This window comes from Mobula birostris, chromosome 2, assembly GCF_030028105.1.
Source record: "Mobula birostris isolate sMobBir1 chromosome 2, sMobBir1.hap1, whole genome shotgun sequence".
In the NCBI taxonomy this organism is placed as follows: domain Eukaryota; kingdom Metazoa; phylum Chordata; class Chondrichthyes; order Myliobatiformes; family Myliobatidae; genus Mobula; species Mobula birostris.
Genome location: NC_092371.1, coordinates 42,587,539 through 42,659,627, shown reverse-complemented (window position 1 = coordinate 42,659,627; position 72,089 = coordinate 42,587,539). Strand labels below are relative to the sequence as shown.

General features: G+C 41.1%; 2 long non-coding RNA genes across 2 annotated transcripts; one reads left to right on the top strand and one right to left on the bottom strand.

The window, feature by feature from the left end:
* The first annotated feature begins 1,643 nt into the window (after positions 1–1,643).
* On the top strand, positions 1,644–4,181 carry LOC140186149 (uncharacterized). The gene is made up of 4 exons (XR_011882794.1): positions 1,644–1,697; positions 2,362–2,508; positions 3,862–4,007; positions 4,106–4,181. It is a non-coding gene; the product is annotated as an uncharacterized lncRNA (long non-coding RNA).
* Positions 4,182–44,657: 40,476 nt separating this feature from the next.
* LOC140186145 (uncharacterized) lies at positions 44,658–61,658 on the bottom strand. The gene is made up of 2 exons (XR_011882793.1): positions 61,558–61,658; positions 44,658–44,853 (listed from the first exon to the last, which is right to left on the bottom strand). It is a non-coding gene; the product is annotated as an uncharacterized lncRNA (long non-coding RNA).
* Positions 61,659–72,089: the final 10,431 nt, after the last annotated feature.

The following is a 72,089-nucleotide window of genomic DNA, read 5'->3' as shown; positions in this document are numbered from 1 at the left end:
GTGGAGAAGATTCTTAGGGATAGGATATACGAGGGTTTGAAAACCCGTGGCCTAATCAGGGAGAGCCAGCACAGTTTTTTGCATGGCACGTCATGCCTTACCAACTTGATTAAGTTTTTTGCCAAGGTGACGTAAGAGATTGTTGAGAGTAGGGCAATGCATGTTGTCTGCATGGATTTTAGGAAGGTGTTTGACAAGATCCCTAATGGGAGGCTAATCCAAAAGATTAAGATGAATGGGCGTCCCCGATAAATTGACTGGATGAATTGTTTGGATTCAGAACTGGCCTGTGCAAAGAAGACCGAGGGTAGTGGTTGAAGGGACTTATTTGAGCTGGAGGTGTGTAAATAGTGGTGTTCTGCAGGGATCTATGCTGGAATCTCTGCTGTTTTTGATGCATATAAATGACATGGATGAAAATGTAGTTGGACTGGTCAGTAAGTTTATGATGATACCAAGATTTGTGGAGTTGTGGATAGTGTAGAGACTGGCAAACAATACAGCGTGAATAGATCAGTTGCAGATATCGACAGAGAAGTGGCAGATGGAGTTTAACCCAGATAAATGTGAGGTGTTGCACCTCAGTAGGGCAAATGTAAGGAGATATTTTACTGTTAAGGGCAAATCCTTAACAGCATTGCCGAGCAGACAGTTCTTGGGATCCAAGTTCATAGCTCCTTGGAAGTGGCTACACAGGTCAGTAGGGTGGTTAAGAAGGGTTATGGAATGCTTGCTTTATTAGTTGAGGCATTGAGTTCTAAAGTCAAGGGGTTATGTTGCAAGTTTATAAAACTTTGGTTAGGCCACATCCGAAGTATTACATACAGTTCTGGTCGCCCCACTATAGGAAAGGTTCTGAGGCTTTCAACAGAGTGCAGAAGAGGTTTACCAGGATGCTGCCTGGTTTAGAGGGCATGTGCTATCATGAGAGGCTGGATAAACTCGAGTTGTTTTCTCTGGAGCGGTGGAGGCTGAGGTGGGATCTGATAGAGGCTTATAGGATTGTGAGAAGCAGAGATAGAGTGCACAGAGTTTTACAGGGTTGAAATGTCTAATACCAGATGGCCTGCATTAAAGGTGAGAAAGGGGATATGAGGTGTAAGTTTTTTACTCAGATGCCTAGAATGCGCTGCCTGGTATAGTGGTAGATGAAAATTCATTAGAAATGTTGAGATAGGCACATGAATGTGAGGACGATGAAGGGATATGGACATTGTGTAGGTAGGAGGGATTAGTGTTTGGGTGACTTTAATTTGCGTTTTAGCTGGTTTGGCACAGCATTGTGGGCCGAATGGCCTGATCCTGTGCTGTACTCATCGACGCTCTATGTAGCTTGCAAATTGTCACAATTTATGCATGTGTCCAGATATCCAGTAGGAATATCACTTTCTAGCATTCTGAATACATGGTTACTTACGTCAGCCAGGAGGCTGATAAAATAAATATTCCACACCAGAAAAGATATCTTGTATTTCTAAGAGGGAAGGCATACTGCATTGCTGACTATTCAAATAATTGGGAATGTTCTGTTGTGAAATTAGCAACCATGATTGACGTGTTGCTGAGTGGGCGTCATGCTTATTTGATTCTGGAAATATTATTTAAGAGAGTGGAACAGGGAACAGCTGTCTAGTATCTTTACAGGAGTAAGAGGAGTTTGGACATGCTCAGCGGCAGGAGCTGCTGTAGCTGCAAAGGTAATGACTTCAATAAGGTTAGACCACGAAACCATGAGACATAGGAACAGAATTAGGTCATTCGGCCCACTGAGTCTGCTCTGCCATGCCATCGTGGCTGACTTATTATCCCTCTCAACCCCATTCTTTTGCCTTCTCCCCGTAACCGCTGATGCCCTTACTAATCAAGAACTTATCAACCTTTGATTTAAATATACCCAATGACTTGGGCTCTACAGCCGTCTGTGATAATAAATTCCACAGATTCGCCACCTTCTGGCTGAAGTAGTTCCTCCTTATCTCTGTTCTGAAAGGACGCCCCTCTATTCTGAGGCTGTGCCCTCTGGTCCTAGGCGCCCCCACTATAGGAAACATCCTCTCTGCATTCAAGAGCTGTCTGAAGTAAAGGAAGTTCAGTGATCTTGGTCAATGAATGTAGCTTCAAATGCTATATCATATCACTTTAATTTTTGGACTAGGCCACTGCTTTGCCTATTACATCCCCTTACTCACCTACCAATGACTATTATTATTCTGGATTCTGAGCTTTCTACTCACACAAACAGTACTGACAAAGCTGCAGAGTGCATCAGGGTTTACACATGCCAGGTGTGTATCTGCGATAACCAGCTTCCTCAAATGTTTAATATGACACTCACTGGCTTGACACCCTTCTCTCTTGAAGGAAGTGCTGCATAACCGGGAGCATCAGGAATGAACTGATCAAGAAGAAGTGAGTTGCCAACTTTTAAACAGACTGCAGCTGCCTTTCTGGGAAGGAACGTTGCTGAGTCCATGGTTACGGGGAGAACTGAAACAATTAAAGATGAAGGCATCTACACATTAACAAAGGTTCATTTTGTGTAGACCTACTCAGCTGCAGGGATCATTCTGTCCATGGTTCCCTTGCCCATTTGTCCCTCTGCACTAACTTCTCTTCTGGCACTTATCCCTGCAAGTGGAAAAAATGTTACACCTGCCCCTTCAACTCTTCCCCCACTTTGATTCAGGGTCCCACAGAGTCCTTGCAGACAAGGCAACACTTCACTTGCAAATCTGTTAAGGTCAATGCTCCCGATGCAGCCTGCTCTACATTGGTGAAACCTGATGTAGATTGGGGAACCGCTTTGTCAAACACCTTTACTCTCTCTGCAAAAACAGGATTTCCCAGTAGCCATTCATTTTAATTTCAGCTCCCATTCCCATTCTGACATATCAGTCTATGGTCTCCTCCTCTGCCACTACGAGGCCACTCTCAGACTGGAGGAGCAACACCTCATATTACATGTAGGTAGCCTCCAACCTGATGGCATGAACAGTGATTTCTCCAACTTCTGGTAGTTTATTCACCCTCCTCCTTTCTTCTTCAATTCCCACTCTGCACAGCCCCCACCTTACCTCTTCTCCTCGCATGCCTATCACCTTCCCCTCCTGCCTCTCCTCTTTCCATTTATCCCATGGTCCACTCTCCTCTCCTATCAGATTCCTTCTTTTCTAGCCCTTTACCTTTTCGACCTATCATCTCCCAGCTTTTTATTTCAACCTACATCCCCCATCCACCTGGCCTCACCTATCACCTTCTAGTTTATACTCCTTCCTCTCCTTCACCTTCTTATTCTGGCTTCTTACCCCTTCCTTTCCAGTCCTGATGAAGGGTCTCAGCCCAAAACTTCACCTGTTTATTCACTTTCATTGAATTCTGCCTGACCTGTTGAGCTCATCCAGCATTTTGTATGTGTTACACAATGATACTTCTTCTCTTATACCTCTCCTCCCTCGTATTCCACTTCTGGGCTCCGTCTAATGTCAGCCCATCCTTTCTTAGATATGAGGCTCAATGCCTGTTAATTTGGCTGCTGCTGGCTCACACTTAAAAGGTCCAGATATGGAGAGACATCCGCCACATCCTGGTGTCTACAGTGACTTCTCAGTAGTGATAAGCTCTAAAGTGGGATGCATCTCCAAATACTCCTGACATGGTCTGACTGGAAAAGACCGAGTTTTCTGTCAAAGCTGTTGTGCTTTTTAAATGGACATTCAATTAAGAATGAATAAAGTTGATGTAAATAATAAGATAATTCTTTAGAGATGAAATTTTTTCATTAAAAATTCATTAATCACCTCAAAATCATTACAAATGTTAACCAAAAATAAAATAATTATCCGAAATTACCATTTTCTACAGGTCAAGAATTCCGACTGAAATGACGAGTACTATGATCATGAGCATAATGTGGGGATACAGATGACCACCACCCCCCCAACATTACAACCATTTGGGTTAAGGGAACAGGCTCAACAGAATTCACTAATCACCATCTAAAATCTGAGGTAATGAATTAACTTCACTCTCATGGAAGTTATTTGAGAGCAAGATAAAATTATCTACACAAAACTTACCATTCTGAACTTGCTTTCCTTTGTTGTAGAAAAATCAAGATGCTGTCTAGTTTCTACGAACTCAACCGCTCCGTAAAATGGTTATTGTCTATAAAAGAATTTCAGGGTGTACATTGTATACATTTCTTTGGCATTAAATACACCTATTGAACCTATTGAGCCAATATGGAATAATTTGACAGAGGAAGTAGTAGGAATGGGTACAATTATATTGTCAAAAATATTTGTATACATACATGGAGAGGAAAGGTTTAAAGCTCAAAAGTCAGGGAGATAATACTATCTCGGGTAGGCAACTAGATTGGCATCGACAAGTTGGGCTGAAGGGCCTATTTTGGGACTGTATGGTTCCATGAATCTCTGAGCCAGGTTGAACAGGTATGTCCAGCAAGACCATGCACCCGTACTTATGTCTATGTGGAAAAAGATGGAGTAGCAACTAGAACATAAAACAGAGAAGAGTACAGCACAGCACAGGAAAAGGCCTTTCGGCCCACAATGTTGTGCCAAACCAGCTAAAAAGCACATCAAAAACACCTAAATACTAATCTCTCCTACCTACACCATGTCCATATCCCTCCATTTTCCTTACATCCATATATCTATCCAAACATCTCTTAAAAGCCACTAATGTATTTACCTCAACCTCCATAACAGGCAGTCACCACTCTGAGTAAAAAAACTTACCCTTTCACCTTTAATGCATGCCATCTGGTATTTGACATTTTAACCCTGGGAAACAGACACTCTCTGTGCACCCTTTCTATGCCCCTTATAATCTTGTAAACCTCTATCAGATCTTGCCTCAGCCTCCGCCGCTCCACAGAAAACAACCCAAGTTTATCCAGCCTCTCGTGATAGCACATACCCTCTAAACCAGGCAGCATCGATGTAAACCTCTTCTGCACCCTCTTGAAAGCCTCAACATCTTTCCTATAGTGGGGTGACCAGAACTGTATGCAATACACTAGATGTGGCCTAACCAGATGTGTTGGAACATGGCCAAGTGGTTAAGGTGTTCGTCTAGTGACTTGAAGGTCACTAGTTCGAGCCTTGGCCGAAGCAGTGCGTGTGTCCTTGAGCAAGACACTTAACCACACATTGCTTTGCGATGACACCGGTGCCAAGCTGTATGGGTCCTAATGCCCTTTCCTTGGACAACATCGGTGGTGTGGAGAGGGGAGAATTGCAACATGGGCAACTGCTGGTCTTCCATACAACCTTGCCCAGGCCTGCGCACTGGAAACCTTCCAAGGCACAAATCCATGGTCTCATGAGACTAACGGATGCCTATAGGCCTAAAGAGACTTTTATAAAGTTGCAACATAACCTCCTTTGAACTCAATGCCCTGTCTAATAAAAGCAAACGTTCCATAAGCCTTCTTAACCACCTTATCAACCTGTGTAGCCACTTTCAAGGGGCTATGAACTTGGATCTTAACACCTCTCTGCTCAGCAAAACTGTTGGGATCTTGCCCCTAACAGTGTACTGTCTCCTTGCATTTGTCCTACCAAGGTGCAACACCTCACGTTTATCTGGCTTAAAACTCCATCTGCCATTTCCCAACCTATATCTGCAACTGATCTATATTGCGCTGTATTCTTTGCCAGTCTGCTAGACTATCCACAACTCCACTAATCTTGGTATCATCTGCAAATTTTCTAATCACCCATCTACATTTTCATCCAAGTCATTTATATATGCCCCAAACTGCAGAGGTCCCAGCACAGGTCCCTGTGTAACTCCACTAATTACAGACCTCTAGCTTGAATAGGACACTTCAATCACTACCCTCTGTCCCCTATGCGCAATCCAGCTCAGAATCCAAACAGCCAATTCACTGCCTACCCATGCATCTTAATCTTCTGGATTGGCCTCCCATTAGGAACTTCGTCAAATGCCTTACTAAAATCCACGCAGACAACGTCCACTGCCCTACCCTCATCAATCTCTCTCATCACCTTGTCAAAAAACTCAATCAAGTTGGTAAGGCATGACTTGCCACACATAAAACCATCTAGCTCTCCATTATTAGACCATGGGTTTCCAAATGCTCATATATCCTATCCCCAAGAATCTTCTCCACCAACCTCCCTACAACTGACATGAGACTTACTGGTCTATAGTTCCCAGGGTTTTCCCTTGTTTCTTTCCTAAACAGAGGTACAATATTAGCCACTCATCAATTCTCCACAACCTCGCTTGTGCCTAGATTGGACATGAAGACACTGGCCAAGGCTACAGCAATCTAGTTTATTGCTTTCAATAACCTGGGTTAAATCCCATCTGGCCTTGTGGACTTGTCAACCTTAATTTTCATTAGGAGGCCCAACACCTCCTCCTCCTTGACCTATAATTGCCTTAATGCATTTATACACTCACCACTGATCTCCTGGTCCTCCATATCCCTTTCCTTGGTAAATACTGAGGCAAAGTACTCATTAAGTACCTCACTCACATTCTCTGCATCCAAGCAAATGTTCCCTCCTTTATCATTGAGTAGTGCTACCCTCTCCTAGCTATTCTCTTGCTCTTGAGGTATGTTTAGAATGTCTTAGGATTCTCCTTAATCCTACTTGCCAATGAATTTTCATGGCCCCTCCTGACTTTCCTAATTCCCTTCTTTAGTTCTTGTCTGGTTTCTTGATATGCATCATGTGCTTCATTTGATCCTACCTTCTGAGGCTTTATATACTTTTCTTCTTGACTAAATTCATCACTGCTCTGGACATCCGAGATTCTCTTATCTTTTCATCCCCATCCTACCTTCTAACAGGAACATACCTTTCCTGTACTCTATGCAATTGATCTTTAAATACCTTCCATATGTCTGATGTGGACTTGCTAGAGAAAAGGTGTTCCCAATTAACACTTCTTAGTTCTTGCCTAATGGCCTCATCATTTGCCCCAGTCCAATTTAAAACTCTCCCACAAGAACTATACCTATCCTTATCAGTAGCAATCCTAAAGTTAAGGAGCTGTGGTCACTGTTTCCTAACTGTTCACCCAATAAAAGGTCAATTATCTGGCCAGTCTCATTCCCCTGGCACAGTAATTCCTAGATTTACTGAGGGTCCAATTAAACCTGCATTTTATTTCCATCCAAATGTATAAGTCCTGTCAGTTTTCCCTTTGGAGTTGGCAAGAATAGCTAACAAGAATCAGAAAAGTATAAGGTTTAGAACAGGAAGCAGCAGCTATGCAGTCATTGATAGAATCAGCACAGTGATTAAGGAGAGAATGTGAGAGGTTTGGAACAAAGAGAAAGTAACATATTTTTAACATAAGCATGCTGTGGACCTATGCAGGTTCCTATAACAACTTTTTTTTTCCATTGGGGGCGGTGAATGGAAGTCAGCAGAACATTAAGCAATGTAAAAATAATCAGGCAGGTACTGATGATGGATGGGAACTTCCTGATGAAGGAAGAAGCAAGGAATGGGTAGTACAATCTGTTCTGGTGCACAGGTGTAGAAACCTTAAATGGAAACCAGGGGTCAATAAAGTGGCAGAAGGTGTCATCAGTGATCAATGGCGATTACATTTCAGTACAATTGTACTGGAGGTAGATATCCTGAGATTGGAAGGTGCCCTTAATTTATTTCTTACAGGTGCAGTCCCCAACCTCTTTTTTGCAAGGAACATGAAACAGATATATACCTGTTAGAGATTGTTACTTAATTGACATTTCCTCAGCACTTAATCAGAAAAAAGAAGCTGAAATGTAAAAAAAATCTAGCTATGTTTCAGGAAGTAAACGGTTCTAGAGCAGAAGCTGAAATGGACAGGATAACTGGTCAGAGAATTGTACATCATGTCAGATCTATCTCTCCCTCTCCCTCTCTTTCTCCCTCTCTCTCTCTCCCTTTCACTCCCCCCTCCCCACCCCTGTCTCTCCTCTCTCTTCCCCCTTCTCTCTGCCTCTCTCTCTCTCTCTCTCTCTCCCCCTCCCCAACCCCGCTTTGCCTCTCCTCTCTTCCCCCTTCTCTCTGCCTCTCTCTCTCTTTCTCTCATTCTCTCTCTTCAACTGAATTTATAAATTAGCTTCTGCTCTGTATGAGGCAATATACCTGGATTTGCCACTTCTCTGCTAATTTTAGTCAACCACTTCCTGGAAAATCTCTAGGATGTTCAGCACTAAATTAAACATGTTCTCAAAGGAGCACAATGAGGCCAAGCATTTAGTATTGGTCATAGAATATAAAGTTTGTAAGCAATTTGATACAGAAGGACAATAAACCTTACTGTACTTAAAAAATAAAAAAAAGGAGAATCAGTTTCCACTATATAAACATCTCTATCACTGGTGACTTGTCCAGTCTCTGAATAACAATGCATCTTTTCAAGCAATAGCAATTTTCTTCTCTCTTTTTACAGAATTTGAGAGACATCCTCATTCATGAGTAATACCTTCCTTCATTACATAGAGATCATTGATCAGGGTGTGGCAGTTGATGGCAGCAGGCACTCTGCTAGAAAAGTTGTTAATCAAACACCCGTGATAAGTGTCATCCATTGAACAAATACACTGTGTGAAATTTGGAAAGTGTCTGAACAGTTTAGAGTACAAACTGAAGCTGCGCAGTCAATTGTCTCAACAACTGTAGTATCCAACGAGAACGCTGAGATACAACAAATTAAAGCAAATTATTTTTTGTGAGTGTCTTGTGATGTCATTAGGAAGGTAGAATTGTTAGCTGCACTGAGGTGAATTACATTAATAGAAGTGTCTGTATCATGTTGTTGAAGGGCAAATTTCAAATGGAAGTGAAATCACTTATGTGTATGATTTGTACATGAAAAGTACATATGGATGAATCAGATTTCAAGGCACTAACATCTTGAAGCTTTTTAAGTAACATTTCACTGAAAGGGAAATGGACTTAAGTGGAGGAAAAGAAAGGTTGTTCAAGTGACTCTCTGAAAGGGTGATGGAAGCTGAAACCTTCATCATATTTAAAGCTAGGAGGATAACATTGGATATTACATTATCTTCTCAGCTTTAGATTGGGAACTGAGAAATAAGATTAGGCAGGCACATTTCCAATAGGCTGAAGGGCTCCCAGAGTGTTCTAAGATTCTGTGATATCCTTGGATTTCAAAGTTCAAAAGTTCAAGGTAAATGTATTATCAAAGTACATATGCAAGTATGTTACTATATACAATCAATTTTTTTTTCTTGCCAGCATTTGTTAGAGAATCTATATTACCGTAGATGGTTAGGATCTGAAATGCACTGATCAGATCCCAATGGGGGCCGATTCAAAGTTTCAAAAGTTTCAAGGTACATTTATTATCAAAGAACGCATAAATTGTGCAACCTTGAGATTTGTTTGCTTACGGGCAGCCACAAAACAAGAAATCTGAAAGACCCCAATTAAAAAAAAGACCAGCACCTGATATGCATAGAAAGGGGGAAAAAAAAAACACAAATCATACAAACAACAGAAGCAAGCGACAACATCCCGAACCAAAAAGAGTCTTTAGATTCGAATCCCGGAGCAGTCCGGAGTAAGCCCAAGGCCTCGGTATCAGTGCATCATATTAGCCTGGAGCACAGCAGCTGGGGCAGTCTTCATAGCCTCAGCACCATGGAGAGAGGAGTGAACATTGTAGGAGAGGGAGTGAAATTGGCTCTCTCCTCTGATTCCCACATCCTTTCTTTCCTGTCTATCTGGGCTGGCATTTAAATTGTCCAAAGTGCATATCGTACCTCGCACTAGGACCCAATCACCGCTGCAGAGAAAGGCTCTGGGCCTAGACTACATCGCTCAGCGAGTCATTCCATGCCAAGATTTCACCACTCAGCTCAAAGCCATTCTCAGTTTCTCCGAACTGGCTTGGTGCGCAGAGAGATCCAACCTTGCACCCAGGCCATTTGTACGGGCATTGGAATACCTCAGCCTCGACTTCTCCTCTCCGTATGACTCCCTCCATCTGCGTCGATCCTACAACATAGCAGCATGGTTCATCCCTTGAATTTGTTCACCTCTTCACTGTTTGTGGTGATAATTTACCACAAATTACTTCAGAAAAGGTGTTTTTAGTAATGTTTGTAGTTGAATTTCTTGCATTTTGAACTCCCAGTGAGCTGTCACACGTGCTGAGTAGTGCCGTCTTAAACTAGAAGTTTAATCATGGTATTCAAAAATTAGCTCGGTAAGTAGTTGAATGGAAAAGAAATGTAGATAATTAGAGGGAGCAGTGGGCTGGCTATATTCTTACAGCTGGCATAGACTCCACAGGCTACAGAACTTCTATCTTGCGAACTATCTGTGATTATATGATTCAGCGGCCCTACAAAGAAAGGCTTTTCTTTCTAGAACAGAGAAGTTCTAAGGACTATTAAATACACACTAGTTGCTATAATGGAAGATTGTTCATTTGTTCTGTCTTAAGTGCTGAACTTTAAAACAGAATACCTCTTCAATGAATAATGAAATGGATCTTAAGGGGGCTGTGGATTCATGTAAGCCATACTAGTCAGTTTGTCAATTGTCTGAGCTGAAAGAATAATTTTACGAGATAGAAGTGATAAAGACAGGAGGACCTAATTTTCATCTAATAATCAGATGAATAGCTGTTTCAATTGCACAGGAAATAAAGAAATAATGAGGCATTAAATGATATTTTGCATCTGACTATACTGCAAAAGGCATAATAAATAAACAGAAATAGCAGAGAGTTTCATGAAAGTAAGAAATGCATTTAGCTAGATCTTCCATTGCTCAAAAGTCACTGGTCACCTGTTGTTGCTTTCAGAATGGCAGCTGGCCCAGTCTTTCATTGAAAGCCAATAACTTAGGGTTAAGAAGAAACCACTTAGTAAAGTGGTTGAACAATCCTGTCCATGAGCCCAAGAGATCATGCAGAACCACTGAAAGAAAATGGAGGATAAACGGGCTGGAAGTCCACCATAATATTTTCAAGGAAAATCCAGCCTCCTTTAACACTGCTATACACTCTGCAAGAAGAGCTAATATTTCCAAGATTATTACAGAGAATAGTTGCAATTCACCAATATTGTTCTCGACTATAAACCAACTGTTGAACCTGTTCCAAGCTATAATGTCCTCAGTCAAGGATCTGTCACAAAATGTGAGGAATTCATAATATTTTTTAACAACAAAATTACTTCCATTAGGGACAGTATGGCTACAGACACTGGTAACCTCCTTGGTCAACCTCATAAAAAGACGGCAACCATGTCAAAATTTACAAGCATTTCCAATTCAGAACTCTGTAAGGTTGTAACAAAGAGTAAACTGTCTACTTACTGTCTACCCTGCCACTGTCACATAGAAACATAGAAAACCTACAGCACAATGCAGGCCCTTCAGCCCACAATGCTGTGCCAAACATGTACTTAGACTCAGACCCCAAGATCCCTCTGATCCTCCACACTGCCAAGAGTCTTACCATTAATAATATATTCTACCATCATATTTGACCGACCAAAATGAACCACCTCATATTTATTTGGGTTGAACTCCATCTCCCACTTCTCAGCACAGTTTTGCATCCTATTGATGTCCCACTGTAACCTCTGACAGCCCTCCACACTATCCACAACACCCCCAACCTTTGTGTCACACAACCTTGTGTACCACAGTAGCCTGGGGTATATCTCATCCAGTCCCAGGGACTTATCCAACTTGATGCTTTCCAAAAGCTCCAGCACATCCTTTTTCTTAATATCTAAATGCTCAAGCTTTTTAATCTGCTGTAAGTCATCCTTACAATCACCAAGATCCTTTTTTGTAGTGAATACTGAAGCAAAGTATTCACTGAGATTATCTGCTATCTCTTCTGGTTCCATACACACTTTTCCACTGTCACACTTGATAGGTCTTATTCTCTGACATCTTATCCTCTTGCTCTTCACATACTCGTAGAATGCCTTGGGGTTTTCCTTAATCCTGCTTGCTTTCATTCTTAAGCACCTTCCTGCTAGCCTTTTATTCTTCTAGATCTCTACCATTACCTAGCTTTTTGAATCTTTCGTAAGCTTTTCTTTTCTTCTTGACTAGATTTTCAACAGCCTTTGTACACCATGGTTCCTGTACTCTACCATCCTTTCCCTGTCTTATTGGAACATACTAATGCAGGACGCCACGCAAATATCTCCTGAACATTTGCCACATTTCTTCTGGATGTTTCCCTGAGAACATCTGTTTCCAATTTATGCTTCCAAGTTCCTGCGTGATAGCCTCATATTTCCCCCTACTCCAATTAAACGTTTCCCTAACTTGTCTGTTCCTATCCCTCTCCAATACTATGGTAAAGGAGATAGAATTATAATCACTATCTCCAAAATGCTCTCCCACTGAGAGACCTGACACCTGACCAAGTTCATTTCCCAATACCAGACCAGGTACAGCCTCTCCTCTTGTAGTCTTATCCACATATTGTGTCAGGAAACCTTCCTGAACACACCAAACAAACTCCACCCCATCTAAACCCATTGCTCTAGGGAGATGCCAGTCAATATATGGGAAATTAAAATCTCCCACCACGACAACCCTGTTATTATTACAGGTACACCTTTCCAGAATCTGTCTCCCTATCTGCTTCTTGATGTCTCTGTAACTATTGGGTAGCCTATAAAAACCACCCATTAGTGTTATTGATCCCTTCCTGTTTCTAACTTCCACCCACAGAGATGCAATAGACAATCCCTCCATGACTTCCTCCCTTTCTGCAGCCGTGACACTATCTCTGATCAGCAGTGCCATGTCCCCTCCTCTTTTGCCTCTCTCCCTGTCCTTTCTGAAACATCTAAAGCCTGGCACTCTAAGTAACCATTCCTGTCCCTGAGCCATCCAAGTCTCTGTAATGGCCATAACATCATAACTCCAAGTACTGATCCATGCTCTAAGCTCATCTGCTTTGTTCATGATGCTTCTTGCATTAAAGTAGACACATTGCAAACCATCGGTCTGAGCGCATCCCTTCTCTATTACCTGCCAATTCTCCCTCTCACACTGTCTCCAAGTGATCTCTATTTGTGAGCCAACATCCCCTTCCTCCACCTCTTCAGTTCGGTTCCCACCCCCCCAGCAATTCTTGTTTAAACTCTCCCCAATAGCCTTAGCAAACCTCCCTGCCAGGATATTGATCCCCCTCGGATTTAAGTGCAACCTGTCCTTTTTGTACAGATCACACTTGCCCCTAAAGAGGTACCGATGATGCAGAAAGCTGAATCCTTTCCCCCTGCTCCAATCCCTCAGCCACACATTTATCCTCCATCTCACTCTATTCCTATACTCACCGTTGTGTGGCACAGGCAGTAATCCCAAGATTACTACCCTTGAGGTCCAGGTTCTCAGCTTCCTTCCTAACTCCCTGTAGTCTGCTTTCGGGACCTCCTCCCTTTTCCTACCTATGTCATTGGTACCAATATGTACCACGACCTCTGTCTGTTCACCTTCCCAATTCAAGATATCGTGGACTCGATCAGAAACATCCCGGACCCTGGCACCTCGTAGGCAAACTACCGTCCATGTTTCTTTCCTGCATCCACAGAATTGTTTGTCCAACCCCCTAACTATAGAGTCCCCTATTACTACTGCCTTCTTCCTTTCCCTACCCTTCAGAGCCACAGGGCCAGACTCTGTGCCAGAGGCGCGGCCACTGTTGCTTCCCCCAGGTAGGCTGTCCTCCCCCCCCCCACCAACAGTACTCAAATAGGAGTACTTATTGTTAAGGGGGACTGCAACAGGGGTACTCTCTGGTATCTGACTCTTGCCCTTCCTTCTCCCAACTGTTACCCACTTACCTGTCTCTCGAGGTCCCAGTGTAACCTCTTGCCTATAGCTCTATCACCTCCGCACTTTCCCTGACCAGACGAAGGTCATCAAGCTGCATCTCCTGTTCCCTAATGTGGTCCTAAGGAGCTGCAGCTCGACACACCTGGCGCAGATGTGGCCTTCCGGCAGCCTGGGAGTTTCCCAGACTTCCCACATCTGATATCCAGTACAGAACACTGGCCTCACAGACATACTTCCTGTTTCTATTCTTCACAGGTAACCTACCTTTTTAAAGGACTCTTTTAATAGTATTTTCAATGTTTTTACAAACATTATTAACACAGTGCTTGAAACTGGATTTTTTCCAGATGCCTTCAAAATTATGACTGTTTAACCTCAATTTGAAAAGCCAAACCTTGATAGGAAGGTACTAGCTAACTGCAGGCCCATATCAAATCTTTCCTTCTAGGGCAAGATTATTGAGAAAGTAATTTTCAACCAATTCAACAACTTTCTGAAAGAGAGCAATATTCTAGAAAAGTTTCAGTCAGGTTTTAGAACAAACCACTACATGGGGATAGCATTGACCAAATTCGTCAGCGACTTTAGGCTTAGCACTAAGGCCAACAGGGACTCAGTTCTAATTCTCCCAGATCTAAGAGCTGCCTTTGATATTTTGTATCTGACTACTTTGCAAAAGGCATAATAACTGAACAGAAATAGCTGAGAGTTACAGTGAGAAACTTATAGCTAGATCTTCCATTGCCCAAAAGTCACTGGTCACAATTGATCACAATTGGCCACAACTTTCTCCTAGATCACCTTGAGAACTGGATTGGCCTGTCAAGTTTCTGTAATGTGCTCTTTGGGCTTAGTGGGGAGCTGGAGTGCATTGGCCTCTGAGGTTTTTAAGAGCACCTGAGTTGGTTAATAGTCACTTAATGAGAGTCGTTACTTGTTTAGAGTTCCTTGTGTATTTTCTCGAGCGACTCACTCTGTAATATGGTCTTTTAGTGCTTTTTAATTAAATTTGTTGAGTTTATTTTCATAGGCTCAGGGTCCCTGTTATTTAAGCGGATGCCCAATTAGCACTAATCACAAGGTCCTAGTTTTGAGGATGTTATGTTTCACAGTGTTGCTTGGCCAAGCCACCGATGCTCTGTTGGAATTCTTATGAATAAATTTTGGGTGCCATCTCTTCATTGGAGTCTGACTTTCTCCACACTTGGGTTCCAACATTGCCAGCGCACGTTGTGATAGATTTCACTTATATATCCCAGGGAGAAAATTTATTGCCTTTCTTGGAGACTATTTTTCTAAGAGATACTGTGTACCTTTTGGTGTTGCTCAGGGAAGCTGTCTTGGTCCTTCACTCTTCTTAGACACACTCCCCTTCGGAGACATCATTAGAGAACATAAACATGATTTCCATAGTTATGCAGATGACACACAATTGTGTATCTCATTTGAGCCTGATGATGATACCACTCTACCTTCTCTGACTTCTGGTATGGCTGCAATAAACAAAAGGGTGAGCAATAATTTCCTAAAACTAAGTGATGATGAAACCAAAATACTTCCAGCTGATCCCAAAGCTAGAAGAGATAAACTTCTTGATAAACTTGGGAAAATGACTCCCAAGGTAAAATCAGAAGTTACAAGACTGTGTGTTATCCTTGATTCAGATTTGAATTTAAAATCCTACAGCAGAGCAGCAATTCTTCATTTTGTGCAAAGGTACATCTGTCATGTAATGATGCTGATAACCCAATTCACATCTTTATAACGAATAGACTAGATTACTGCAATGCACTTACTACTGGCCTTCCAAAGCAATCTATTGAGAAACTTCAACTCATTCAAAACCCTGACTGCTAGACTTTTAACTAAAACCAGGGTGAGGGAGTATATCACTCCCATCCTAGCTAATCTGTATTGGCCTCCTATATCTTCAAAAGATCTCTTTCTGGTTTTCAAAGATATCAGTAGTCTGAGTACATCGCAGAATCACTTTTGTTTTATAATCCTGCTCGATCTCTTATGTCTCCTTCAGTAGGTTTTTCAAATTTAAATGATCTCTCTCAAAAGATAGTTGGCAGGTCAGCCTTTTTGAACTACACTCCTAAACTGTGGAACGCAATAACAAAAACTATAAGGGATGCAGACTCAGATGACACTTTTAAATGCCAGCTCAAGACCTATTATTTAACCTTGCTTTTAACTAACATTTTTTTCTTTTATTTTCAAGTTTGCACTTTATCCCATTGTAAAGCACAAAGAACAACATTGTTTGTATGGAAAGTGCTCTATAAATAATAATAACTAATAATAATAACAGCATACAGACTGTCTCATTCACAGCTGCATTTAGAGAACCTTTTTGACATCTGTTCAGGCCCTGTCCTCAAACTCACAGTCTGTGATAGTGTCATTAAACATGTGGGAACACAGTTAACATACAAATATTCAGTGATGCTTGGGACACATAAAAATTAAAAATATTGCTAGGAAGTTAAATATATTATTTTCTCTTAACATTGAAAAGCTCAAATTATTAAAATATATTTTAATTAGTAATAAAGGCATAACTACTTACTGTCTCTCAGTGCAGATTTTCTCATTCATTTAAATGGGGACCATTGTGCTAGCATTTGACATATCCCAGATCTACTTAGGTGCTGATTTCCCAGCCTGGGAGCCGGGAAGCATGTGGCAAGGTTGACTGATCCTGTTAGACTCCATTTGGAATTCACCCAGAACCACACAAGAACAGCCAGTAGGGCAGAAGATATCACTGCCAATTTAGACTGAAGCTAGCACTGGGAAACAGGGCAAGTCTTTGGTGTCTGGTTTTAGAGAAGATCTTCCTCCCAGACAAGTTCTCTGATCCTGATAGCCCAGGTTTCTAAAAGGAATAGGTGTAGAGATATAGTACAATTGCATCGGTGATAATTTAGCAGTCTTACCAGTGGTTGGCAATAACGCCAGCACAGTGAAAGTCAAATTGAAATATTGTTTCCCAAAAAATGAAAATAATATGGCACTATAAAATAATCACTCCATCATCTGTCATGAGAATTAAATGGAAATCTATCATTAAGGATATTGTTACAGGGCACTTAGCAAACTATAATTATGATTAAGCAGAGTAAACAGAGGGTGAAAAGGGAAAGTTACACTCAAGGCCACTTTACTAGGTATGTCCTTTACCTAATTAAGTAGCCACCAAGTGTATGTGTGGTCTTCTGCTGCTGTATCCCACTTCACGGTTCAGATGCTGTGTGTTCAGAGATGTCCTTCTGCACACCTCTGCTGTAACGTGTGGTTATTTCAGATACTATCGCCTTCCCATCAGCTCAAACCAGTCTCGCCATTCTCCCCTGACTTCTCTCATTCACAAGGTGTTTTTTTCCACAGAACTGCCACTCACAGTAGGTTTTTTTCTCTTTTTTGCACCACTTTCTTTAAACTCCAGAGGCTATTGTGTGTGGAAATCTCAAGATATCAGCAATTCCTAGGATACTCGAAGCACCTTGTCTGGCACCAACATTCAATCCATGGTCAAAGTCACTTAGATCACATTTCTTCCCCATTGTGTCTGAACAACAGCTGGACCCCTTGACGATGTCTGTATGGTTTTATGCATTGAGTTGCTGCCACATGATTGGCTGATTTTTTATTTACATTAACTATCTGGCGTACAGGTGTACCTAATAAAGTGACCGTTGAGTGTATGTTTGTCATATTTAACAGATTTTCTAGAGAATATGATTAACAGGACAGAAAAGGAGGAAGATGAGATGTATATACTTGGACTGAAAGGTGTTATTAAGAAAGGTTGTGATACAAGGTTTCATGGAGGCAGGCTGATATTATAAAGAACAGTGTACTATTTATTATAGAAACAGTGAACATAGTCAAGAATAAACTATAAATCTGGCATCCTCTGGCATCCTCTTCATATTGGACCAGCATTGTTTCCTCATCTATTTAAAATTTGGATAAGAGATAAGTGAATTATGAGAGGAACACAAGGGTCCACGAGTTGCCAGGATATCACTGCCAATTTGGGCTGAAACTAGCATTGGAAAATGGTAAGTCTTGGACGTCTGTGTGGAATATCTGCCCCCAAACCAGAGAAATTTTCTGGTCCTGATGGCCCAGGGTTCTAAAAGGAATAGCTGTAGAGGTGCAGTGGTGCATAGCGCAACAGTTTTGTATTCTACTTCATTAATTTCCAAAAACAAAATAAAATATTGAATATTTTTTTTGGTCTCTCTCTCTGTCTTCTTGTTCATGAGCCTGTTTCATTGGAACTTAAGCTGTTTCAAGTCCCAAGCTGTGCGACATGGAGAACTTGTCATTGGTATTCTTTACATAGTTCACTTAACCAACAGGCTGCCCATAAATTCAGCACAATGTCCACCTGTTTGCATTTACCACTCTTCCTTACAGATTGCTGGCTTGGACCTCCCTCCTAATCATCTGCAAGAACAAATGCCTCTACTCAAACTCACTTCGGCAGGCTAGGGGAATGGGTAAGAAAATGGGAGATGGTGTAAAATTGGGATTTTATGAAGGTATCAAGTTTGGAAGAGGAAGTTGAAGAACAGCACACTCTAAAAATGCTGAGACATGCTGGTGTACAGCATGATCATGGTATGTATTATAAGAAGCTAGAATAAAATATGGAGAAACAACAACTTACCCGGAGGTCAAAGGATATGATAGTCTTTATTTCAGGGAACTACAAAGGTAATCAAATCACAAACAAGAAAGAATCTACAGATGCTGGAAATCCAAGCAACACACACAAAATGCTGGAGGAACTCAGCAGGCCAGGCAGCATCAATGGAAAAAAAAAAGTACATTTGACATCTCGGGCCGAGACCCTTTGGCAGTACCTTTTTCCATAGATACTGCCTGGCCTGCTAAGTTCCTCCAGCATTTTGAATGTGTAGCTACAAAAGTAAAGAAGTTTTAGTGAGAATGTAAACATTTTGATAAGACAATAATGTTAGAAATTCTTCAGCATGCTAGATGATCATAGAAGCAACACATCAATGACATTTTGGCTGCCAGTCTATCATAGCACTTGACTTCAGCTTGGACCACAGCCAGGTTTGGAAGCCAGAGAGGAAAGGTAACAATCACTGGTCTGACCAGGGCCTGGGATTCCATTGGCCGTCTGAGGACAAGGAGACATTAGACCCTCAGGGGATCAGGGAGTTGGAAATAGATCACTGGATGGGGTGGTGGGTTAGGGTCAGGGGAAGGAGAAGGTGGGGGAAGCGGTAATATTTGTTTTTCAGGCAAGAATATTGATGGTCAAAGTTCATTAGGCAGACATGTGGACAGTTTAATGTTTTGTTAAACAGAAAGCATCTTCGACCATTCACTCTGTCCTCACACACTGCATCAAAGTGTCTTCTCAGATTAGGCACTCAAATCCTAATTGGGGTCCTGATTGCACAACTTTCAACTCAGAAGTAAAATTGCTATTAAATGAGCCAAGCTGACATGATAAATACAATTTTCGTTCGTGTTGCTTTTTTCAAACTGTATTGTGCTTGTATTAATACCGCCAACATAAACAATATTTATCCTGTATAAAGCATGAAACAGTCAATGGAATAAAACTTCACTTGGGCTAACTTTTAACATACGGAGGGCCCCACAGCTGAACTTGCTGGAATGCACTTTTGCTCAGCCACAAATTTTAGAAAATAAAGTTTACATTTTCTTGGAATGACATTATAATTATGCATAAATTTAATATGTAATTTTAAGCAAACATTTAGTCGGACGCATGTTTAGCTATTATCAGTTATGGAGCTCTAGAAGTCGCCCTGAACTATGATAGAAACTAAAGGAAATGTATCTGCAGTATTACTCAGACAATGCTTGCAACCCTCCCTTTGGGTTCAGTGACTTTTGCACTTAAAAATCAAATACGTCTGAAAAGTAATTTATGTACATCTGCACAAATAAAGCACCAATTTCTGGCAAATTAGAAGAAAACACATTTTAATAGCTCGTCTGAGAATAGTTCAAAATATTCATGATGAACCATTTATAATATTCCTGCAGTCCTGAATTAAATGGAACTAAAACATTATTCTTACTGAGAACATCAATCAAAAGTTGAAGCTGAAAATATTTCAGTACTATAACCATGATGTGAAACCTCTTTAGTGTATTAGTGAGGTTTAGACAATTGGGATAGTAGACAGGTTGACAACATTGAGTGTTCTAATGGCTGGTCATTTGGTGAGGAGATGTTATCTTAGAGTGTTATGACTTCTCAAAAAGAAATGAAAGGGGAAAATAGAGGCTAAATGGAAACAATCTTCATACACTGAACTGGATTACAAAGGAGAGGCATTTCCTGTAATCACAAATATTCTTTTTACCTTCTGGAGTGGCCTGGCTATGTCTCATTCACGACTTCGTGATACAGGGCACATATACTCAGCTTCATGTTTGGGAAAAGCAGAATGCATTCAGCAGAATGAAAAATCGAAGTTTAGGGAACAAGCACCATTCATCTTCACATGGTTCCTATCAAAGTATTGCTGAGAAGTAGACAATCTCACAGGTGGAATGTGCAATTGTTAATCCAAGATCACCTAACGAAAAGAATGAGCTCCAACGTTTCATCGCATTGTTTATCCCGTTTTTCTTTGCAGTAGCTAAGTCATTGTTCCACATTAAATTGAATTTTCTTTCGTATATTTTAGAATCACAGAATCATAGAACACAGAAACTAGCCCTCTCAGTCCTCCTTGACCAGGCTAACAACCACACTAATTCTATACGTCTGCATGAAGCCTGTCTCCTTCTCTGGCTTTCCTAATGGCTTTTAACTATTGTACTCTTAAGGTGATGACAAAAAAAAGCACTTTGATAGCTGCAGATGCACAGAAACTCAACAGCTGCCTCAACTCTGTGTTGTACATTGTGTTGCATTCAAAGAGATGCAATTTGAGTTATACCTTCCCTCATCTGAGGAAATAGAAATAGCCGGCTACAGTTTAAAGCTTGAGGGAAAAAAGGACATTAGTTCCAGGAACCTGTGCTCTTTCTGGCCACAAAATAATATGTTAGGTTCTCTTTATCTGAGGCTCCTTATTTTTTCTAAGCCAAACTTCTCCCTGGACCACTTACCTCATGCAATGAGCAAGACAGCACACACCTTTGGTCATTGTGCAGCCAGCTGATCTGTTATTCCCACACGTTGGATGTTTCTGAGACATTGTAAAATTCAGCTGCCTTCCTGCTAGCGCTCCCAGGTACACATTCAAATCCTGCTCAAAGCTGTTGCGAAACTGATCTTGTTAAATGCAAGTGCAGAAACAATCCCTTCATTACCTTCATTTGCAAGTTAACTCGGTGGTTCCACACTTTGCCATTCTTTTGCAATATGTGGTGGGTAAGGTAATTTACAAATTCCAAGAAATCTTTCTTTTTTTAAAATTATGAGGAAGACACACTGGTTTCATCGTTAGACACACAATAGATCAATGAGTATTTACTGCCAACTTCAGTCTAACTGTTAAATTTATTTCCAGTAGATAAAGTTCATGCTTGTTTTGCTTTAAATTAGCCCTCTAAATTAGTCCCTTGGAACTGAGAATGAGTTACACCTGGTGGAATAGGTCGGTAGGTAGTTTGGGAGGCTGTCAATCTCTTTCTGCTATTTACAATGGGCTTCTGTATAAATCTGACAATTAAAATTCCAGGTTTTCATGCCATCCAACTTCTCATTTAAGGAGAAAACAATAAGAAATTTTTCAATAATTTTAAAGAGAAAGCATAAAACTGTTGATTTTTATTGATTGTTTAGATGAAATTCTCAGCAGACTTGAACCCATCTAAAATCTACTGTTCATATCATAAGCCTCACTGATAACATTTACATAGACCTCAATTCCTAGTCAGTAAGTGTTGCAATTATAATATTCTTACTTTCAAATCCCTCCATGTCTTGCTGAAGTTATTAATAGCATTCCAACATATCTCGCAGTAAAACTAATTCTGGACTTTCACAAAATTTTTACGCCACATATTTAATTAAGTGACTTTTCCCCTGTGATTGTAATCAAGTCAAGTCAAGTCACTTTTTATTGTCATTTCGACCATAAACTGCTGGTACAGTACACAGTAAAAACAAAACAATGTTCCTCCAGGACCATGGTGCTACATGAAACAACACAAAACTACACTAGACCAAGTGAGACAACACAAGGCTACACTAGACTACATAAGACAACATAAAAACTACATTAGACTACAGACCTACACAGGACTACATAAGGTGCACAAAACAGTGCAGGGCAGTACAATAAATAATAAACAAGGCAATAGGCACAGTAGAGGACAAATTACAATATAATAATAAATGATCTAATATAGTTTCAATATAGTTTTTCATCTTTCTGACTGTAGGGAATTAAGCAATTATTCTCTTTGCATAATGTAGTATTAACTCTTAATCAAGAAAACTGGTCAAATAAGTTATATACTGAATAGAAAAAAATTAAAATCTGAAATAACAGAAAATTAAATAAAAATACATGACTAGTTTAAATACAGAGTCCCAGTACAGTGAAAAGACAAGTTAATTTTCCAGATGGACAATCTTCAACAGAACTGAGCTGAAGAAGATTACTAAACTACAATTTTTCATTTTAAATATATAGAGACTTTTATGTTGTTTGCATTGGAAGCAAAGGTACATACTGTTTTTCTTGAGGAAGCAAAAATAATTGTAAAGTCTGCATGAGTTAAGGGCAATATTGTATTTGGTATCATTGTAGCTTTAACAATCATTAATGCTGAAATCCCTATCATATAAAACATTGCTGGCTTTACTTATTTCCAAATAGAGAACAGATTTTAATATTGTGGCACAAACGAGGAGAGCTGGCACCAGGTGGCCATTCATTGCACCTAAGCTCAAGAAATAAATGGAAAAAAATATTAACTCCAAATATATTGTTCCTTTGTTGATTAAACCTTAGAGATAAGAACTTGTTCATTTCACATATGGATACTGATCACTAATAAAAGGCTCTTTATCCCAGTTCGGAGAATTTCAAGTTTTGGATGAAACTCCACTCCTCAGGAAAAAAAAATAAACCATCATTCAAAGATGAACCACCAAAAAGCATGAAAATGCCTGCAGCCTGATTACTTATTTCTCTCTCTGGGCCAAGATTCAATTTTATATCATATGTCAGAACAAAGGTGTTGAGAGATGTTGAAGCTTGAGTTATCTCTTTATGAAGTAACTGAGAAGTATCAGTTCTGTAGTTCCACGAAAAGAGAAGTATATCAAAGGCAAAGTGCTTCTTGCCCTGCCCCATTTAAATTTTTAATTTAATTTCATTTCATTTAGAGATGCAGCATGAAAACAGGCCCTTCTGGCTTAACAAACTTGCGCCACTCAATTTCATCCATGAGACCAGCTAACATCTTTGAATGTGGGAGGAAACTGGAGCACCTGGATGAAGCCCACTCAGTCACAGGGAGAACATACAAACTCCTGACAGATGGTGGCAGGAACTGATCCTAGGTCATTGGCGCTGTAAAACATTGTGCTAACCATTATGCTACCGTGCCGCACAAAATCATATCATTAATCAAATGAGTCCAATAAACTTCGAGATGTAACGTACTAGGAAGTTAATACTCTATTATTAGAGCATTAATTTCCTATTATGGGGTATACTCTTTAACAGGGCACAATTTCTACAGGATTTCTGCCCAGCTGCTGCTGTAACATTGGTGAAATATCAATTCAAGTCCTGAGAAAAGTTATACACATGGCACTTTTGGCTAAGTTTCTGTTGAAATTATCACAGAAAATGGAGGATGCTTCTGTGGAAATTACATTGTGTTTTAGCTGCTGTTGTAACTTCTACTTGGCGATGGACAAATCACATTTTGTGGTTAGTGTGCCCTGGAATGTAATTTTGCTACATCATTGAATTGGATTGGCTTTATTACTTACATCCTTTATATACACAAGGTAAAAATCTTAAGGTTACATCTCTAAATGTGTAATGTGCAATTTATAGTAATTTATAATAAATAGTTTGTACAACAGGATAGTCAATATAACATAGAAATACAGTTGTGTCAGCATGAATTAAGCAGTCTGATGGCCTGGTGGAAGAAGCTGTCCCAGGGCCTGTTGGTTCTGGCTTTTATGCTGTTGTACCATTTCTCGAATGGTAGCAGCCTGGAACAATTTGTGGTTGGGGTGACTTGAGTCCCCAATGATCCTTCAGGCACTTTTTATACACCTGTTTTTGTAAATGTCTGGAATAGTGGGAAGTTCACATCTACAGATGCGCAGGGCTACCCACGCCACTCTCTGAAGAGTTCTGCGATTGAGGGAAGTACAGTTCCATACCAGGCAGTGATGCAGCCAGTCAAGATGCTCTCAATTGTGCTCCTAAAGAAATTGCTTAGGATTTGGGGTCCATACCAAACTTCTTCAACCATCTGAGGTGAAAGAGGTGCTCTTGTGCCTTTTTTTTTAACCGCACAGCTGGTATGTACAGACCACGGTAGATCCTCTGTACCTCGGTAGGAAGGTAGGTTGGAATTTTGACTTATTTAATCTTTAGATCAAGCTGTAATCTTAAACCAGTTTTCTTGTTTTCCTGGTTTCATTACCTAGATAGGTCAACATGTAATTAAGTACCCTAATATTTACAGATGCACAGTTGAAAATAATCCCGACTGGTTCATCATGGCTGGATAGAGCAGTTCCAACGCACAGGAACCCAAGAGGCCACAGAGAGTAGTGGACACAGCCCTCATGCCTCAATAAAGGGCAACTATCATGAAGGATGCCCACAATCTGGGTCATACCCTCTTCTCCTTGCTGCCATTGGGTAGGAGAAGCAGAACCCTGAAGTCCCACAGCACCAGGTTTTCTACCACAACCATTAAGTTCTATGCAACTGCAACATTTTATCAGCAGTAGAAAACTAAGGACAACTTCCTGCACCACCTTGCCCTTGTCCTCAATCGTATTTTGTTTTGCAGTCTCTTTCTTCCCTGTCTTTAACTGTTGTATAATTTATGTATAATTTGTGTATGTTTCATATTCTGTGTGTTATCTGAATCCGAGTGTTTGTTATGCTGCGGACAGCAGATTTTTCATCATACCTGTACCTCATCATTTTGTGCATATGACAATAAACTTGGCTTGCCTTAGTTTGACTTGGCTTTCTGGCAAAATGCCCCTTCGTAAACTTGTAACAGATGGCTTGGCCCTGATGCAGCCATTTCTGATGATGCTGTGAGAGCATCACTGCTGAAGTGATGCATGTCAGTCCTGCCTTGTAGCTTCTAGACATACCTATTCACTTGTCAAGGCAATTCTCGCCACTGTTATTTACAAACAACAGGCAGGGAGGAAAAGGTAGGCAAGGTAGCTGAACGGTATCTTTTCCATTATGCAATGACAGACAGATGAGGAAGTAAGATTAATAGGAGCAAACATCTATATATAAAATTATAAAATTCCACTTACAATGTTTGTCACCAAACGAAAAATGGTGTCGTGGTGAGTTTATACTGTACATAAATATACCTTGTTTGACTGGTGGGGAATTTCTCTGAAGTCTCCCCATTGCTCACTGTAACTTATCAGCTGATGAGTAAAGTTTGTACATCTATTATGAGTTTTTGCCAAAATTCAGTGACTTATCAAAAGAAGCTTTCTAGAAATTCTGGAGAAAATATTTAGGCCTTTGGCGTGTTCAATAGCCAAGTAGTAATGCAGACCTTAAGAAGTATTTTTTTTCATTCAGGTTAGTGTGTGCAGCATGACATGGGGCAGCTGGTCAAGTTGCTACCTCAAAGCTCCAAACACCCGGTTTCATTCTGAACCTCCAGCGCTGTCTGCGTGGAGTTTGCACGTTATCCCTGTGACTGGATGAGCTTTCTCCAGTGGGATGGAAGACTACTTAGCCACATGTGTGCAGGGGAGCAGTAGAATCTGGGGGAAGATGATAGTAATGTGAAGGAAATAAAATGTGATTGGTATGGGCTATGTGTAAATGGGTGCTTAGTGGTGGTGTAGGGCAGAAGGGACACTTCTGGTGCTATATGTCTCTGTGCTACTGTGAGGTTGGAAGGAATAACAGTGCATTGTATAACTGGTGTCAACGTTGGGGTGGCGTTCTCAGGTGGACATAAAAGCATAGATGAGAGGGGGCCTGGGCTTCAAAACTACTCTGATTGAGAGAGTGCATTTTAGTGCAATATATTGGAAATCTGTGACATAGCATTTAATGAAGCAATATATTTCAGCTTTCTGATTGGAAACTGGATTGGTGCAGTGTATTTGCATGTTATGGGTAAAAATTATAAACTCAGATAACCATTTCTAACTATACCAGTATTAACATACCAATTCTTAAGATAAAATATTCACAGTGCAATTTTTGATTTAATGCCAATTATTTGTAAATTTTGTGAAGTTTTACATCTATGCAACATAGTTGTGACCAAAATTATTTCACACAGGAACCTTCTGGAAGGGAAAGAAGAAACTGGAAACACATTATGCAATCTGCAACCACTTGATTGACATTCAGTATTCCTTAACCTACAAACCCCACATTTTTTTTAATCATATGTAGAGCTGCTCTTTACAAGAAGAAATATTTTAACTAGAGTTGACATTATATATAATTGCATCCAGTGCCAATTATACTTACATGTAGCAGAACACCAGAGCCCAGGATTTGACAGGAACTGTAAGAGAGAGTCAGACGGGAACCTATACTCCTTTCAAAATACAGTAATGGTGCTGGCACCTAGAAGGGCAACAAGAGGTTAAAACTTCACACAATTTTCTATTTAATGTAATATCAATTAAACATGTCATTCTGCACAATTATTATTTTACTGCTGCTCGACTTGATTGCAGGAATTGTAAGTGGAACAAGTGCTACATCATGCCCTTACACTTCCCCCTTCACCACCATTCAGGGCCCCAGGCAGTCCTTCCAGGTGAGGCGACACTTCACCTGTGCGTCGGCTGGGGTGATATACAGTGTCCAGTGCTCCTGGTGCGGCCTTCTATATTTTGGCAAGACCCGATGCGGGCTGGGAGACCATTTTGCTGAACACCTACGCTCTGTCTGCCAGAGAAAGCAAGATCTCCCAGTGGCTACACATTTTAATTCCACCTTCCATTCCCATTCTGATATGTCTATCCACGGTCTCCTCTACTGTCAAGATGAAACGATACTCAGGTTGGAGGAACAACACCTTATATTCCGTCTGGGTTGCCTCTAACCTGATGGCATGAATATTGACTTCTCTAACTTCTGTTAGTGCCTCTCCTCCCCTTCATACCCCATCCCATATTTATTTTATATTTTTTATTTTTTCCCATTTTTTTCTCTCTCTTTTTTTCTCCCTCTGTTCCTCTCACTGTAACTCCTTGCCTGCTCTCCACCCTCTGGGCTCCCCTACCCCCCTTCTCTTTCTCCCTAGGCTTCCCATCCCATGATCCTCTCCCTTCTCCAGTTCTTAGATTCACACCTCCCCTCCTGTCTTCTCCTATCATTTCAGATCGCCTCCTCCCCCTCCCCCTCCCACTTTCAAATCTCTTAATATCTCTTCTTTTAGTTAGTCCTGACGAAGGGTCCCGGCCCGAATCATCGACTGTACCAGCATCTGGGGATTTCTTCGTGTCTACCCTTATTACCTTTTGACCCACTCTACACAAGAAAACCTATACCTTGTTTATTCTTTGCTAACTGAATAAGAAGTCAGAACCATAAGGTAAGAAGAATAGTGATGCTACTTAAAAAGCAAATTGGACAGCGACTATAGCACAAATGCATTCAAATGTAGAAATTAGGATGTTGCTGAATGCTTTGCCCTGTTCATTTTAAAATTTCGTTCTGTACAGTTCTTCATCGAGACTTGGAATTACAACAGATTAAAAGACAATGATAGATTTATAGAACCTAGGTGACCTGACAAGAAGCTTGTCATCTACATTCCCCTTGATCGTAACATGTTTTCTGATATCTTCAGAATTTAAACATAATATCTCATTTACACTGTCTTTTTCCATTTAAATTATAAAGCCATATAATTATTTCCTTTGAAAACTCTAAAATTTGTGTACAGTTTTTGCAATTTAAAGTGCATTTTCTTTTGGATTTGCTTACATATATGCACTAGTGAAATGATTTACAGCATAAAGGTGCGCATGTACATATAAAAGATGGTTGATAGAACACCACATAATAAATACAGAGAATAATAGAAAAGATTATTCTTCAAATTGAAGGATGGTATGTAGTACTACGATCACATTTCTCTACAATGCATATAAATGATTGAACAGCTTTAGAGTACCATAAAGCAATACAGGTCCTTTGGTCCAGTGAGTCCACGTCGACCACAATGCTCACCCAGCTGGTCCCAACTTCTTGCTTTCGGTCCATATCTCTCTAAGTCTGACGCCTCTATGTACCTATCCAAGTGTTTCTTAAGTAATACTATTGTACCTGCCTCTACCACTTGTTCCGGCAACTTGTTCTATAAACTCACCACCCTCTGCTTGAAGATATTGCTCCTAAGGTCCTTCTTACACCATTACTCTCTCACCATAAGTCTACGCTCCCTAGTTTTGTTGTCCCCTCTCCTTGCAGCAAAGAAACTGTTACCATCTACCTTTTCTATGCCTGTCATAATTTTAAACATTTCTATCAGGTCACCCCTCATTCTCCTCTGTTCCAAGGAATAAAGGCCTAGCCTGACTAACCTCTCCCTATAACTTAGATCCTCTGGTCCTGGAATCATAAATCATTTTTGCATTCTTTCTAGTTTAACTTCCTCTTTCCTATCATAAAGCGACCAAAACTATGCATAGTACTCCAAGTGCAGCCTCACAAATGAGTCAGCAGCTGCAACTTTAATATCCCAACTTCTATACTGATTTTCCTGACTGATGAAGGCCAGTGTGCTAAACACCTTTTTCAACACCCTTTCTAGCTTTGATGCCGTTCTTGACTATGTACTCATGCTCCTACGTAAGTCCTTGTGGTCTGTTACACTCTTCAGCACCCTACCATTCATAGTATAAGTCCTATGTTGGTTTGACATTCTATTTACTTTTCCTTGCTCCACTTACTAACTGATCAAGATCCTCTTGTAATCTATGATAACCTCCACTATCCACAATACCTCCTAATTTTATGTCTGATCAAACACTGTGCATTTGAACCTAAGTATATAAACAACACTGACCCCAGTGGCACTCCATTAGTCACTAGCCTCCAATTTGAGAATCAGCCTTCTACCACCATTGTCTGCGCCAAGTTTACCTTGGAACCAATTTTGAATTCACCCAACTAGCCCTCCCTGTAGGCTGGTATGGACCTAATCTTCCAGACCAGCCTACCATAGGGGATGTAATTGAAGATCTTACTAAATTCTAAATTGACAACATCACTGCCCTTCCTTCTCTATCTTTTAAGGTAGTTCTTTAAAAAACTCTTCAAGTTTCAGCAAACACAACTTCCCATGCACAAAGCCATACTGACTCCTCTTAATCAGAATCTGTCTATCCAAATGCTATCCAAATGTAAATCCTGTCCCTCAGAATTCTTTCCAATAACTTCTCCACTACTGACATCAGGCTAACCAGACTGTTGCTCCCCAGCTTGTCCTTGCTACCCTTTTTATACAATAGAACAACATTAGCCACATTCCAGTCCTTGAGAATGTCATGAGTGGCTAGTGATGAATCATTTATCTCTGCAAGGGCCTCACAATTTCATCTCCAACCTCCCACAAGGTTCAAGGAGAAACTTGGTAATGGAGATATTTGGAGATTTATCTATGTTAATGCACCATAAGGCTGTAAATATCTCCTCCCTGATGGTATGAATGTCTTCTAAAATATCTCCACTTGTTTCCCTAATCACTTGAGCAGCTATGACTTCTTTTTCGTAAATGAGAAGTGAAATATTCATTTAAAACTCCCACCAATCTCATGTGGCTCTAAACATAGGCAGCCCTGCTGATCTTAAAGGAACTTACTCCCCCCCACTTCGATTGTACACTTGGAATTTTCCTTATCATTGCCCACCAGATCTAATGCATATCCCCCCTTTGTCCTCCTGATTTTCCTTTTTATTCTTAATCTTTTTATAGTAATCAAGGGATTTGTTTGATCCCAGACTCCCAAACTCAACGTATGCTTCCTTCTTTTTTTTTTACTGGAGCCTCAATATCACTTATCAATCAAGTTTTCCTAAACATACAAGGTTTACCTTTCAACCTAACAGGAACAACTGGTCGTCAGCATACTCTCACTCTTAAAAGTCTTCCACTTGCCACCCAATCTTTTTCTTTCAAGCAGTGTCATCCAACCAACCTCTGCTAGATTGAGTACCAGTTAGTTATCACTAACAAGTACAATTTACGGAGCACAATGTCAAAATTTGTGGAGAACATAAAACTTAGGTATGCAGTAAGGAGGATGGTGTAGTCATTTAAGCAGTCAGAGACAGACTGATAGAATGAGCTTCTAAAGGAAGATTGAATTTAACATAAGTGTGAGGTAGTGTACTGCCGAACAGCAGTTCAGGGAACAAAAAAAATGGTCCCAATAGAATTCACAAATTATTACCAAAAAATCTAAGTTATGAAATAAAAATTCACACTCCGAATTTATAAGTCCATTTTTATTGTATTTTCAGTGTATATTTCTTGATATACATGTATTACGGAAGATCGCGATACAGAGAGATCTATGGTAACTAGTAATGCACTGGTTGCCTGTACCTGATGGTAATAACAGTGAAAGGGTTCTAAGATAAATGGTACAGTTTTAAAGATGACCAGAGACAGAGCACTAGGCATGTGTGCACATAAACCTTTGAAGACAGCAGGAAAATGGAAGACGATGTTATGAAAGGACTTCAGATTCTTTAGCTTTATAAGCAGATAAGGACATTTTGATAAATACTCTTATACCACAGGTCAGGTTTCAGACACTATATGACATCTGAATGAGGGCAAAACATATTTGGAGCAATATCATACTATAAAAGAAGATGCAGCAAAGATTTACCAATCATTCCAAAGATAACGGAGCAATTTTATGGGTAGATTGGTGAAACTAGTGGTGATTTCCCTAGAGAAAGGGTAAATTTAACAAGGAGGTTTTAATAGAGGAAGTAAAGTGAAATAAGCTAGAAATTTACTTGTGCGGTGCATGCTTATATGTGCTGTACAGCTGAAATGAAGAGCAAATTCAACTGTAGAAAGTAATCATGCAACAAATCACATAGAAACTTTGGAGTTGTGAAAGACACAGGGCATGGTGGGGTCTGCACAGATGCAATAATAGAACATATTTCTAGTTAGAATCAGATGAAACCTTCAGCTTTACAAGCAGAATCAGCGGAATTTGTAATGGGGAATAGGAAAAGTGCTGAGTAATTAAACAAGTATTTTTGTGTCTGCCTTCATAGAAGAAAAGATAAACAAATCAACCAGAAATACCAAAGAACCAAAGGTTTATCAAGAATGAGGAAGCAAAGGAAATAAGCATAGGCATAAAAATAGTCCTGAAGAAGCAGATGAGACTGGGCACCACAATATGCCCTAATTCAAGGAGCTGTTAATCTATACAATATCCCAGATATTTGAAAGAGGTGGCTCCAGAGACAGTTGAAGCTGTAGTTGTGATCTTCTAAAACTGATCCTGCAGACTAGAGAGTAGTAAAGGTGACACTACTATTTGAGAAAGGAAATAGAGATCAGGAAACCATAAACTGCTGGTTTAACATCAGAAACAGGGAAAATGTTGGAGTCTATAATAACAGAAAGCCTAGAAAAAAAACAGAATAAAGAGTTAGCATGGATTTACAGAAGGCAAATCACATTTGACTGATCTATTGGAGTTCTTTGTGGATGTTAGTGGTAGAATAGATAAGGAAGTATCAGTGGATGTGGTGAGTGTCAATTTTCAGCAGGCTTTTGATAAAGTCCCACCGAGGAAATTGGCCAACGAGATTAGAGTCATGGATTGAGAAGAGTTTATTGGACAAAGTTAAAGAGTGGGAGTAAATTAATCTTTTTCTGGTTGGCACACTGTGACTTGTAGGCTAATGTAGGGATCAGTATTTGGTCTTTATCCATATCAATAATTTGCCTGCACAATCAAATATCGTATTTCTACATTTACTGATGGTGCAAAACTAGCTGGGATTGTGAATAGGGAGGAAGATGTAAACAGGATTCAAGTGGATGCAGACTAGTGGGTCAGTGGGAACATGGCAGATAGAATATAACGTGTAAAAATGAAAGATCACAAAACTGAAATCAGAGTATAGTAAATGATGATAGATATCAAAATATTGATGTTCACAACCCACTGAATGATAGATAAACTGCAGGTAGAATAAAGCATTTAGGAAGGCAAATAATATGTTGGCCTTTACAACAAGAGGATGTGAGTAGAGACAATATCTTACCTACAGCATTGATGAGACTACATCTGAGGTACTGGGTATAATTCTTTAACTACGAAAGAATGTACTTGTCATTGCGGGAGAGCAGTATTAGTTCACTAGATTTTTTGTGAGTATGCATAAGATTAGGGAAGTTACCAAATATTCAAAAGGTGAAAGCTGCAAGGCAACGCAATAAGGGGTGCAAATTCAATTGAATTATCCTTTTAAAGAGTCAACATAGGTACAAGTGACTTAATCCTGTGAATCCATGTGATGCTTTTATATCATCCTGGGAATAATTCAAGAATTAAACTGTTATAAGCAGTTTTCAACATGAAATACCACTGACTTGAATTGGAATTGTTTTATTATTGTCACATGTACTGAGATTCAGTGAAATGCTTGTGTTGCCTGCTGTTCATACTGATCAGATCAATACACTGTCCATTGAGTTAGTCCAACGTAAAACAATAACAGGTCAGAATAAGATCTGCCAGCTGCAGAGAACAGGTGAAAACTGGTGTGAGGCTCTCCTTCCTGATTACACACCCTGGAGTGATATTTATTGGATCCTTCTACCAAATCTAATGAATTTTATATGTTTACTGGCTTGGTTTGTCCGCTCCCTGGTTAGTACTTTGGACTGTGGTATGCTCTGACTAGTGCGTAAAAGGCCTAATGAAATTGTGAGAGAGAATAATGCATGTATAACAACTGCAAGGCTGAAATAATTAATTGTAAAATGATCTTGTTTCGTTCACTTTATTCAATAGACAATATAAAAGCTGAGCTTCCATGTGTTATATTAGCTCATCCATGTGTAGGAGTGAGCCATGTTACTGCACATCCTGAGAAAAACAACTCATTCGCTAAATAAAGCCTGAAGCAATTGCGTCGAATTGGAAAGGAAGTTTGCAAAGATGGGGCGGTTTCCTGGTCATATTTTGCAAAGTCTACTATACAATGGCAATAATTATGTTTAAATCCACAACATAACTCAAGCCCATTCCTACTTTGCACATATAGCACTAAAAGGAAAGTCTCGACCACTATCACCTCCAGGCTGAGACTCTTCTCGCTGTCGCTGGGCCCCCAGGTTCCCACTCCCCCACCACCACTCTCCAATCCCGTGTCACCTCTTGGGTCCTTGGAGCCTCCATCTCCCTCCCACCCAACCTTCCCCGAACACCCCAACCCTTCTCTCTCCTCTGATGCCACCAACCTTCTTCCCCCAAACCCAACCCAGCTCTAAGCTTTGCTGTGGCTTCACTATTCCCTCCGATCTTCCTCTGTCTAAGGCAGAATGTTCTGACCTCAGCAAGGGCCTTACCTATGTCCCTGTTCACCGCACCCCAGTGAGTTCCGTGTACGCCATGACGCTGAGCTCTTCTCCTGTCACCTCCATCACCAAGCCCACTTCTTTGGCAAGAATGCTCCACCCCGCACTGATGACCCTTTCTCCTGTCTCCAACCATCCTCCCCTTCTTGTACACCCTGCTCTGGTTCTCTGCCTGCTCTGGATCTTTTCATCTCAGGTTGCCAATGAGACATGAAACATCTCGACTTCAACACTCCTCCCTCCTCCTCGAACCTTACTTCCTCTGAATGCACTGCCCTCCACTCTCTCTGCACCATTTCCAGCCTTACCATCAAATGCACAGACAAAGGGGGTGCTGTTGTAGAGTAAGGACTGACCTCGAATTTGCTGAGGCCGGGCAGCAACTTTCAGACACATCCTACCTACCCTTTGAAGAGAACCCCACTCCAAATCATGAGAAAACTGTCTTCAACATCATCTCTAACCTCATCCACTCTGGAGAGCTCTCATCCACCTCCATTAGTCTCATAGCAACACATACAAATTGCTGGAAAAACTCAGCAGGCCAGGCAGCACCTGTGGAAAAGAATAACTAGTTGATGTTTCAGGCCGAGACCCTTCGTTAGGACTGGGAAAAAATGGGAAGTCAGAGTAAGAAGGTGGGGGATAGGAGGAAGAAGTACAAGGTAGTAGGTGATAGGTGAAACCAGGAGAAGGGGAGCAGGTGAAGTACAGAGCTGGGAAGTTGATTGGTGAAAGAAGTAAAGGGTTAGAGGAGGGGGAATCTGATAGGAAATACAATCTGATAAGGGAACTTTGACCAACTGTCTTTAAAGTGGTTTGTCATTCATATGCCTGCTGCTTCCTACCCTGCTGGCTGATTGCAGTTTAATCACATTTTTATCCTCACCCTCTCATTTTCTGATAGCTAAAACTCTGCAGTGGCTTTCAGTGTGACTGTCTGGTCAGGAGCACCAGCGTGGTAAGTGCATCAGGCACACAGGCCCTCTCATTGATATACAGGAGGTTCTGGGGTACTCTCTATTTGAAAGACTGCAAGGACCTCACCGCAGTGACACCCCCTTCCGGACCGTCCAGTCGATCGCTAGTCCCAGCTTTAGGAACCTATTGTCTAGGGCTGCATTTTAAACTTAACCTACAATCCACATTCAGGTCTAAAGGTTGCTTGTTGAAGTTAATATTTTGCGATATACCTTAAATCCAGACTATGCCCTAACAGAGGACGGTACGTTCAGGAGGGGTCAGGATAGAGGAGGAGAGAAGATTGTTGAAATAGAGATGGTTAATGCCTCATTGGCAATTGGAGGTGAAAAGATCCAGAGCAGGCAGAGAACCAGAACAGGGTGTCCAAGAAAAAGAGATGGATTGGAGACATCAGCGCAGGGTGGCTCTGCTTCTTTCTCAATAAAATAACCAACCAGTTCCCCTCCACCACCACCCTCCTCCCTCTGGCAGAACCGTTCCTCACCCTGAACAGTATTTCATTCAGCTCCTTTCACTTTCTCCAGACCTCAGAGGTATCCATGGGTACCCGCTAGGGCCCCAGCTATGCCTGCCTTTTCATAGGCTCCATAGCGCAGTCCAGTTCCAAGTCTTCCTCGGCAATGCTCCCCAACTCTTCCTCTGCTACACTGCTGACTGTGTTGGCGTGCTCCATGCACCCACGTTGAGATTGTCAATTTCATCAACTTTGCCTCTAACATCCACCCTCAATTCACGGTCCATTTCTGACATCCCCCTCTCCTTTCTCGATCTCTCTGCCTCCATCTCTGGAGACAAACTATTGACTGACATCTTTTATAAACCTACTGATTCCCATGGTTATCTTGACTATACCTTTCCCACCCTGGCTCCTGTAAAAATACTACTCCCTTTTCCCAGTTCCTTCGTCTCCACTGCAGCTGTTCCCAGAATGCAGCTTTCTTTTTCCAGGCCCTCGGCGATGTCCTCCTTCTTCAAAGAACTGGGTTTTCTTTCCTCTAACATAGATGCTGCCCTCCATTTCCCAAACTTCTGCACTCACCCCACGTTCCTGCCACCTAAACAGAGATATATTTTCTCTTGTCCTTACCTACCACCTCACGAACTTCTACATCCAACACATCATCCTCTACAATTTCCGTCATCTCCAAAGGGATCCTACCACTAAACATATTTTTACCTCCCTCCCCACTTCTTCCATTTTCTGCAGGGATCACTCCCTCCTTATCCATTTGTTCCTCCCCACTAATATCCCTCCTGGCACTTATCCTTGCAAGTGCCCAAAATGCTACACGGGCACATCCACCTCCTCCCTCACCTCTAATCAGGGCCCCCAACTGTCCTTCCAGGGGAGGCAACACTTCACCTGTGAATCTGATGGGGTTAGCTATTGTGTCTGGAAATCCCAATGTGGCCTCCCCTACACTGGTGAGCCCCATTGGCAATTGGGGGACTGCTTGTCGTGCATCTCCGCTCCATCTGCCAAAAGTGGAACTTCACAATGACTAAACATTTTAATTCCCATTCCCATTCCCATTCCGTCATGTTGGTCCATGGCCTCCTCTTGTACCAACATGAGGCCGCTCTCAGGGTGGAGGACTAACACCCTACATTCTGTCTGGGTAGCCTCCAACCTGGTGACATGAATATCGATTTTTTTCCTCCCTACAGGAAAATTTCTCATCTCTCCCCTCTTCTTCTGTTCCCTACTTTGGCTTTTTAAATCTTCTCACCTGCCTATCACCTCCCCCTGCATTTCCTCCTCTTTCCCTTTTTCTTAACCTCCCCTCTCCACTCCTATCAGATTCCTTCCTATCCAGCTCTTTATCCTTCCTACCCACCTGGTTTCAGCTATCCTCCTTCCCCTCCCCCCACCCTTTTATTCTGGTATCTTCCCCTTTCCATTCCAGTCCTGCTGAAGGGTCTTGGCCCGAAACTTTAGCTGTACTCTTTTCCATAGATGTTGCCTGACCTGCAGAGTTCCCCCTGAATTTTTTGTGTGTTGCTTTAGTTTTCCAGCGGCTACAGCATTTCTCATGTTTATGAATTTTAGCACTTATCGATCATTATAAGTACCACCTAGCATCAACAATACTTGGTGGTAACACTGGCAGCCTGGAAGTAACATTACATGCCAGACACTGAATAGAAAAGCCAAGTGCTGCAGAACTGGAACTCTAAACGAAAAGCAGAAAATATGGGGACAATTAAACTGGTTAGACAGCAAATAGGAAGCGAGAAAAAGAGAGTTAATATTTTACGTTCTTGACTTTTCAACAAATTTGGGGAAAGTTGGAGACTAAACAGTTTTCTAGATGCAGAAAAGTGAGAATAGAGCATAGAATAAAAGAGGAGATCTACAGCAGGATAAAGGCAGGATAGGGTAGGCTACAGTGAAAAATGGATGGTGACGGGATAAATGAGCAAACAAAAGATCATGAAGAAGGTTAGATACAAATGGGAGAAGAGGCAACTTGAAACAAACCAGTTATCTAAAACTGGTGAACTCAGCTTTAAATCTTGACATCAGTCTCTCGATTTGTAATCACATCTCCACTCCTAGAAGAATAATGAATCGCTGGAGGCAGGAACCATAAAGGAATCAGGGTGTGACAAAAAAAAAGCTTCATTATTATGAGTCAGCTTTTCCACAGGATTAATTTGTTAAAACAGATTTTCCATTGCAGTACAATAAAATATAAAAAGAGGTAGAGACCAATTATGCCCTCATCATGTCCGGTTTCTGTTCCACTGTCCCACTTTCCAGAGTTCCTGAGAGTTTTTCAGAACATTCTTCATGAATGGGCCTGTTTCAAGCTCTGGCTGATACTTCATTTGCAATGGGATCAGAAGGAGTTCCCACAGTCTACGCTCTGGATATACTTATTGAACATCACAGTATTATATCAGCTAAACAAAGCCATCATTTGTTTTGTCATCCAGATACCCAGAACCAGAGGATCTGTGTTACTTGGATCACTTATTGTGAAAATTTCACAAAAATATAACCTCAGTTTGATCTATGTGAACATAGAACATAGAACATAGAAATCTACAGCACATACAGGCCCTTTGGCCCACAATGTTGTGATGACCACGTAACCTACTCTAGAAACTGCCTAGAATTTCCCTACTGCATAGCCTCTATTTTTCTAAGCTCCATGTACCTATCTAAGAGTCTCTCAAAAGACCCTATTGTATCCACCTCTATCACCAAACCTAGCAGTCATGCACCCACTGCTCTCTGTGTGAAAAACTTATCTCTGACATCCCCCTTGCACCTACTTCCAAGCATCTTAAAACTATGCCCCCTCATGTTAGCCACTTCAGCCCTGGGAAAAAGCCTCTGGTGATCTCAAGACTTTTTGCTTCTCTTCAAAAGTCCTCAATGGTGAAAGCCAGTGAGTAGTTGTGGTCTGCGTTCCAATCTTCTTGTACGTGTGCGGTCATGGGAGGGATGAAGGGATGGAGGGACTCTGAGTATAATGAAGCTTTACAACAGTCCTTTGGCAGGAAAAACAAATTAGCCCTGTTCACAGTAAACCAAGGTGCATTGTGTCAATCATTAAGCTCTTCATTAACTCTATAATCATTCTCCAATTCTTCATTTTTGGTATCGTAAATTGATAGAACACAAACCACTATAGCACAAGTCTGACTCATTGAGCCTATGTGACCTAATTCAAAGTACAATTATTATTAAAAAAAGGAAGACCATAACCACTGCGCTGAGAAAGAGGAGGAAAAAAATCACATACACGTCAGGCAAACACCAGGAGCAAACGACAGCACGCGGAACCAGATTGAGTTCTTAGATCTGCTCCATGGAGCAGCCAGAGTAAGCCTAAGCTTCGATTTCAGTTCATCATACCAGCAGGGCAAAAAATTTCACAAAATTCACAGAGACGACAGCTGCTGGAGCAGTTCATAGAATTATCTAATTATTTCCTATATTCCTGGAAAAGTTTCCTGGAAGTTCATCCAAAATCCCTTTTGAAGAATGATATGAATCTTCTTCCATCACTAAGTACGGTAATACATCCCAAGGTCTAAGCTCTCAGTTTGCAACAAAAGTTCCTTATCTTACCTCATTCGCCTCTTCCCTAATTCTAAATCCTTGGGTATCGATCATATAGTTATTGGAATAGCTTTTCTTAATTTGCTCCATCCTGACCCTTTCTACATGTTTACCAAATCACCTAGAAGCCTTTCTGCTCTCAGGAAAACAATACCAGTTGCTCACATGAAAACTTACAACTTTCTTGCTATCTATAATTTTGGAAATTTTGCTCTTTAGTCCTAGGGATTAAAGTAAATCAAATAGCAGTATATGAACCAAAGAGAACGCTATTATATACCGTATGTGAAACTTACACGAATAACCATTGACTAAAACTGTCACTCCATCCATTTCTTATTCTGACATTTGTTACCACATTGCTTGCGATTGTACTGGAGTGGGTGCAAAGGACATTTACTAGAATATTGATAAAACTGGAAACTTTTAGTTGTGAGCTGAGATTGGATAAGCTGGGCTATTGAAACTATTTTATTTGTAACACAGTAGGCAGAGTGTAAAATCAATTTGTCAGGCATAAAATTATGAGAGGCCCTTATAGAGTAAATTGAAAGGGTATTTTTCTCAGGTGAGAGGTTAAAAGCCAAGGGTCATACTGTATAATTAAAATAATTGCTAGAGAGGAGGATTTGTTTTACCCAAAGACTGTTCGGAGTTTGAAGCACACTTACTAAAATGGTAATTTTGATAGAAACGCTCACCACATTTAAAAAGTTCTTGGACTTGTAGGGCTAAGATTAACTTTAACTGGGTAGGTCTTTGTAATTCAGAGTATCTCCTTCTGTATCAATGATTTTCAGTGATCCTTTAGCCTCCTGAAGCTCAACATGACCTCAACATGATCTCATCTTCTGACCAGGTCCATTACACTTCCTGAAATTCCTGCTCAGAAGTTTCAGTAAATCTGGCATTCAAGTCTGTATCCCAGAGTACATGCAATTTGGTAGTAACAGATCAGATGATACGAAACAAAAGTACTGAAACCAATGAGTACTCTCTTCACATAGGCTTTTGTCTTGCACCTCACACCTCCCCCAAAGACTGCACTGAAAAGCTCCTCCACTCATCTCTTCTGTAGAAGGGAACCTGACCTGAAATATTAACTGGTTTCTCTTTCCACAAATGCTGCAGCTGGTTGAGATCTTCCAAGATTTCTGCTTAGATTTTAGATTCCATCATCTGCAACTTTATTTTCTTTCCAAATCTCTGTTTTCTATGTTCAAACAGTTCTTTATGGATGTTTCTTTGCTCATATCACACTAAGGGCCTCAAAATTGTTTACGAGCCCTGAGTACAATATGTTATAATGCATTCTATTTCTTTCAAGTTCAAATCTGGCAGAAGAATATATTTAGCAGGAATGGGTAAGCAATTTTTATCAATTTTATCCTGAAAATGGAAAACTGAAGGGTGAGATCTTTACAATAATGAAGGGTTTTGCTAGAATGTTTTGCCACTTCTGGGAAAGAATATATTTAGAGACATCAATACATGAAAAGTTATCGAGAAGTCAAATAGGCATCTCAGAGAAAATCATTACTGCAAGGACAAATTAGACAAGTAGTACAGATTTAGGGAGAAATGGAATTAATAGCATGCTGTCAGAAGTAGAAAGGAAAGCGTGGAATGATATAACTGGGTTGAATAGTTTCTATCTGGCAAAGGTTCTATGTAATTAGGGGCCGGATGCAATGAAGTGGCTGGACAACATTAGATTTTAGGAAGAAATAAACTACTTCATTTGCTAAACCTTTGACTGGAATTAATGACATCAGGTTGAAATACTGTAGCAAATATTGTATTTTTAAAATCATACAATTTTCCACTCCCCCCAATTCGTCAAAGATTATTTTGTGAAGTCTCAGAATATAAATGAAAGTTTATTTGTTTGGGAATTTTTTTTCATTCAATAACTTTCATAAACTTCCCTTGCATTTCACCCGAAGAGAATTATAATATCCACATTAATTACTACTGACAACAAATGAGCAAAACACCAAATAAGGAATCAAAAATATTGTTAAGTAATTCAAGACCTTTTTGAAAACAAAGATCATGTTCCCATTACTTAGATACTTTTACAGAATTTTGCATAATTTGACTTTACTTCCTTCCAATCTCAGGAAAGAAATGGAACAGTTTAAATTACATCTGCATTTTCCATGAGTCCATTAGGGAGTCAATATTTCTTGGTAAATTCAACTGAGTTTAATTCTGAGACACTTGTCATTAATCAGTATTTTATGATGGGGGAGTGGATCAATGAGCACTCTGACAACTTTTTTGAAGTTATTGGCTGATGTTTCCTTGAATGTTTGCTTACAAGAAAAATAAGCAGCTTAGAATATTTCATCAAATCAGAACTTAATTTTACTTTAAATTTACAGAAACTTGCATTTAATTTGAGCTGGAGTACTTTATTCTAAGGAATAAATTTACTACTCCCAATTCACCTTTGCCCCGTTCCCTCACACAAGGGACCCAGCCCTCCTCAATCTCTCCTGCTGGACATAATGAATGGAATTTCCCCTCGAGCGGGCTGCCGTCTGTGTGCATATAAGCAATGAATTCTTATCTCACGACCTGAGTCAGAATCCTAATATCGGAAAAGCACAAATGTCTTCCTGAGCCAAGCTTTAGTATTTTTAAATGACAGCTGATTATTACTATTTTGAAATTATCTATATTTTGTCTTTACCAAACCACATTTGCTTTGCATCTGTGAAAATGTGGTCATACAATGCTTCTTCAATCTGTTTTCCTTAAAGAGAGGGGGCAGGGAAGCAAACTCAAATCTCCAGTAAATTGTAGTGCTGGCTCCAGTCAGCTGTGTCATTCATGGCAGTTCTTGTAAATCAGAACTTTAAGTCCAACCCGGCTTTCAGTTTTGTTCTTGCACTCTCACAAATGCCTTCCAGACACATTATAGAATTCTTGTAAAGAAGTATGATACCTCGCCCTACCCTACTTAACACTGTTAAAGATTTACTTCCATGTTTCTTGTTGACTTTCATTGTGCTCTATTTGTTAGGGTTTGTAATTGTTGATTTTATCTTAGTTGGTGGTTACTAAAATTGGAGTGAGGTCACCTTAATCTCACCAGCATAAGAACATAAAAACACAAAAATATGGGAATACGCGTGGGCCACCTGGCCCTTCAAGCCTGTCTCACCCTTCAAGATGAATGTGGCTGGTCTCCCCTAGGACTCAACTCTTCTGTGCTAGATACACAAAACCCTCAATTTCTTTCAAAACTCCAGAGATCTTGCTTCCACCACTTTCAAGGGAAAATCTTCACTGAAAAATCCATTGGAATTCTTTGAAGAAATAACCAACAGGATAGACGAAGGAGAATCAGTGGATATTGTGAACTTGGATTTTCAGAAGGCCTTTGACAAGTTGCCACACATGAGGCTGCTTAATAAGTTAAGAGCACATGGTATTCCAGGAAAGGCACTGGCATGTTTAAAGCAGTAGCTAGTTGGCAGGAGGCAAAGAATGGGAATAAAGAGAGCCTTTTCTGCTTGGCTGTTGGTGACTAGTTGTGCTCCACAGGGGTCTGTGTTGGGACTGCTTCTATTTACGTTACATGTTAATGACTTGGATGATGGAATTGATGGCTTTGCTGCAAAGTTTGCAGATGATACAATGATATTTGGAGGGGTAGGAAGAGTTGAGGAAGTAGTGAGGCTATAGAAGGACTTAGATAGTTTAGGAGAATGGTTAAAGAAATGGCAGATGAAATACAGTGTCAGGAAGTGTATGGTCATGCGCTTCGACAGAAAAAATAAAGGAGTAGACTCTTTTCTCAATGAAGAGAAAATTCAGAAATCAGAGGTGCAAAGAGACTTTGGAGTCCGTGTGCATGACTTCCTGAAGGTTAATTTACAGGTTGAGTTGGTGGCGAGAAAAGTAAATTCAATGTTAGCATTCATTTCAATAGGACTAGAATTGGATGGATATAATGTTGAGGCTTTATAAAGCACTGGTGAGGTCTCACTTGGAGTATTGTGAGCAGTTTAGGACCCCTTATCTAAGAAAGGGTGTGCTGACATTGGAAAGGGTTCAAAAGAGATTCATGAAAATGATTCTGGAATTGAAAGACTTGTCATATGAAGAGTATTTGATGGCTCTGGGCCTGTACCAACTGGAATTCGGAAGAATGAGGGGTGACCTCATTGTAACCTATCAAATATTGAAAGAACTCAATAGAGTGGATGTGGAGAAGATGTTTCTGATGGTGGTGGAGTCTAAGACCAGAGGACACAGCCTCAGAATAGACATGCATCCTTTCAGAATGGAGATAAGGAGGAATTTCTTTAGCCAGAGAGGGGTGAGTCTATGGAATTCGTTGCCTCAGGTGGCTGTGGAGACCAAGTCATTGGATATATTTAAGGCAGAGGTTTATAGATTCTTGATTATTCAGGGCATGTAAGGATATGGGAGAAGTCAGGAGATTGGGGCTGAGATGCAAAATGGATCAGCCATGATGAAATAGTGGAGCAGACTTGATGGGCCAAATGGCCCAGTTCTGCTCCTATATCTTATGATCTTATGGTCTTTCTAGGGTAGAGAATTCCAGAGAAACAAACACAAAATGTGGGAGGAACTCAGCATCTATGAAAATCAATAAACAGTCAATGTTTCGGGGCAAGACCCTTCATCAGGACTGGATAGGAAGGGGAAGGACACCAGAATAAAAAGGTGGGGGGAGGAGAAGGAGGACAAGTTAGAAGGCGATAGGTGAAACCTGGTGGGTGGGAAAGGTAAAAGGCTGGAGAAGGTGGAATTGATTGAAGGGGAGAGTGGACTATGGGAGAAAGGGAAGTAGGAGGCACACCTGGGGGAATTCCAGAGACTTATCACTGTATGCAAGCAGAAACTGCTATGCACTTCACTTTTAAATGTCCACCTCCTTATCTTGTAAGTTTGTGCCCTTATCTAAGACACTACCATTTGAGGAAACATCTCAAAATCTAGCATTCCTCTTAGAGTATTTTATGTTCCAATAAACTCACCTTTTATTCTTCTAAACTCTAAAGAATGCAGATTTAACTTCTTCAGCCCTTTGTCATGAGACAACACTCTAATCTCAGGAAATAGCTTTGTGAACGTTTTTTGGACTGCTCCAAATGTTTGGTCCTTTTTTAAAAATAAACAGACCAAATCTGTGCACAGTGCAGCTGTTGTGGTCTCATCAATACCCTGTCCATTTTTTAAAATTTTGCTTCTCTTTTCATAAACTCTAACCTCCTCATAACAAAGCTAATGAGCCCTTTGCCTTCTGAACTACTTGCTGTGTCTACAAGCTAATGTTTTGAGTTTCATGCTCAAGAACACCTAGATTTCCGTATCCTCTACATCCTTTCAGTCCCTTTCCCTTTAGCCAGTAGCTTGGCTGTTGATTCCTCTTACATTAGTGGATGACCTCATAGTTTCTTACATTAAACTCTATTTGTCAAGTGTTCACCTGCTCAATCAACCTATGTGTATCCTCTTGCAGAGTCCAAATATTTCATTGCAACATTCCCTCCCACTTATTTTCATGACTTTAGCTCAGGCCTTATCCACACAGCTCTGACGAATTTCTCACATTTACCTATTGGCCAGGTGCTGACTGCTGAAGGTCAAGTGAGGGATGGGAGCATGAGCCACCCGAGGGCCAAATCATTGGTCCCTGATATTGAGGTAAGTTGCAGAGAATGGTGCTTGAGTGATCCTTAGAAGCAGACAAAAAATTCTAGTAGGAAATAAATGTTTAAGATATTATCTTCTCGGCCAATATTTCTTTCCCATCAAAAAATCACACAGCTTGATCTGACATTTAGGCCCCAGTGTAGCCATTGGAGCAAAGCAGAGTGTTGAGGTCATCACTACATCTAACTGTGATAGTCAGCAATCTGTCCCAACACATAGCGTCAATGGCATTATTAAATTTAATAAGTTCATAGACTCTGTCCTTTTGTGTGCACTTTGCATCTCTGTATGTCTACCAAACCACTCCTGGAAGTCCCGAAACAAGTTCGACGAGTTCCCAAGTGAGAACCCACCATCCTTGAATAACGTGTTTTGAGTGCAGCTGTAGATCATGGGCTCCGAAAGGACACCAGCCACCTTGAAAAGAAGAAAAAAAGTCATGACAACAGAGGATTAAACTGTCTTGCGGATGAACTCAAAGAAGTTGCCCAGGTCCGTGAAAACCTTTAGCTCCATTTTTAACTGAGTGTTAAAATCATCACTACATTTCACTGTGATAGAACAGCAATCTGTCCTGACGCACAGTATCAAAGGCATTATTAATACAAAATAGTTCATAGGCTCTATCTTTTTGTGTGCACTTCGCATTTCTGTAGAATTAGAAGTAGTATGCTATAGCACATAATTCGGATTTCAGTGTCACTGAGCATAATTTATCCCTAGCATAATTGGTCTCAACATTCCTTCCAACAAATTATCATGCACTCAATTGCAGATTGTGTTTCCAGATTATTCTAAGAAAAACATATTGATACAGAAAAACATTTCCAACTAAGAACTCTTCCAGTTTGACCATGTTAGAAATAGGGGGGAAATGGTAGAGTCACTATTACCACCAGACAGCAAATTGTTGACTGAAAGGTAGAAATTACCTCACCTAGCAGTGCCACATAAAAGAAAGAAGTTGTGAGAGATAAAAGATTGTTAGGATACAGGATATTCAATAACTCAAAGAATGAGAAGTGATAGATATTTGAGAAATAAACTTCAAACAGGACACGAGGACGGAACTAAACAAAGAGCTATTTTAGAAAGCTAATAACAAAGTAATGGGCTGCACAATTTTGTTATAGATTCCATCATTTTATGGTCCATTGCTTTTAGCATGGCAGCACGCCAGAAAAGGGGGGCCAGGCTGAGCAATATCTACTATACCAGCAGGACCTGGAAACAAAGTAAAGAATAAGAAAGGATTTCCAAAGTGTTTTACAATACTCAAGTGTAATTATGTTTTAAGAAATGTGGCAGCTATATTGTGTTCAACAAATTCCCCTAAACAGCAAAGTGAAAATGATTAAGAAATCTGTTCCATGTAATATTGATTAAACGATGAGTATTGATCAGCATTCGATGTTCTCCTTTAAAATAATGCCTTTACGTTTTCCACGATAGGTGAGAAAGTGGAGAGGTACTGATTTAGCATTTCACCTGAAAGTTGGCAGATTGAATAGTGCAGTATGCTCCAGTTCTACAGTGGAATATCACTGCAGGATTTTGTGCTCAAGTTTCTAGATACCGGAAGCAACAGACTTCCGGGCATCTGCCAAGAAATAAGCAGTCAAGAATTGATGGCTTTGTGACGAAGCTCGCGGATGATTCGAAGATAGGTGGAGGGGTAGGCAGTGCTCAGGAAGCAAGTGATTGCAGCAGGACTTAGACAATTTGAAAGAATGGGCAAAAACGTGGCAGATGGAATACAGTGTTGGGAAAAGTATGATAATGCATTTTGGTAAAAGGAACAATAGTGCAGACTATTATCTAAATGGGGACAAGGTTCAAACACCACAGGTGCAGAGTCCTCATGCAAGATTTGCAGAAGGTTAACTTACAGGTTGAGTCTGTGGTACAGTGCTGCCAGGATAATCAAGGACACGACCCACCCAGCCAATGCACTTTTTGTCCCTCTTCCCTCTGGGAGAAGGCTCAGGAGCTTGAAGACTCGTATGGCCAGATTTGGGAACAGCTTCTTTCCAACTGTGATAAGACTGCTGAACGGATCCTGACCCGGATCTGGGCCGTACCCTCCAAATATCCGGACCTGCCTCTCGGTTTTTTTGCACTACCTTACTTTCCCTTTTCTATTTTCTATTTATGATTTATAATTTAAATTTTTTACATTTACTATCGATTTGTACTCCAGGGAACACAAAGAGAAGAATCAAGTGTCACTGTGATGATTGTATGCTCTAGTATCAATTGTTTGGCGACAATAAAGTATAAAGTAAAGTAAAGAAGGCAAATACAATATTGGCATTTATTTCAAGGGGAAAAGAATATAAAAGCAAGGATATAACACCGTGCCTTTATACGGCACTCATCAGACCGCACTTGGAATACTGTCAGCAGTTTTGGGCCCCCTGTCTCAGAAAGGATGTGTTGTCATTGGAGAGAGTTCAGAGGAGGGTCACAAGGATGTTTCTGGGAATGAAGGGGTTAACATATGAGGAGGGTTTGGCAGCTTTGTGCCTGTTCTCACTGGAATTTAGAAATGTGGGGGATCTCATTGAAACCTACCAGATATTGAAAGGACCAGACAGGATGGATGTGGAGAGGATGTTTCCTATGCTGGGAGGTATCCAGAACTAAAGGGCACAGCTTCAAAATTGAGGGGTGACCTTTTAGAACAGAGGTAAGGAAGAAATTTTTTAGCCAGAGGGTAGTGAATCTGTGGAATGCTCTGCCACAAACTTTGGTGGAGGCCAAGTCCGAGGGTATATTTAAGGCAGAAGTTGATCATGTCTTGATCAGTCAGGACATCAAAGGATATGGTGAGAAGGCAGGTATTTGGGGTTGAGTGGGATTCAGGATCAGCCATGATGGAATGGCAGAGCAGAGTCAGTGTGCTGAATGGCCAATTCTGCTCCTATGTTATATGGTCCAAGAATTTGATGTACCAGGTGAACAGTATACATAAGCTATTGCCTTTCTGCATACTACATATTGTCTTCAGTCTGACAGTTAATTAATGGTCCTATGACTTATTTCTTAGCAGTTCATATCGTAAATATGTAACATCTGATGGAAGTCATACAAATCATCATATTCTACCACTCACTGAATAATAGGATGCTGCTGCTTGATGAACTGACCTCAGCTTCACAGTTGTTGGTGAAAGCTCTCTGAATTTTCTTTATTCCTCTCCTGGATGATGTCTCTACTGTCATACATCTAGATTTTGTCTCCGAGGCAGATACTGGACTCTTTTTATCTGAGGATGTTCAGACACATAAATCTGTGGCCCATCTCCCCTAACCGCTGATTATTAAAGAACTCCCATCACCCAGGACATGCCCTCTTCTCATTGTTACCATCAGGAAGGTGGTACAGAAGCCTGAAGACACACAGTCAGAATTCAGGAACAGCTTTTTCCCCTCTACCATCCAATTACTAAATGGACATTGAATCTATGAATGTGACTTCACTTCTTTTTTTTTCATTATTTCTGCTTTTGCACTATTTTTAATTTAACTATTTAATATATATATATATACTTCCTGCAATTAATTTACTTATTTTTTTCTATGCTATCGTGGATTGCATTGAAGTGCTGCTGCTACATTAACAAATTTCACGCCAATGATAATAAACCTGATTCTGATTCTGATTCTATGATTCAATGTTTGTAACGTCGCACTATGCTGCTTTTAAGAAATGTGCAGATAAAAGTTTCACAACTGATTACACCTGTGAAAATAAACCAGGTTATTTCTTACCTGGATTTTTTTTCCCTTTACCAATTTCCATATTTCTGCGGGTGTAACACACAGCACTCTCCTTAGTTTCTCGGCACTGAGCTCCAGTTTCTAGGCATTAATCTGTAGCAGGAGCTTGGAGTCTCAATATGAATATACAGTAGATAAGTGCTCTTTGCAAACAAACTAGTAGCTCTTAATATAAATTGCATTTTAATGTATTTTGATGACATTGCCCGAAGCATTTTTAAAATTCTGTCAGTGTTTTAAAGTTATTTCTAAGATTTTTTTAATGTGCTTTAATTTAACAATACATTAACTGTCAGACCTGCCCAATTGTGCACAGGTAGTAGAACAGTCTCACTCATTTCTAATATTCTGTGAAGTTTGCATCTTCTTCCTGTGACTGCATGGAATTCCCCCAGTGCTCCAGTTTGCTCCCACTTCACAAAGATATACCGTTTGTTAGGTTAATTGGTTATTATAAACTATCCATAGTGTAGACGGGTAGTAGGAGAATCAGGAAGGCATTATTGGGATGTGAAAGAGAAGAGATTACAGGGAAATAAATGGAATGGCAAAAATGAGTTTCTATACAATTGGTGGTCAGAATGTCCTTCTTCAATGGCAAAAGAAAATAGCTTGTACTTGAATCTGAATGTAGTGGTACCTAGTAAGTTTACCTTGAGGGAATGCAAAGGCCTGTCACACCTCTGCTTTATGTCAAATTCTGCAGCAATTTGTGTCAGGTCAGCAAATAATGCAGACTAGATGCTGATGAGACCTTGCTGGTCAGTTTGAGGGCATAGAAAGCCAGTGAGATTAGTGCTCTGCATGTGAAGAGTTTGTGTGGATAGGTTTAACTGCAATAGTGAATCCAGGCTGTGGGTTCCAGTCTCAAAAAGACAGAAGCATTATTTCCAGCCTTTTCTTCATAACGACATGAGGATTAAAAGTAACTAAGAGAAAAACTGGATTGAATTGGCTAGAAACACAACAGAGTAAACAAAGTTTAAGAGGGAATTTATTGGCAATGTTCTGTGCCAATACACTCAATTTGTCCTGGAAAATTCCAGTTATTAATCATCACTCACTCACAGAACAAGCACAACTAAGGTCAAGCAAAAGTACATCGATGCTTACACAGCAATTTTTTTTGGTTTACTTATGTTCTAATGAAGAGTGCTATACCATCTGCAGAGCAAGCCGTTAATATGGATACAACATGGAAATCCAGTCTCTGGTCACACAACAAAACATGAAATAAAAATTATCTAATGTGCACTGATGCAACAGATCATTAACAAGATGGTAGGAAATAATTTATCTGGCCAAATTTATCTTTCTATACAACCAATAGTTTTCTAGATAAGTGGAAGCAACTGAGCACTAAGTATGAAGTATGATACTAATAGAGGCCATTCAGTCTTTGGTTCCACACCGAACTTACAAGAATACAATCTCATGAGTTCTATTCCCTCTTCTTACTTCCCCTCTTATTGCCCTGAAACTTATTCTCTCTTTTGGATCTTTGCGTAAAATCTCAAGCAGCATAATAACCTACTGGCATAACTTTGGGATACAGCAGTGGAAAGACAAATAGTCACAGGAGAAAATTGGGTCAGATAGCACCCAAAGTCAAGATCAAAACAAGGTCACTGAGCTATGAGTGAGCTGCACTAACTGCTGAACCACCGTTCCCCCGCCCCCCCCCCCCCCCCAAGTTCTATAGAATAGGATAGAGGGTGTCAAAACCATTGGAAAATGAATGAGGATAAATTTATGAAGAGTAAGATTGTTTGCCACTTAAGGGGATTTTAGTGAGCAAAACGCAATTCTCAGGAAGTAAGTGGGATTAAACTTGACCTGAAAGAATATTTTGGGTGATATTAAGAGCAACAATAACACTGTATAAGTAGGAGGCAATAACTATTTGTAGACAACAACTTCAATTCTTAATTTCTTTAAGGGTTAGTTTTAATAATATTATCTCCACCAGGTGAGAGGAATTTGAACAGATTGCTCCTGAATTTAATACTGTCCTTTCATTTACCGATGCTAGAGCACTCAGCCCTGTAAATATTCCTCAATTTCTCCTGCTGAAGAGAAAGAAAAGGAAGCAAGCATTCCACAACCATAGAAATTATGAATCGGGGCCCAAAGCTGCAAATTCATCAAAGGATCACATATGATAAGTAATCCAGACCATTGCAAGTAGTACTTTTAAAAAACATAAACCAGCATTGCTTGAATGGTTGCCAAGTGTTTTTAAAACAGATAACTGGTCAGTTATGAGTCAAGGGAATAATTACGTACCAAATGCTAGATGTTTCTTTAAATACACAGCTTGCAATTCAAAATTAGCCTAACAACTAATCTAAAAAAGCAAATATCTAAGTGAAGGTTTTGCACTGTATATTGCACATACCCTTTCTGAAACTAGCTGTAATAATTATAGACATTCAGTCACCTGTTGAACACCAATGAACTCCAGGAATTCCTCAAATATATCACAGATGACTAGGTAAGGGTCACCCAAAGAACTTCCACCCTGCTCTCAAATTTACTTGGTCAATTTCCAACACCTCCCTTCCCTTTCTCAATCGCTCTGTCTCCATCTTTGGAGACAGTCTATCCACCAATACCTTTTATAAAGCCATTCATTTCCGCAGTTACCCGGACTATACCTCTTCCCACCCTGTCACTTGTAAAAATGCCACCCCCTTCACCTTCACTCAGTTCCTCTGTCTCTGCTGCATCTGCTCTCAAGGTGAGGTTTTTCATTCCAGAACTCATGAGACATCCTTCTTCTTCAAAGAAATAGGCTTTCCTTCCTCCACCATCAACGCTTCCCTCACCCACATCTCTTCCATTTTGTGCATGTCTGCCCCCACCCCAGCTTCCTACCGCAATCTCAGGGTGAGGGATCACCTACCACCACATTAGCCTCTGTGTCCAGCACATAATTTTCTGTAACTTCCGCCATCTCCCACAGCATTGCACCACAAAACACATCTTTCCATCCCCCCAATTTTCAGCTTTCTTCAGGGATCAATCCCTACGCGACTCCATTGTCTACTCATTCCTCCCCCACTCCACTAATGTCCCTCACAAGTGCCACACCTCCCCCTACACCTCCTCCCTCACTACCACTCAGGGCCCCAAGCAGTCCTTTCAGGTGAGGCGAAACTTCACTTGTGTGTCTGTTGAGGTCATCTACTGTATCCGGTGCTTCCGGTGTGGTCTCCTGTGTATTGTTGAGACCTGGCGTAGACTGGGAGACTGCCTCACCAAGTACCTATGCTCTGTACTCCAGAAAAAGTGGGTTATCCTGGTAGCCACCCATTTTAATTCGACTCCCCATTCCCATTCCAACATGTAAGTCCATGACCTCCTCTACTGCCACAATGAGCGCACACCGAAACTGGAGGAGCAACACCTTGTATTCCATCTGGGTAGGCTACAACCTGGTGGCATGGACACCAATTTCTTGAACTTCTGGTAATTGCAACACCCCTCTCTCCCCTTCACCATTCCCTATTCCTATTACTCTCGCTTACCTTTTTCCTTATTGCCCATCACCTCCCTCTGGTGCTGCTCCTCCTTCCCTTTCTTTCATGGTCTTCTGCCCCCTCCTATCAGATTTCCCTCTCCCCCACCCTTATCTCTTCCACCAGTCAACTTCCCAGCTCTTTACTTCATCCCACCTCCCCTTCCCCTGGCTTCACCTATCACCTCCCACCTTGTACTTCTTCCTCCCTTCCCCCCACCCTCTTACTCTGACTTTTCATCTTTTTTTTCCAGTCCTGACGGAGGGTCTTGGCCTGAAACATCGACTGTTTATTCCTTTCCAGAGATGCTGCCTGACCTGCTGAGTTCCTCCAGCATTTTGTGCGTGTTGCCTGCAGATCTACAGATTTTCTTGTGTTTGTCACTCAAAGAATAATTAATTTTGTATTAAATATTGAACAATTCAAGTACTTTCAACTTCAACCTCCCAGCACAATGCTGATGATATAAATTGTAAGTTCAGCTGTATACCAGAGGAAGGGTCCATCCATTTACTTCAGTAGAATTCTACGTCCATTTGCCCTCAAGTCAAAAAGCATTTCCAGAGATCCAGGGGTCTGACTTTCATAATCCCTGAAACTGGATACAGGGATCACAATCAGAAGGGAGTGGATTATCAGCAGTGACACTTGGGGCTTGAGCTGACTGTGGGAGCCAAGTGTGATTAAGGGGCAGGGGTACGAGCTGGTCCTTAGGTGAAGGGTGTCTGTTTCATTTAACTAGAAATACAGCAGGGAACAGACCCTTGCTGCCCTACAAGCCACACTGCTCAGGAATCCACCTATTTAACACGAGCCTAATCACAGGATATTTTACAATGATGTGGTAGTGTAGTGGCTAGCACCACATTATTGCGGCTCAGGGTGTCAGAGATTGGAATTTAATTCTGACAGCATCTGTAGGCAGTCCTGGTGGGGTTTCTCCGGGTGCTCTGGTTTCCTCCCATGCTCTAAGAACGTACAAGTTCGTGGGTTGATTAGTCATTGTAAATTGTCCTCTGATTAGGCTAGGGTTACATTGGGGGTTGCTGGACAGCCTGGTTTGAAGGGCCAGAAGGGCCTATTCCACACTGTATCTCAATAAATAATAAGTAACATAAACCGGAGTACCTGGAGAACGTGCAAACTCCTTACAGACAACATCGGAATTAAACTCTGAACTCTGGAATGCCCCCAGCTGTAATGGCCTCGCACTGACCATTACGCTACCTTATGTAGAAGGAAGGGAGAGTGCGGAGACTTACTTTCACAGGGGTTCCCAATCTTTTTTATGCCATGGACCAATGCCAATAAGCACTGGGTACATGAAACCTAGGTTGGGAAACCCTGCTTTAGAAGGACTCCAGTCTAGGGATATGGTATGAAGGGGTAATTCTCCCTACAACACCACAAAAAAAGCACTACATAAGGAATAATGTAACTTAATGCATTTTTCTCTTGCCCAGTTGGGGTCCAGAGTGATCAACAACCTAGAAATTGTTTTTCCCAGAAAATGCACTTTCAATCATGGAAATAGAAATCACTACCTACCAATATGATTTAGTTTTTAAATACTTCGATTGCACCTTTTATGGGGAGATAGTTATGACTATCATGTGTTTACAAATGAAGCTGTCATGGGAAATTGGGGAATTGAGATATTAGCTCTGAAAGGGCTAAGTGGCCCCTGTATTGCTTTGATTTTGAGGTGTTGGAAGATGGATGGAAGGAGAGGAAGGATAGGATCTTTTTTCAGGGAACTGGGGCAGCTTGGCTGTTGCAGCTAAGGGTCAGAAATCAGGCCTGAGGTTGTGCATGCAATATGATTAAAACCTCATTGACCTCTCTTGTACTGGCGAGGTAAGTGTAATCATGGTCAATGTCACATGCCATCATGGACTCTATAAGCCCTTTTCACTGCTTACTTCTCCATCTACCTGAGATATTTTTCGGTCAGAGCTCATTCTTCCCATCCATCAGTTCAACTCACCATCACAGACTTAGCCTCAGAAGCCTCTTGCCCAAATGCATATTCAGTCAGTCATTCACAAGAACATAACCTAAACACAGACTCACACACTTCCCTGTCTCTTGCAACTTAAGATAGTGCATATTTGAATAAGCTGCTTCTAAAATGCATGACCACAACCATGTGGAGCAGAGGTTGCTCACAATCATTGGATTAGCATCTGATGAGGCCACAGGCAGCAGCGAGGCTGAAGTGATGGAACATCATGGGATCCTCATTCTTTACACTTCCCCTTCCATCCCATTTCCCTTTTATTTTACAACTCCACCAATTTACAAGCTGCAGTTGGTGTAAGCATTTTCCCTCCTTATCTCATTACAATTCTACTCATATGCTTTCCCCTTCAATAGAACTAGAATGACAACCCAGTCCAGACAGTGGTGGGGAACAGGAAGACGATGAAGGAACATTGTTGCTCAACATCATTCATGTAGTTCCACCTCAGATATTGAAAATGATTACAAGTCAGAGGCTGAACCTACACATAGTGAGATGGGGTCCCAGTGGCCCGTAAATCCCTTGGCATAATGGGTAATAACGAGGAGTACGGATTTTAGTTAACTCTCAGAGAGCCATTGAGAGAGACAGCTCAGAATCAGTCTTTGTGCCCTTCAAATCCATACTGACTATTGTACTCCTTTGTATTAATCCTAATTTAATCCAGTTTATTACCCCCATATTCTCATCAGCTCCTCCAGATTGTGCAGTGACCTACACACCATGGATAATTCAGACTGGCCCACCAACCCCTCAGCTCTTTGGGATGTTGAAGGAAACCAGAGCACCTGGAAGAAGCCCACCCAGTCACAAGTAGATTCTCCACTCAGACAGTACCAGAGATCAGGTTTGAATTCTGGTGCTAGAACAGATTGGCAGTTGCTCTGCTAGCGGCATCATTGTGACATCCATTTGGTAGAAGGAATTAGAAACCAGGAAGGGTACTTTTACCCAAAGGGTCAAGAGAATCTGAATATCACTGCCTCAATGGTGGTTAAAGGAGAGACTCTCATTACAGTGAAAAGAGCCACAACCATCAGGGGTACTGCCCATGGGCTAGGAAGTCACCTGAACAGAACCACTTTGGCCTAGAGTGGATATTGAATGGAAGGAGGAGAAGATAGCGGCGCGACGCAGTGCACGCAGCCTCTCCGGTGAAATGATATTGTGTTTGTTAAATAGGGGCCATGCACAATCCTGATTTGATGGAAACAGAGGAACATCTGGAGAAACTTCTGAAATGCCCGGTTTGCTGTTGCTGCTACTGTGCGATCGAGAATCTCCAGAGGGAAGGCCCCAAAATCCTCGGCATTGCCTGTTGCTGGGGGCTGGGGTTGGGGTCGAAGCGCTCGGCACAGATGGTGCTCGGTGTTGGAGGCTTGAAGTTTTTGGACGGACTAAGAGTCGGATTGTGGTCAGGTGCTTCCAGTATGCTGCATCGGCAAGTTTGCAGCGCTGGAAGCTCATGGCAGGGAGAGTTTTCTTCCTTCTACCATCTGCGTGAGATGTTGGGACTTTTGAGAGACTTTGAAACTTTTTTTACCATGCCCATGGTCTGTTCTTCTATCAAATTACAGTATTGCTTGCACTGTTGTAACTATATGTTATAATTATGTGGTTTTTGTCAGTTTTTCAGTCTTGGTCTGTCTTGTGTTTCTGTGATATCACACTGGAGGAACATTGTATCATTTCTTAATGCATGCATTACTAAATGACAATAAAAGAGGACTGCATGTCCTCATAACCTAAAAAAAAATAGTAGTCAGAAGAGCCTTTTCCAAGTCAGAAATGTTTGATTTTTAACCATAAAGGCTGATTTATACTTGTGCGTCAACTAGACGCCATAACCTACACAAGTGGCCTATGTGTGTTGTGAACATTTATGCTTGTGCGTTGGTGTGTCTGCGTCACTCTGCAATTTGGGCACGTCGCGCATGCGCACACACACCTGCCCGCACAAGGCATCATGGTCATTGTAGTCATTCCAGGGGTAAACAAGTTTAAAGCGAGCATCTTTTTTCGTAAAAGCGAAATGTGTCCTCCATAATTTCGGAGGTCTGTAAAGCTTTACGGAAAGCATTGCAGCCAGAGTTCCTTCCCTGCCCTTCAGTCGCCCAATGGGAAGCTATTGCAGCGTCGGAGGAAATGCGATGCTATCAAGTGGACCAATCACAGTTGTTCGGTCTGCGTTGCCGCGACGTGTAGTTACATTTTGGGGAGGGGTGCGTCAGACTATGGTGTAGGGATCTGCGTAGGCTCTGTGTAGGGTTCGCAGCGACACAGTACTTACAACGTCGAGTTGATGCAGAAGTATAAATCAGCCTTAAGGTGTTAGTACTATCACCAACTCTAGCACAGAAGAATCTAATGCATCAAAATCTATCACCAAGATTGATTCAACAAATTGCAATGGAATTCCTCTCCTGCTCTGAAAATGCAATTGTTGTTAAACCAAGTAGCAGGTATGAGTAACAAAGTGGACGACAGATGCCTCATGCACTCTTCTCAATGGGAGATATGTTCTTGAACTCCATGACCAGATATAGTTTCCTACCGAGGGTAATGTGGTTACATTACTGGAAACATAGCAGCTGGGAAGGTTACATATTGTTAATTAATTAAATATATCTGGAACAAAATGTCAGTGTTTGTAATGGTGACCATGAAACCATAATATTGCCACAAAATATATTTCCTTTAATAATTTTACTTAAGGGATTGTATGGGCTAATTCTTTTTCACTCTTTTTATTAATTTTAGAATATATAAACACAACTTAGCAATGATACAGATAATAGGAGATAAATTGTTACACTTACAAACAGTAAACGTAAAGTCCAATATTGAAGTTTGACAAAGCTCCCAATCATATAAAACTAACAACGGATAATACAAATCAAAAAAAAACATGAAAAAAAAACAAAACCAAAAAAAAAATCCCAACCCAAAAGAAAGACAAAATTAATCAACTAAACTAAAAGACTTGGGCAAATCTAAAAACTTAAAAATGAAAAAGAAGAAAACCTTAGTGCCGACGACTCCATTCCCCTCCAACAACAATACAGAGAAATAAAATAAGTTTGGAAATAAAGATATCACATTAAGTGAAAATGCTGAATGAATGGCCTCCAAGTTTTTTCAAACTTGATGGAAGGGTCATAAACTGCACTTCTAATTTTCTCTAAATTCAAATACAGCATAGTTTGTGAAAACCAATGAAATACCTTAGGAGGGTTAATCTCTTTCCAATTCAACAAAATAGACCTTCTAGCCACTAAAGTAAGAAATGCAATCATTCTTCGTGATGAAGAGGTCAAATTATTTAAATCTATCATTGGTAGTCCAAAACTAGCAGTAATTGGATGCGGTTGTAAGTCTATATTTAAAACCGTTGAAATAATATCAAAAATATCTTTCCAATATTTCTGCAACAGGGGACATGACCAAAACATGTGGGTTAGAGAAGCTATCTCGAAATGACATCTGTCACATATTGGATTAATATAAGAGTAATAGCGAGATAGTTTATCTTTGGACATATGAGTCCTGTGTACTACTTTGAACTGTATTAACCTATGCTTAACACACACAGAGGATGAATTCACTAACTGAAGAATTTTTTCCCATTTTTCAGTCGGTATATTAATCTCAAGTTCTCTTTCCCAGTCAGCTTTAATTTTATTAGAAGCATCAGGACATAAATTCAAAATTATATCATATATGATTGCTACAACACTTTTCTGAGAGAGATTTAAATCTAAAATTTTTTCCAAAATATCCGTTGGATATGGATGTGGGAAATTAGGGGAAACAGTAATTAAAAAGTTCCTAATCTGTAAATATCTAAAAAAGTGAGATCTGGGTAAGTTATATTTATTAGAAAGTTGATCAAAAGACATAAAACAATTATCCATAAATAAATCGCGAAAAGATATTATACCTTTAATTTTCCAATCAGAGTAAGCTTGATCCATCGTGGAAGGTTGAAAAAGAAAGTTTGACAAGATAGGGCTTGAAACCATATACGTAAAGTATGCTTAACTATTGGGTTATTCATTTGTTTATATAATTTAAAAGAAGTAAAAGGAAGTGAAGTTCCTAAAACCGAACCCAAGGAAAGCCCTTGTAATGAATTAGATTCAAGATTTACCCAATGAGGATTTAAAGATACGTCCAGATCTCGTAACCAAAATTTTAAATATCGAATATTAATTGCCCAATAATAGAATCTAAAATTCGGGAGGGCAAGCCTCCCCTCCTTTTTAGACTTCTGTAAATACCTTTTACCTAACCTAGGATTTTTATTCTGCCAAATATATGAGGAAATTTTTGAATCTACATTATCAAAAAAAGATTTTGGGATGAAAATTGGAACTGATTGGAATATATACAAAAATTTAGGCAAAATGATCATCTTAATAGCATTAATCCGACCAATCAAAGACAAAGAGATTGGCGACCATTTGGTAAATAACAGTTTAATCTGATCAATTAAAGGTAAAAAATTAGCTTTAAATAAATCTGGGCTGATTCTTAGCCAAAAATCTTTGCCTGCCTTCTGAAATGGACTGGCATGCCACTCAGGTTAAGGATGATTAAAATGGGCAATAGGTGCATGCTTTGCTGCATGCCCTACCCACCCTCCATCCAATTCCATACCTTACCCAGCCATCTGTCCATGATACTACAGGTCAGGAGGAAAGCTGATATTAATTCACCCTTTGCATTGTATGAAATTTAATATTAAGCACTACTCATATAAATTGCTTTAAGCATTGGCAACATCAACGAACAGCTTCAGGACTGTAGCTCCCTCCTGCTTTAAGAAGACCACTGTCATACCAGTACCCAATAAAAACAGGATAACATGCTTTAATGACTGCAACCTATGGCTCTAACATCTACCATCGTGAAATGCTTTGAGAGCCTGCTCATGGCTTGCATCAACTCCATCCTTCCAGACAACTTTAACTCATTGCAATTTGCTTACCACTGAAACAAGTCTGCTGTGGATGCCATCTCCCTGGCCCTAAACTTACCTCTGGAGCATCTGGACAGTAAAGACACCTATGCCAGACTATTGTTTATGGACTATGTTCTCTCTTCAATGCTATTATTTCAAGCAAACTCATCACTTAGCTCTGGACCCTGGGAGTTCATGCCTCCCTCTGTAACTGTATTCTTGACTTTCTGACCAACTGACCACAATTGTTAAGAATATGCAACAACACCTCCGCCACAGTTATTCTAAACACTGTTGCTCCACATAGATGTGTACTCAATTCTCTACTCTGCTACCTGTATGCTTATGTCTGTGTGGCTAAGTTCTGCTCTAACTCAATCTATAGTTTTCAGATGGCATATCTGTAGCAGGCCACATCTCAGATAACAATGAGTCAGAGAACAGGAAGGAGAAAGAGAGCTTAGAATATGACAACAACCTTTCCCTCAACGTCAACAAAACAAAAGAGCTGGTTATTGACTTCAAGAAGGGGGTGATGCACATGGTCCTGTCTATATTAATGCTGTTGAGATTGACAGCATTGACAGTTTCAAGTTCCTAGGTCACCAATAGCCTGTCCTGGTCCAAACACATTAATGTCATGGCTAAGAAATCTCCCCTTCCACTCTTAACAATTTTTATCAGTGCACCATGGAAAGCATCCTGTCTGGATGCATAGCATCTTCGTATGGCAACTGCTCTGCATGTGATCGCAATAAAACTGCAGAGAGAAGATGGCGGCGCAACGCAGTGTGCGCAGCTCTCCGGTGAAATGATATTGTATTTGTAAGTAGGATGCTGTGCACATTCTGATTTGATGGAGACAGACGTGAGAAGGCACAGAGGAACATTTGGAGATATTTCTGAAATGCCCGGTTTCCTGCCGCTGCTACTGTGCGATCGAGAATCTCCAGAGGGAAGGCCCCAAAATCCCCTGCTTTGCCTGCTGCTGACGACCAAGGCTGGGGTTGAAGCGTTTGGCAGAGATGGTGCTCGGTACTCGGTGTCAGGGGGCTGATCGGAGCTCGAAGTTTTCAGACGATTCAGAGTCGGACTGTGGTCGGGCATGGCAGGGAGAGTTTTTTTCCTTCTCCTGTCTGCGTGAGATGTGGGGCTTTCGAGAGACTTTGAACTTTTTTACTGTGACCATGGCCTGTTCTTCAAGTTATGGTATTGTTGCACTGTTGTAACTATATGTTATAATTTTGTGGTTTTCGTTAGTTTTTCAGTCTTGGTCTGTCCTGTGTTTCTGTGATATCACACCGGAGGAATATTGTATCATTTCTTAATACATGCATTACTAAATGACAATAAAAGAGGACTGCGTGTCCTCATAATCTAATCTAAAAAAAAATCTAAAACCACCTCAGCACATCGCAGGGATCAGCTTACCCTTTGCATGGGTAACACATACAAAGTGCTGGAGGAACTCAGCAGGTCTGGCAGCATCTATGGAGGGGAATAAGCAGATGACATTGCAGGCAGAGACCCTTCATAAAGACACAAGGAGTCTTCCATGGAATCTGTCTATACTTCTTTTCGCCTCAGTAAAGCAGCCAACATAATCAAAGACCCCACCCACCCCAGACATTATCTTTTCTCACCATTCCCATTGGGCTTACTACCCGGCTCAAGGACAGCTTCCATCCCATTGTTATCAGATGCTTGAACTGACCTCTTGTGCAATAAGGTGGACTCTTGGCCTCACAATTTACCTCGGTATAATCTTGCACTTTATCATTTACCTGCATTGCACTGTTTTGGTAGCTTGTACACCTCATTTTGCTACTGTTATTGTTTACCTTACTCAAGCTCAATGCGCTATTTACTGATTTGATCTGAAAAACAATATGCAGAATAAGGTTTTCACAGTATCTTGGCATGGGTGACAATGTTTCAGGTCTGAGTGATCCTGTCTTCCAATTCCTCCTCCCTCTCTGACCCTGGTCTACTGATCTGAGGTTCCTGTATTGCCACAGTGAAGTATAACACAAGCACCTCATTTTCTCTCTGTGCCTGGGCTTAATAACATCAGGTAACTTGACCCCTCTTTTATAACAGTCCTCCATCAATTATATTTGATCAGTTCTTCTCCCCCCTTCTTTTTTTCTCTCTCTGGAAGTGAAGGTCACGCCCAGCCCAACTTGTTGGGTTTATCTTCCTGTACTGCATTTCACAGCTTCCTCTTTCCTTTGTCTAGTTTCTTTTCTCCATATCTCACCCTCTAACTGCTCGTGTTTACTCATTGACCAGATGGCCTTGTTTAGCATTTATCTCCATGGTCACCCCAAATTTGCTCTATTAGAGACACCCGCCTCTTCCACTCTCCCTACTGCTTTACAAGATTCTTTTGTCTTCCCAACATTAACTGTGTTTCTCTTCCCACAGTCGTGACCTGAGCTGCTGAGTATTTCTAGCAGTTTCTGTTTTAGTTTTGGCTTCAGCCACGTAGATGGGAGGAATGGATGTGGTGGCAGCCATATCAGCCTGAGGGAGCCAGCTGTCAGCCAGACAGGGTGTCACCCTAAGCAGCAGAAACTGTTCAACGAAGCAAGCTTCATTGCCTTTCTGATAGGAGGGTGATCGTGAGAGGTAAAGAGGACAACCAATTCATCTCATAAATTAGCATGTCAACTTTGCTAACCAGAGACTCAAGAGCACACCAAAGATTCTATTTTGTACCTCCACAATTTTTTAAAGTAACTTTTCCTCTCAAAATGGCAGCTGAATAATTATAATCATATTGGTTCTTCCATAAAGATTCAAAAATAGAAAATCAGTCTGTCTACTTACACTTTTCTCCTGATCTCTTTAAATGGGAACTTCAGCTCATAAAAGGCCACGTGTCAGCCAACTGCAATAGACCTCCATAGCTTCCGTTGCGAATTTCAAATACTGAAAGGAAATTATACGCAATATTGTGCTAAATAGATTGTGCTATAATGTGTATATGTGTAACACTATGCTAAATATATTCCGTTCACTTTGGCAAATGCGTAAGGTATATGCAACAATTCAATTCACACTTTGCCTGGGACTGCTGGATTTTAAGAAAGCTTACTACCCAATAAAGATGCTGAATCCTTTGTGATTCTATGTTGTTTATATAGCGACATACTCAAAATAGCTTCCAAGCATGGCTTCTTGCTAAGGTTATCAAAATCCAGAAATAAAGTCCAGGTTCTGAATAGGACCACAAGAAGCACCACTGTATAATTGAAAACTTGAAAGCAGAATGGCTTCAGTGATACAATATGTCTCCAACAACTGAAAACTTTGTGTGATATAATATTACATAAGTCAAAGGCAAAAAATATAATTCAAGTTTGCCAGTTTAACTATTTCAGAAATTTGACCATTAAAGTGTAAAGCCAATGCTCCAAGCCATTTAGAAAAAAAATATTAAAACATTCCTTCAAAAAGCCACATTCACATTTTAACTGCCAATCCAAAAATCAGAGAGCTAGCTGCATTTCCTCCCTCAACACCATCATAAGCTGAACCCCAAATACCTCAGTGGCTATGTCGAGGCTGGTCCTTGGTGTTCAAGGCTAGACTGGTCCCTTGTGCCCAAGGTAGTTACTGCTGCAAAATCTAGAGTAAGGCCTGGTGTAAAGCACAGGCCTTACTCTGGGTTTGACGTCAGATGGAATCCTAAGAACTTGACTTAATACGGCCAAGGCTGTAGGAACCTCTGCCTAGCACTGGCTTGGGCTCTGAGCACTTGGATCTGGCACTGCAGAGTCCTGAAGATCTAAGCCCAACCCCAAATGGGCCCTGAAATTTCAGAAGGGAAAGGTGAGCTCTTATCTTGTGTCTTCAGACACAGCTGTTCACCTTCACTTGATGAAGGACTTCTGGGTAATCTGGGAATGATATCCCTAGGTCCTTGTTTTAAGGAATGGAAAATATACTGTGACGTGGAGCACGGCTCTGTAGGCCTTTTCTTCCCTCCTGGTTTTTCAGTCCCTTCTTGCCCTTTCCAGCTATGCTCTAATACCCTGTTTCTGAACCCATGCACACCCTGACCCCCTGTCCCCAGATCTCCTTGCACAAATATCCATGCCAGTTCCCAATTCTCAGTGCACACATAACAATGCCACATGAGTGCCCAACCTCAACCACACAACTAACCATGCGAATCCTAAACACACCAGCCACTGGTTTCAATGCATATCCACATCTGTCTCCAGCTCCAGCTATGCACCTAACCAGTAATCCCTCAACAGGAAAGGATCAACAAATGTAGTTGTTAAGGACATGGAAAGAAAATGGTCTGATCAGGAGGAGAAATGTCATACATGTGTACAAGAGAGATTTCAAGCTATCACTAATCATTATTCTGGACTCTGTGTGCTTTTGAATCTCTTGAGTTTGTGTCTCACCACATGAAACTGGAGGATCGTTTCCCTTGAGAGCAAGTCATGGAGTTGGATTGATGTGTGCTTGAATGAGTATCTCGGTATCTAAAAGGGGAAAAAAAACACCTTTTTTCTTTTAGTACAATGTGGACTTTGGAATGAGTTTGGACATCTATAGTCACTCATGAGGTCGCCCAGACAGGTCTCCTGATGTCAGCAGAGTGTTCCTTTAAATAGAGAAGGGGAAAAAAAAACAATTATCATGTGCTCGTAGTTGGACTGAAACTGTTTTGTGACAGATGACAGATCTTTCCACTTCAATGTATGGGTGGAAACATGAAAAATAATATCATTTAGTGAATGCCTTATGGTGGAAATATGCAAGTTCTTTTAACACTACTGGTGCCAGGAATTGCTCTATTCAATTTTCATCTGGTACAATTTTACCTGGAAATGACCTCCAGTATCACCTTCTCAGATTGCAAGACAGGTGTGCCTTGATCTCAGTACTTAGATTCATAAACCCAGTTTCACAATGACTACTGCTGTTAAGTGATGAATTGCTTCTACTGTAAAGTGTGGTAAAGGTTATCCAATAATCTAGGCTCCTTCTTTAATCCAGTCCTACTGAATTTATGGAAATGTATTTCATCAGATACAGTGTTAAATCGAGGCCTGCTCGGTCGCAATATTAGGGCATGTATTTGGTGGAAATTAGAGATGACTCCCACGTAAACATCCTGAACTTTGTCAGGGGAAAATATTATCAGGCAGACAAAGGAAATTATTCAATGATACCTGGAACCACCTTGAAGAAATGCAGCATCCCCAGAATCATGATAATATCTAGCCCATGACCATTCAAAGAAGTGAAGCAGCATTTTAGATAGCATTGAGAAAATCAAGGTCTTGAATTACGACCACACCAAGATACACTGTATAAGCAGCAGAAGGAATGGACAACTTCACGAGCTACCTCGTTAGCTACACTTACCAAACTGTGTATGGTAAAAGAGAATGGTTCTTACATTAGTTTCAGTAGTCACTTCAGAGCCACAAAACCAGAGTGGAAGTAAGTTATCCTTGATTCTAAGGGAAAGCTTTAAAAAAGCGAAGGCAGTTTTTCTACTGTTTGAGGCCATCTTCCATGTGCTTTGCTGCAGAGATATTCAAATACTTGGTGTTTTATCTGATGCTTCTCCAATTTCCATCATGGTGATCTACATCATTAAAGATCCTCACCACCCAGTCCATGCTGTTTTCTCACTGCTTCCATCAGGTACAAGTGCCTCAGGACTCGCACCACCAGGTTCAGGAACAGTTACTACCCCTCAACCATCAGGCTCTTGAACAAAACTACACTCATTTTACTTCTGCTGTGTCCACAACTGACGGTCTACTCCTCCAGTTCTGCTGAAAGGTCTCAGCCTGTACACTGTTCCATAGATTCTGCCTTGCCTATTGAGTTCCTCTAACATCTTGTGCGTTTTGCTTGGTCTCACTTTAAGGACTCCTTATCTTGTTATTTCATACTCATTAGTTATTGCTATTTATTTATACTTGCATTTGCACAGTTTGTTGTTCATTGATCCTGTTTACAGTTACTGTTCTATAGATTTGCTGAGTATGCCTGCAAAAAAAGAACCTCAGGGTTGTATGTAGTGAATGTATGTACTCTGGTAATAAATTTTAGTTTGAACTTTGAACTTGAACAATTGCAGGCCATGGATTCCTATGTTAGAGAGGATATTACACATTTTTAGGCAAATTTGAAGAACATCCTTAATTTTTATTCCATCCTCCTGGAGTTCAGAGGATAATGCTTGTTTTGGGAGTCTGCTGTTAGGGATGGAAAAAGGTCAGATCACTCGTCTGAGTGCTACTGGTACCATGTAACCCGGTACTACCTGTCGCATGGTTGGGTGGTCGGTGACGAAACTGGCTCCCTCACCAGGCTTGCCTGGTGAGGGGGGTGGCTAGACAACCTGCAGGACAAAAAACAAGACCTGTCAAAGGGTGGATGAACCCTCTCGTAGGGTTAACGGCCATCTAGCAAACATGTGCCGTGAAGCGCGGAAAGGGCATCCCTTGCATCGAAGCTTGGTCTGGCCATTCACTGCAACAGAACCTCCCCCAGCTGTCTTGGACCCCACCATGCCACTGGATCCCGGGAGGGGATGTCGAGAGGGTGGGTCTGGACCTGTACAACCCCCTACTCACCTAAAATCCATTCACACACATGTTCCTTTCTGAGGGGTGGGGTATCCTCAACACACCCAAGTCCTGTAGTGACGGACAAATGGCGAAGCGGTAGGCCTGACCAGCTGGGAGCCATAGTCACAAGTCTGCCTGCAGGCGGCAGGGGGAGAGTGGTCGCACATGGATTACAGAGCGGAGATCCGGTGGGGCAGCACCCTCTGCATCTGAGCAGCCCTGTTTAGGGAGGCACTGCTCACCCTATCATTAGGGAAGAGCCTAGAAAAGGTGGCTCAGACAAAGCCCGCTCACACCAACCTGGCCAGTGTGCCGCAGCTGGTGGGTTGTCCAACTCTAGCAGTAAGAATCACAAGCAGAATCTGATCGTTGCTTCATGGAACATACGAACTCTGTTGGACAATGCTAATTCAGATCGCCCAGAGAGACGCACTGCACTTGTTGCTCGTGTGCTCAAGGACTACAGAGTGGGCACTGCGGCTCTCCAGGAGTCCCGACTCACTGGAGAGGGCGCGCTTTGTGAAGAGAAAGGAGGGTACACATTCTTCTGGTCTGGCAGGCCCGAAGAAGAACGAAGAGAATCTGGTGTGTGCTTGGCTATCAAGAACTGCCTCGCAGCAAAGCTACCAACCCTGCCTGTTGCTGTAAATGACCAAATCCAGACCTTGCGTACACCGTTGCAAGGAAAATGCCACCTCACCATAGTCAACGTTTACGCCCCAACTCTGACTAATCCCAGTGAAGTCAAGGAGGCATTCTACAGTGAGCTGAAATCCACCATCAGTAGCGTGGTAACTTCCAATAAGCTGCTGTTGCTTGGAGACTTCAATGCTCGGGTTGGCAAGGAGTCCACTGTGTGGCCTGGTGTGATTGGACGCCAAGGGGTTGGCAACAGTAACGGTAACGGTCTACTGCTCCTCTCGATGTGCACAGCATTCAAACTGTGTATTACTAACACACTGCTCAGATTGCCAGCCAAGCTCAAATGCACATGGATGCATCCACGATCTAAAAGCTGGCATCTCATTGACTATGCCGTCATCTGACAATGAGACATCTCTGACGTTCGTATCACCAGAGTTCAGCGTGGAGCTGAGTGCTCAACTGATCATCAAATGGTGTGGTCAGATCTATGTCTATCGATCAAACCTCCACGCAGAATGAATGCTGCCAAACCACCCAAAAAGCTGAACACCACCAAATTGAAACATCGCGAGTGTGCTGATGCCATGAAATCCTCTATGGAAACTGCTGTAAGCAGACTGGTTGAGAATCCACCAGACGATATTACTGAGCACTGGAATGCCTTCAAAGAATCGGTCTACAGTGCTGCCCAGGACACCTTGGAGAAAGTCAAGGGCAAGCATCAGGACTGGTTTGATGAGAGCAACCAATCTGCGCAAGAGCTTCTAATAGCTGAGGCAGCTGCACACCAGGCTCTTCTTCGACACCCAAACTCAAGTTCCAAAAAACATGCCTTTTTGAGTGCAAACTCAACTTTGCAGAGGCAGCTCAGAGCTATGAAAGACCAGTGGTGGGCGAACAAGGCCAAGGAGTTACAAGCCTTCGCTGACTGTAATTACTCAAGAAGCTTCTATGAGACAATCAAGGTTGTGTATGGTCCATCAAAACAAGGCACCTCACAACTCCTGAGCAAGGACAGTACATCTATCTTCACTGAGAAGTCAGAGCTCACGAAAAGATGGCAAGAATACTTCCACGAGCTGCTGAACAGATCAGGAACCATCACCGATGAAGCACTGGGTAGAGTACACCCTCAACCCATACTGTTCGAGCTAGATGCTCCCCCTACTCTTCACGAGGTCATCAAAGCTATCAAACAGCTAAAACCCAACAAAGCACCAGGGCCTGACGGTATCACAGCCAAGATCTACCAGTATGGTGGTCACACACTGACATCATGCCTGCACCAGCTGTTCACAAAGTTGTGGGGAGCTGCAAAACTACCACAAGACCTCAAAGACGCATCAATCATGACCATCTACAAGAGCAAGGGAGCCAAGAGAGACTGCAACAATTATCGTGGCATCTCTCTTCTGTCAGTTGCGGGAAAATGCCTCGCGAAGATCATCCTTAGACGCTTGGTGTCCAACATCAGGGGCAACATCCTTCCAGAAAGCCAGTGTGCTTTTTGAGCAGGCCGTAGCACAGTGGACATGATTTTTTCACTGAGGCAGCTCCAAGAGAAATGTGTTGAGCAGCAGAGAGGTCTCTATGTCACATTTGTTGATCTAACCAAAGCGTTTGACACTGTTGGTAGAGCTGGCCTGTGGAAGCTCCTACCAAAATTCAGTTGCCCCCCCCATGCTTAACCAACATTATCCGTCAGTTCCACGAAGGCATAGAAGGCCGCATCAACATGTGTGGTGAGTTGTCAGACCCATTTTCCATCAGCAACGGCATAAAACAGGGTTGTGTTCTGGCTCCTACTCTGTTTGGACTATTTTTCGCTGCTGTTCTTCAGGATGCCACATTAGACCTGAAGCTAGGGGTCTTCCTACAAATGAGGGCTGATGGTGGGCTCCTCAACCTCGCAAGACTGAGAGCAAATACCAAAGTCAGGGACATTGTGGCGCATGAGCTACAGTCTGCTGATGACCATGCACTGGTTACCCACTCTCTTGAAGACTTAAAGGAGATCATCAGTCGCTTTACCAGTGCAGCCAAAAACTTCGGACTGACAATCAGCCTGAAAAAGACAGAAGTTTTGTACCAACCGGCTCCTGGCTCAAGCTATGAAGAACCAACTGTCCTCATTGATGACACTGGTCTCAATGCTGTCAACAAGTTTTGCTACCTGGGCAGCATGATAACATCCTCAGCTTCTCTGGATACAGAGATTGAGTCAAGAACCAGAAAAGCCTGCTTTGCCTTTGCTCAGCTGAAAGATCGAGTTTGGTCACAGAACATCAGGTTGATCACCAAGTGCAAGGTATACAGGGCCGTTGTCAAATCAACCTTGTTATACGGATGTGAGACATGGTGCCATATCAGAGACACTTACGCCAGCTTGACCAACTGCAGCAGCATCACCTACATTCTCAGATGAAGATCACCTGGCAAGACAAGGTCTCCAATACCGAGGTCCTCTCTCGAGCTGGAATGCCAGCAGTTACAACCTTGGTGATGTCAGCCCAACTGCACTGGGCAGGACATGTTGTCAGGATACCTGATGGAAGACTGCCCAAGGACATCTTGTACGGCCAACTGTCCAGTGGTACCTGTAAACGAGGAGGCCAGTGACTACGGTACAAGGTGAATCTCTAAGCACACCACAGTTTTGTCTAGCCTTAAGCCTGCTCTCTAATTTACTGAATTAGACAAAAATAGGATATTAGATCAGAGTCAACCAAACAAATTATACCTTGACACATCTTCTATACATGGACAATTAAAAATTATAGATTCCTTCATCAGTAAAGGTAAAATAATCAATTAAAATAGTAGAACTATTTTCTAAAGATAATAGCATGAACTTTGGACTAGATAAGTGGAGAACATTAAACATAAAGGAAGATGTAATAGAGCTAGTAGAATACAAAACGGAGCAGAAGGATGCAATACAACTGATGGGTGGAAAGTCTCTGGGATATCAACAGGCGAAGATAATAGTTCATAGTGCAATAAATGGAAAACTTTTGACAGATTTTACTTCAAGGCTTAAGAAAATCTGCCAAACAAAGTTCAATGGTAAAACTATAACAAAGGCAATAAACACTTCCATATTAACATATTCTTTTGGCATCTGAAAACGATCTGGAAAATTTACAAAGAAAGATAAGAAGTGAAATGACAAGCTTTAGAAAACACGATGTACACTCATATACTACCTAGGACAGTAGGAGGAAGAGGAATAACAGATATAACAAATTTACACAACAGGCAGATGAAACTTCTAGGGATATACTCTCATGAATGAAAACAGGGTTCACCCCAACATATGCAATTCTGATAAGAAGTGCACACCACTAAACATAAGGAAAAACACAACACAGAAAATTAAATTTATCACTACAGAAGAAAAAGTTAACCAATGGAAGTGCTTGACCCCTCCCCCCCTTTGGAAGATGTCCCCATGATAGTCCCCAGTGTAGATGTCAACAAGGAAGCACCAAATGCCTGGTTCAATGTTGGAGACCTATTCCCAGAAATATGTGTTCCTTGTGACAATACAGGACCAGATGGTTAACAGAAAAGAAATTATCAAAAATAGATAATAAAAGATCACTCATGATGATAAATGCATAAACTGCCAAGAGAAACAAGGAGCAATCCAATACATTACAGGATCCTGTAGTAGCTTAACTCAATCTGATTACTTACACCAGCACAATCGAGTGGCAAACATCATTCACCACAATCTTGCCTTAAAGTACAAACTCATAAAAGATACTATATCTTACTATAAATACAAGCCTGATTCAGTTTTAGAGTCAGTGTCCTACAAACTGTATTGTGAGAGATCCATCATTTATAATAACTGTCAGGATATAATGTTACGGTATAAATAAACAAGAAAAACTTACTTAATGGGTGTTACATCCCGAACACACATACATAACAAAGAGGAGTTCGGTGGGTAATACCGTTCCGGCTGACCGGAAGTGCACTGAGAGCGGTAAGCGTAAAGGAGTTGGGCGCTTACTGATCTGGTTAACAACAGATGGTGCAATCCGGGGCATATTACGATCGAGGAACGTGTTTGCAGACTGGATATTGAACTTTTGACTGTTGGACTTCAGCCACATTCCACCGTGATATGACACTTGGCGGCACAGGAGGTCGTTCCTGCCTGTGGCCATCGAACGTGCAGCTCCTCCCGTGGAGGGTCAGTCACCCTGAGCCAATAGACTGGTCCTGGACTTATTTTCCATCTGACATGGTTTGTTGTTTGATTGTTGGTGGTTTTTGTATTGCTATATTTACGCTCTATTCTTGGTTGGTGCGGCTGTAACAACACCAAATTTCCCTCCGGATTAATAAAGTATGTCTATCCATCTATCTATCTATATACAGAAATTAATAAGTGAAAAGCATCAGAAATATGCTGAATTAAAAGAGTTAATTGAAAGACTGATCAGGGTATACATTAGTAATAAATACAACTGGTGTCATCCCAAAGGTACTACACGTTAGCATTAAACAATTAGGCCTACACAGCAACATTTATGGAAGTCTCCAGAAAGCCACAATACTAACCACCACTAGAATAATCCGAAAGTTCCCAGCAATTGACAAGTGAGCAAGCTTGCCTATGCCCGTACCTTAGATTTTGAGCTGAGAAAAATTTTTAAAATGATAATCTTATTTATAGAGCACTTCTCATACAACCGATATAGATCAAAGTGCTTCACAATGGAATAAAGTGCAAACATGAAATAAAAGACAAAAAATGTTAGTTAAAAGTAAGGTTAAATAAATAGATTTTGAGCTGGCATTTAGAAATGTCAGCTGAGTCTGCAGCCCTTATAGTTTTAGATATTGAATTCCACCATTTAGCACTGTAGTCCAAAAAGGTTGACCTGCCAATTATCTTTTGAGGGAGATTATTTAAATTTAAGAGACTAGGTGAAGAAGACCTGAGAGTTCGAGCAGGATTATAAAACAGAAGTGATTCTGTGATGTACTCTCGTCCCAGACCACTGAGAGCTTCAAAAACAAGTAAGACAACTTTAAAATCAGTTCTAAAAGATACAGGAAGCAAATGCAGAGTAGTTAGGATGGGATTGATATGCTCCTTCAACCTGGTTTTATTTAAAAGCTTAGCAGCGGCATTCTGAATGAGTTGAAGTTTGTCAATAGACTGTTTAGGTAGGCCAGAAAAAAGCGTCCTTCCAAAGCAATCAATTACTAATTAAAAGCAGGGAATGTTACTCTTTTCGAAGGTTCACCATGCATCTTGATTGCAGGAGAAATTCATTGGTGCGAGCTGATTGGTAGATGACCTTCGTTTTCTGGGTGTTTATTGTGCATTTCGGTTTAGAATTCATTGATACAGCCTTCAAAAGTGAAAGTACACCTGGCCAATAGAGATTAGGATAATGGTGGTGGAACGGAAACACAAAACGTTCACACAGACTTATGAATTAGGAGCAGGATTGGGACACTCATGACCTTCAGTCTGATCTGTCATTTAATAAGATCATGACTGATCTGAATGTAACCTCAGCTCCACATTCCTGTGACAATCTTTCATCCCTTCCCTATTTGAATAGATTAGATTACCTGCATTTGTCACATGTACATTGAAACAATGCTATTAAGTATACACCTATGTCTGTCTTAAACACATTCAAAAACTCAGATTCAACTGCCCACCGAGGAAGAGATCACCAAAGGCACACAGCCCTTCGAGAAAAAGTATCTATTTTAAATGTGCAAGCCTTTAATTCTTAAACAGTAAACCCTGGTTCCACATTCTCCGATTGGAGAGACAACAACTTATTGATATTTACACTGTGAATACACTATAGGATCATATATATTTCAATCAAGTCTCCTCTTTCTTCTAAACCCCAGTAGATTCAAATCACAAACAAGAGAAGATGTGCTGATAACAACACACATCAAAGTTGCTGGTGAACGCAGCAGGCCAGGCAGCATCTCTAGGAAGAGGTACAGTCGACGTTTCGGGCCGAGACCCTTCGTCAGGACTAACTGAAGGAAGAGCTAGTAAGAGATTTGAAAGTGGGAGGGGGAGGGGGAGATCCAAAATGATAGGAGAAGACA